This window comes from Microtus oregoni, unplaced genomic scaffold (genome assembly GCF_018167655.1).
Source record: "Microtus oregoni isolate MIOR12 unplaced genomic scaffold, Mior012 000025F_ref0000491, whole genome shotgun sequence".
Taxonomy (NCBI): domain Eukaryota; kingdom Metazoa; phylum Chordata; class Mammalia; order Rodentia; family Cricetidae; genus Microtus; species Microtus oregoni.
In genome coordinates, this window is record NW_024543084.1 from 15,541,464 (window position 1) to 15,602,411 (window position 60,948).

Genomic DNA, 60,948 nt, shown 5'->3' on the forward strand with positions numbered 1-60,948 from the left:
CTGCTTCAGCTTTCCCAGTGGTGGGATTATAAGCATGGCTCATCTTTCTGGAGATTAGTATATCTGCGAGAGAGCATGAATCAAAATCCAGTTCTATAGAAAAAAAATGCCTCCAGCATATTCTGCAATCTGTGTTCATTGTAGTGACATCCACAGCAGCCCAAACTGAAGCCATCCAAGTGCCCACCAGCCAATGAATGGAAACAGATGTTAAATGCCTATAGATGGATTACTATTCAGTCTTAATCAAAAGTAAATAAATAAAGGGGCTGGGGAGATGGTTCTGTAAGTAAAGTCCTTGCTAGGAAAACCTGAGACCTAGGTATCCAGGTAAAGACCCGGCAGGCTTGGCGGCCCACTTGTCTCTGATTCAGAAGGTACACAGGGGGTTCCTGGGCAAACCGGTAACTAGACTAGCAGGAATCGCCCAGTTCAGCTAGTGACTCTGCCTCAGTTAAGAAAATGGAGAAGGGGTGTTGCTGCTGGTGGTACACACCTTTAATGCCACACCGAAGAGGCAGGCAGATCTCTGTGAGTTCGAGACCAGCCTGGTTACAGAGCAAGTTCCAGGACAGCCAGGACTACACAGAGAAACCCTGTCTCAAAAAACCCTCTCTCAAAAACCCTCTCTCAAAGCCATAAAATGACACTTGAAGTCTTCTTAGAACCTCCACATGCACACGCATACATCGGTTCACACACACCTACAAATGTATACACACACAAGCACCACACACATACACATATTTACAAAAGGAAATAAATAAATTTGCTGGTCATATTTGTATGTATCTGTAATTCCAGCACTCAGTGGGGGCATGGAGATAGTGAGTTCAGGACAGTCTGAGCTACATAGTCATACCAGGTCTTGAAAAAACAAGGGCTAGTTTGATGGCAGTCTCCTTTCACCTTAGAAATTCAAAAAAGGGGGCATTATTTTGTATATGGATTGCTTTGTGTGCATCTATGTATGTGTACCATGTGTGTGCTTGATGCCTTCGGAGGTCAGAAGAGGGCGTGAGACCCCTTAGAACTACAGTTTTTCAAGTTGGTGCTTGGAATCTAGCCTGGGTCCTCTGCAAGAGCAACAAATGCTTTAACCACTGAGCCATCTCTACAGTCTCAGGAGACACCTTTAATCCTAGCAATCGGGAGGCAGAAGCAGGCAGTTTTGAGTTTTAGGACAGGCAAGGCTACTCAACGAGACTCTGTCTCAAAAACAAACAAACAAACAAACAAACAAAACAAGGATGAGGGATGTTGCTCAGTGGTTGGTTGAGTGGTTGCCTGGCATGTGCAAGGTCCTGGTTTCAATCCACAACACCACACACACCACACACACACACACACACACACACACACACAGAGAGAGAGAGAGAGAGAGAGAGAGAGAGGCCAGAAAGATGGCTCAGTAGGTAAAGGCGCTTGTCCCCAAGCCTAATGACCTTGGATTCATGTGGTAGAAGGAGAAAACTCCCTCAAGTTTTCCTCGAACCTTAACACTCAAGTACAAACACACACACACACACACACACACACACACACACAATAAATTAAAAAGGAAGAGAATTCCAGCCTATACCACACGCTGCTGTTACATGAGCAAGCCTTGAAAGCAATATGCTACATGAAATAAGCTGGGTACTAGCAATTATGACCTTGACTTTGTCTGATGGCCCAAAGTGGTGAAATTCATAAGGTAAGCAGGAGAGTGGTGGCTCTGGGTGAAGAGTAGGCAGCTAGTTATTGCTAGATACAGTGTCTGTTTTCTGAGATGCAGAATTCTAGAGGTAGGTGGAGGTGGTGGCTGACAACACCTTGAATGTTCTTTTTGGGGGTGGGGAGTTTTAAGACAGGATTTCTTCATGTAGCCCTGGATGTCCTGGAACTAGCTCCTTAGACCAGGCTGGCCTGGAACTCATAGAGATCTTCCTGCCTCTGCCTCCTGAGTGCTGAGATTAAAGGCGTGTGCCACCACCGCCCAGCAACATGAATGTTCTTAATGTCCCTGAACTGTGAGTGAAAAAAATTATTAAAACAACAAATTATATGTTATACATACTATACACAACATAAAACTCAATTTTAAGCATATTTTCATTACGTTAAAAACATTAAATTCTGATAATAGCAAGTATTGGAGCTGGGGACATAGCTCAGTCGGTTAAGTTCATGTCTAGCACACACAATGCCCAGGTTAGATGTCCAGAATTGTAATTACCACCTGTGATCTTAACACTGAGGAGGCAAAGGCAAGAGGGCCAGATGTTCAGGGTTACCCATGGCTACACAGAGAGTTTAAGGCCAGCCTTGGCTACAGGAGACTCTGTCTGTTTTCCATTTAGCAGGCTGGAGATGAAAGTTATTAGTGAACCACGATAGGTAAAGCACAGACTCAGCACAGGACTACCAGACTTGCTATCTGTGGAGGAGACCTCAGCTAGGGATGGATTTGCCCCCACGGCCACCAGGGATGAGCTGCTTCCCAGGCACCATGTTCTCAAGACCATCTGCACTAAACTAGGTGAATCCCCTCTGCTTTGAGATACCACGGTGACCACGGAACTTGAACCTGGCAATACACAGGGCCATAATCACATGTTCCACATTCTGCAGCATGGTCAGATGACCTGACCAATGTGAACCCTGGTCACCGGTCCTGGAGCTTCCCAAAAGCACTCTACATACCTGCCAGGAGCCTTGGTTGGGGACACAGTTAAGATCAGAGACATGAGTATCCATTAGAAACTGTCTCCAAGATGAGAGACTCGTCTCTTAAAGACGGAGCTGGGAAGGGGCTGGAGAGATGACTCATCTATTAGAAGCCCTCACTACTTCTGCAGAGGATCTGGGTTCGGTTCTCAGCAACCACATGGTGGCTCACAATCATCCTCAACTTCAGTTCCAGAGAATCCAATACTTGCCTCTGACCTCTCCAGGCACACACATGGTGCACACACCAACATGCAAGCAAAACATTCATACATACAGAATAAAATAAATATAAAAAACATTAAAAATAAGAAGTTAAAAAAGGGGGCTGGAGAGATGGCTCAGAGGTTAAGAGCATTGCCTGCTCTTCCAAAGGTCCTGAGTTCAATTCCCAGCAACCACATGGTGGCTCACAACCATCTATAATTGGGTCTGGTGCCCTCTTCTGGCCTGCAGGCATACACACAGACAGAATATTGTATATATAATAAATAAATATTTAAAAAAAAAGAAAAGAAGTTAAAAAAGAGTATATTACCAAATGCCACAAAGATAAAGAGTTGCCCTATTTGTTTTTTGTTTGTTTGTTTGTTTTTGTTTTTGCTTTTCAAGACAGGGTTTCTCTGTGGTTTTGGAGCCTGTCCTGGAGCTAGCTCTTGTAGACCAGGCTGGCCTCGAACTCACAGAGATCCGCCTGCCTCTGCCTCATGAGTGCTGGGATTAAAGGCATGCGCCACCACTGCCCGGCTAGAAGCCGTATTTTTAAACTGTGTGTCGTGTGTATATATGAGCAGGGAAATGCACTTGTCACTGTGTGGATGAGGAGCTCTCAGGGCAATTTTTGGGAGTTAGTTCTCTCTTACTACCATGGCTTTCTGGGACTGGCCTCAGATCTTCAAGCTTGCTCAGCATGTGTGTTTACCACCCCAATCCCACCTAAACATCTCTTTGACCTGCAGTGAGAACTCGTGCCCAAAGCTAGTAGGATGCATGTCACACTTGGGAGAAACTATCCAATCTGAAGAGCAATTTGCCTCCGTCAAGCAAAGCCAAGGCATCACACTAATTTAACAAGTTTAGCTATCCACATATTCTGTTTCCCATGAGATCACAGGGGAGCTGTCATGCCTAGCTGGCATTTATGTAGGCATTAGGGTTTTGAACTCTGGTCCTAATGCTTACACAACAGCTCTTTGAGCCATCTCCCCAATGCTCTCTCTCTCCTCTCCTTTTCTCCTCTCCTTTTCTCCTCTCTCTCTCTCTCTCTCTCTCTCTGTGTGTGTGTGTGTGTGTGTGTGTGTGTGTATGCTCACATTTCACATGCACGGGTGTTGGTGCTCACTTTTTCACTTCCACCATGTTGGTTCCAGGAATTAAACCTAGTATATGAGCTTCTGGGCTGGCTTTATTTACATGTTATTATTATTTGTGGGTGAGGGAAACACACACATATCACAGTGCATGGATAGAGGGCAGAGGGCAGCTTCCAGGGGTCAGTTCTTATTCTGCTATGTGGATACTGAAGATCAGATGCAGGTCATCAAACCTGGCAGCAAGAGTCTTTACCTACTGAGCCGTCTTGCAGGATCTCACTCTGTGGCACTGGCTAGCCTAGAACACACTGTGTAGAGCAGGCTGGCCTGAACTTTCATATATCTGCCTGCCTCTGCCTTCAGATTGCAGGGATTAGAGGTGTGCACCATCACACCTAGAAGGATGAAACATTTCAGTGTCATCAGTAAGATAGAGAAAAATAGCTCATTTACTTAAAATATGGATGTGCGTGTTGTTTGTCTGAGTGCATGAAACACATGTGAAACCCAGAGGTTAATGTTGGATGTCTTCATTTGCTGTACACCTAATTTTTATTTTCTCAAGACAGGGTTTCTCTGTGTAACTGCCGTGGCTGTCCTGGAACTTATTCTGTAAACCAGGCTGGCCTTGAATTCGTAGAGATCTGCCTGTCTCTCCTTCCTGAGTGCCAGGATTTTTTTTTTTTTTTTTTTTGGTTTTTCGAGACAGGGTTTCTCTGTGGTTTTGGAGCCTCTCCTGGAACTAGCTCTTGTAGACCAGGTTGGTCTCGAACTCACAGAGATCCGCCTGCCTCTGCCTCCCGAGTGCTGGGATTAAAGGCGTGTGCCACCACCCCTTTAATCTTCCTGAGATAGGACATCTCACTGGAACTGATGCCCCCCACTTTGTCTAGGAAGACCCTCCTGTCTCCAGGTCTTGGTCACTGTTCTGTTGCTGTGAAGAGACTTCATGACCACAGCAACTGTTATAAAAGAAAAAATTAATTGGGGGCTTGCTTATAGTTTCAGAAAGTTAGCCTATTATCACCATGGTGCAGAGCATGGTAGCATGCAGGCAGGCATGATGCTGGAGCAGTAGCTGAGAGCTCACAACCAGATCTGCAGGCAGAACAGGCCAGTAACGAGCTTTTGAAACCTCAGAGCCCACCCCAGTGATGCACTTCTTCCAACAAAACCATACCCCTAATCCTTCCTGAATAGTCCACCAACTGGGAAACAGACATTCAAAGATGTGAGCCTATGGGGGCATTCCTCATTCAGACTCCACATTCTAACCCTCCATCCTCCAAGCGCTCAAATTACAGACATGCACTGTCATGCCCAGCTTTTTACTTTAAAAAATGATTTTTTGTGTGTATGTGTCACATTTGTGTGGTGCTCATGTGGGACAGAAGAGAGTGTCATGTCATTTGCAGCAGGACTTTCAGGAAGTTAAGAGCCACCTAATGTAGGTGCTGGGAACCAAACTTGGGTCCTTAGCAAGAGCTAAAGCTCTTAATGGATGAGCCATCTCTCTAGCTCCATGTCCAGAACCACGTAGTTTCTGGAGGCCTGTTGGGACCGCATATTTGAGCAGCAAGCATTTACTTTCCTGGCTGAGCTGACTCTCCAGCCAAAGGAATAGTTAATGACAGTCTTAGAGGCAAAGTCATCTACAACCACAGTGTGTATGGGTTCTGTTTGTTCTTTTGAGACAGAATCTAGCACAAGCTGGACCTACCTCACTGTATATCGGAGAGTGACCTAAACTCATCCTCCTGCCTCTGCCTCTAAAGAGCTGGGATTCTACCGCAGCAGCCGCTCGGCTTCTGCAGTTAATGTCGAAGACTTTTTCCCTGTCCTCTTTGGACAAAATTCTTTTCATGTGTTTACTGAACAAATAAAAAGTCAAGCAAGTGCAACAGGGGGTTTATAATAAGTGTTAGATAGTGAAGTCCAGGATAGTAGAACATTTCACAGTGGCCTGACCAGGTTAGAGTCATTTTCCCCTTCTGTCCCCCTGGAGATAATCGACCAGACTAGAGAGTTACTCAACCAGAGTGAACCAGAGAGTGAACCAGAACCTGGTCATCCTAGTTCAGTGGTCTGTGACCTTTGCAATGCAATCCTTCTGGCAGTTAGTGTCTTTACCCCACTTCTGCTTACACAGAGAGCCAGCGGGAGTGTGGAGGAGTGGAAATTCTTTCCTCAGAGGTATAAACAGTAAGCAGGCGCCTCACTGATAGGATGTCAAGCAGAACCGTGCCTGCGAGGCTGAAACTCTGTGAAACAGTGAAAACCCTCCACCATCCAGAGTGCTGGCTCCTGCTTCCAGGTGGTGAGTACTCTGCAGTGGCCACATTGCTCATGCATGCTTCTCTCCACGTTTTGAAACGATCTGTCTAAAAGTGATTAATTTCAATTTTGCAACTTGGTTGTTCTTTTATTTTGTCATAATTTAGGAATTATTCAGCTTCAACATTATTCAATTCAAAATGACTTTCCTAAGCACCTCCTATGTGCCAAACTCTAGGAATACAGGTCAACACAAGAGCCTCTAGGGTGGTAGATGGCTCAGTGGGTATAAGGGCTTGCAGCCAAGCCTAACGGCGTGAGTTTGATTCCTGGGCCTACATGGTAGAAGGAGAGATCCAACCCCAGCAAGTTGTTCCCTGACTCCACATGCATGTGGCAACACATTCATACATGCACACACAGAAATGAAGGAAAGAAGGGAAGGAGGGAGGGAAACAGAGTCTCAAGTATCTAGCCCAGGGTGGCCTAAACCTCACTATCTAACTCAAGATGACCTTGAACTCCTGATCCTCCGGTGCTAATCCGCCTCCGAAATGTGTTGGCAATGAGCTGTGATTTTGTTGTTGTTGTTGTTCCATCAGGATTGAAGGCAGAAGAACGGTGTTCCAAAGTAAGACTCCTTGCCTTGAGAAATCATTGTCACTTCTTTTTCCCCAAGCCTGCAGACATTCATGAAGGCCTCTTGTCTTAGCAGGCCCGGAGGCAATGATGGTCCTATGGTATTTCCTGTTCCCCTAGTGAAAGAATGTGAAAGAGGACACCCAGCTGGCTTTCCAGCCAAGGTGGCCTTCTTGAGCGGTGTCCTCAAACCCATTCCTGGCAAACGGATGGCCAGTCCTGGGGCAAAGGCAGAACACGGCCATTCTGGACTACTGAGCTTCCTAGTTCCACATAAAGGTGCTCGATCCTAGTCAATGCAGCACACCATGGCTACTGGGCGTGGGGGGGGGCAGTGCACCTCGATGCTTGGATGAGGTGTTGGGAGAGCCACGTCTCTCTTCCATCAGGTGCAAAATCTGACAGCGGGAACTTGGCAGCCGCACCTGCGTCCCAGCAGCCGTCACACAGCCACCCAAAGCCGGGGACCCAGGACCCCCCTTTGGAGGGCGGGGTCGCGACCCGGCCTTCTTGACGGACAGCCGCCTCGTGCGCTAGGCAGGCCCCCTCGCGCAACGACCACGCCCCCACTTCCGGCCGGACAGCGGTCACGTGCCTTGAGACCCCGCCTCACAGACGCGGCTTTTCCCCAATCTATCTCTCACTGAGCGGGCAGTGCCTTCCCTTTGCTTCCCTTCCGCCGGAAGTGGGGCGACTTTCCCTTTCCGGCTACGGGTCCCGGAGCGGAGCGGGAGGCCGGACCGGGGGAGCGGAGCGACGGCGGCGGCGGTGGGGTCGGCCATGGCGGAGCTGGTGCAGGGGCAGAACGCTCCGGTGGGCATGAAGGCTGAGGGCTTTGTGGATGCCCTGCACCGGGTCCGGCAGGTACGGGCGCGGGAGGCCCGGGCTGGGGGCGGGAGACCGCCTCGCCGACGCCTAGGGTGGGCGCCTGGGACGCGGGAGGCCCGGGCGGTTCCCTCAGGCGCCCCAGACCCGGAGGAAACCTTAGTCGAGAGCTCCTGGCGTTTGCTCCCCCGGTTGCACCCACAGGTCTGCCAGCCGGGGTTCAAATCCCAGCAGCTCCTGGTGGGCACTCGGCTTTAGACCCCGGGCATCCATCTCACGCCCTAGACATAGCTCCTGCAGCCGTGGAAAACTTCATCTTCCCCTTGCTGCTGCATTTCAAGCGGATTGGAGGAAATTCGAGAACATTTTATGCTTAAGAGGGTTATTTTATTTATTTATTTATTTATTGCAGAAAGGAGAGGGGAGGTGTTAAGTGGGTGGTCCCCAAGAGTTCCTTCTGCCGATTAGCCCTCCTCTGTTGGGAAAAGTGTGGGATGGACTCGCTCCGAGCGTGAAACTTTACCATCTGGCAATATCGTGCGTTTTGTCAGTGAAACTGGTCATTTAGAGGACTTGAGCTTCCCAGGAGAATGAGTGTGGGACCTCTCTAGCTCCTGGCATAGTGCCTAGAACAGAATTGTCCTTGTATCTTGCCTGAAACTTAGTGACAAGTTACCCTGACGCTCAAACTTCCCTCTGTTCAGTGATGTTTATCTTCTCTGACTTTGTAAGTTCGCTGGTTCTTTGAAAGCTGGGCTGTAACTCATGACGGGTTGATTCCTAGCAGAATGCCACAGGGCTTGTGTTTAGGAAGTCCTCACCTGTGCATGTAAAAATGGGGCCTTTTTAGCACCTCCTAGTAGTCCTGCGAGGGAACCCTACCAGTCTCCCATAGAGTTTGCATAGTACTCATGGTTCTGTAGACATTATCTTGGAGCCTAACACTTCCCAAACGTTGGGCTCACCCAAAATCTTCTCTAGGCAACCAATACAGTAGCGAGCATCCGTCTGTCTTCTTTAGAGTTACTCACCAGTTACAATGGATGAACATTCCACCCAGCTCTCCTGCCACCACTCTGCTCACTGGCACTTTCTAGTGTTTTCTTCTGCCAGACAGGGTCCTGAACCCTGTTTTGTACTAGTTGGTAATATCTGCTGGATTTCCCTCTATGCCAGAGTGTTGGTTTTCTGTGACCCCTACCAGTTAATCACTGCTTTAGAAAGTTCAGGTCTTTTGCTGTGGCCCTGTAGTTGAACATGAGAATGATTTTTTTTTTTTTTGAGGCGGTTTCTCTGTTTAGCCCCGGCTGTCCTGGAACTAGCTCTGTAGACAGGCTGGCCTCGAACTCAGAGATCTGCCTGTCTCTGCCTCCAAAGTGGTAAAATGAATTTTTAAACATTGCTAAGGCTCCGCATCCCTTAACTTGCTCAAAGGGATGCCTTCTGATAAGTGCTGCCTTAGTGTGGAGCGCTGGTGAGGAAAATGATCAGCGCTGTTCTTACTTCTGAAGTACACCAATATCTGGAGCCCAATGCCATGCATGAGCTGCTTCTGAGTAACAACAGCTGGAAGGCCGTGCAACCTTTGAATATTTGAAAGGGATTTTAAAAAGAGAGAGAGCCTGGCATAGTAGTGCATGCCTTTAATGCCAACACTCAGAGGCAGAGGCAGGTGGATCTCTGAGTTCAAGGCCAACCAACCTGGTTTACAGTGCTAGTTTAAGACTGCCAGAGCTATATGAGATCCTGTCTCCCTCCCCCTCCACACACACACACACACACAAAATAGGGGTTGGTGTTAATTTGGGGGTTATTTTAGTAGATTACATTTGATAAAGCTGGAACATTAGAAATCTGCATTGTAGAACTCTACTCTTGGAGAGGACCTGGATTGTATTCCCAGCACCCACACAGTGGCTAACAAATTGGTAGCTCCAGTTCCAGGGGATCTGATGCCCTCTTCTGGCACTGCACATGGGTTATGCACACACATGTATGCATGCAGGCAAAACACCTATACACATAAAGTAAAATTATCTTTTAAAACATCTGCATTATATGCATATGATAAAGCTTAGCAAGGGAGATTCTGTTTGAGTATCTGGATAGCCAGGGTTCCGTATTTCTATTGCCAAGATGAGATGCCTCCCTCAGCCCAGTAAGTGGAAATAAGATTTTGTTTTGTCCTGTTTGTACTGGGACTTGAACCAGGGATATGATAAGCAAGCCTTTCAAAATACAATGAAAAAATGTTGAGGTCTCATTAAGATGCCCAGGTTGACTTTGCACTCAGGCTTCTGCTTCAGCCACCCACATAGCTGGGATCACAGGTGTGCCTCCTAAACTATATTTCTTCATTTTTTCTTTGTTTTGTTTAGCTTATTTATTTTTATTTTATGTTCATTGGTGTTTTGTCATGGGTGTTGGGTTCCCTGGAACTGGAGTTACAGACAGTTGTGAGCTGCCATGTGAATGCTGGGATTTGAACCCAGGTCCTCTGGGTGAGCACTCAGTGCTCTTAACCGCTGAGCCATCTCTCCATGTTTCATATTTTAATAAGCATAGAGCTTTCTCCCTTCTTGATTGATCTCATAAGTATCAATAACATTAAGGCCTTTAGTTTTTCGGAGTAATGAGTTGTCTTGTGTTCAATTAACGTAACAAACTCTAGTAATAGGAAGTGACCCTGCTGGAATTCAGTCTGTTAAACCTTTTGCTTAGCTCTGTCATTTAAGCTGCTGAGCTTCTTTCCTGGTGTCTTGAAGTATCTACATGGGTGTCTCCATGCTCATAACACCCGTAGATGTTGCTGTTAGTGTGCTTCAATTCAAAGGGACTCTCTAAAGATACATATACAATTTACAAATATTTTCAGAGTGGGGGTCCAGTGGATTATTGTGTGTTCTGAAGGGCAGTGGGAAAGGATTTGATTTGAACTACTGGTAAAGTCTAAGACAACTAGATATTCGTAGAGCATCGTGACTAGTTCTTCAAGTCATTGACTGCTTAGCAAATTCAAACGTTTCTTCAGCTAGTTTAGAGATGCTAGGGGTGTGGACTCAGAGCCAAAAGCCGTCTTCCAGAGTCACATCCTGCCCTGTGCCCTGGCATTGGTTACAAGAGGGACCAGTGGATACTTGTCTGTTTTGCTTTTAAAAGTTTTTCTGGGGATGATTAAAAATGTTCCCTGACTGGAGATATCGCTTAGTTGGTAGAATGGTTGCCTGGTGGGCGTGTTGTATATACTGGTTTCAGTCCCCAGTGCCATATAAACTAAGCACGGTTGGACACATCATTATCCCAGCACTTGACAGATGGAGGCAGGATGATTAGGAAGCTCAAGGTTGAAGACGGTAACCTGTTGACAGGGTCATATGCCGTCACGGTGTGCAAACTACCAATAGCCTCCCACTAGCTTTCCTGAAGATAGGTTCATTTGCCGAAGTCAGTGTTCTTTAGGGCTTTTAAGTTCCTGTTTGTTATGGAGGTGATTTTGTTGAGGCAGGATTTTACTGTGGCGTTCAAAATAGCCTCATGCTTAGTTTCCTAAAAAGCTGGGATTATGGAATTAGACACCATCAAGGGCCTATGATATGCATTACCCAGCTTCATAGTTAGTGTATGTACTCAAAGTGCAGTATAGATAGGTCTTCAAGAAGATGGGCGCCATGCCTTGCACCCAAATAAAAGTGACCAAACCATTATAAAATCGAGAAGGTTAGCAAAATAGCTTAATGGATTAAAGGATTTGCCACCAAACCCGAGGACTTGAGTCTATTTCAGGACCCACGTGGCACAAAGAGAGAAGTAACTTCCATAAAACCTATGACCTTCACATGGGCCCCATGGCACATGTGCAACCACACAAATAAATGTAATTTTAAGTCAATAGACGATAATCTTTTAGGAAGTTTGTAGGCCTGGAAATCTAATCATTTCTGGCATCTTTGTGGGGGAAATATTGATTAGTGTGTGTCCTCAGAAGTTCAGCCGCCTTGTGGTGCTGCCATTTCCTACCTTTGAGACTGAGAGTAGACTGCTTTGGCTAAGTGTCCTTTTCCCTGGGCTAATATGAAGCTTCAGTACAACAATGTTGGCAGAAGCAGCAGATTTCCTTTAAGAGAACAGAGTGTGTCTGCTAATAGCAAAAGCTCCATTCCCTGGCTATTGGATGCACCTTGACAGCTCATGCCTTTGCTCGTTTAGTATGTGGGTCTGGTTCCTGGCTCACTTGAGCTGCTGAGTGCTGAACAGAATGAATTTGTGTTTTGCTGAAATCAGTGCCTTGTGTCTGTATACTCCTTTCATCTTTCCCAGATGCTTGGGGGAATCCCTGACCTGCTCCTGACTGCTCTGGTGGGGCAGTGCTGAACCCTTGTTGAGCCAATAAGAGTTTCGCTTGGTGGCTGCCCTGTGGTAGTGCAGCAGTTCTAACCTGTGAGTCTTGACTCCTTTGAGGGTTGCATATCAGGTAGTATCTACATTACGGTTCATAATAGTAGCAAGGCTACACTTAGGACGTAGCAACAAAAAAATTTTGTGATTGAGCATTGTATGGCAAACTCATTAGGAAGGTTGAGAACCACTGTACTCGTAGAAGTTGGAAACTTACTTGGTATTGAAAAGTAGATAGTAAGCTAACTGCATTCCGTAGTACACAATACATTTTTCTCACTTCCAGTGGAATTTACACAAATAACAAGGAGTGTTTGAAATTATCTTTAGGTTTCATAGCCCACTTATGTTACCAAATTTTGCTGTTTTCTGAAGTCCCAGCTATGTAGTAAATACCATGACCACAGCTCTCCAGCTAGTGCCTCGTGGGCTAGAGAAGACCCCTAGAAACCCACAGCTGTGTCTTGTCTCACCCATGCTGCAATACTTAGAAGCTAGTGCGGTTTCACATACAGATCTAGGCATCTAGCTTGTCCAGCAAAGCTGACTGCTTTCAATGTCTAGCACAGAAGTCTTGCCGCCTTGCTGCTGTGTTACACTGCCTGTAGAGGTTCCTGACTGACAGTTTTTCTCCCATCCTTTTCCAAACTGAGAGCCCATCAAGAAACCCAGGTATCTTATAAGTAGCTGCTGGCCCTTGGCTGTCATGTTTGAGCTCCACACTGTTACCTTAATGGAAAAGAACTTGTGGGGCAGGTACATTGATTACATGCCACCTCCGTGCTGCAGGACTTCCTCTGCATCTCTGCAGTAATTCCTACCAACCAGAGTAGAGAGGGTTGGTACTTTATGGAAACAAGTCAATTATGTGGATCAGACTCTAGAAAATGTTGCTCTAGGTAAATCTCAGCAGCCCCTTCACATCCATGAACATGCAGAGCTCCATCCAGCTGCCGCTAGAAAAAATGGCCATGTTTAGTGTGGTCTCTTTGCTTTCTACCATATTATAATAGGTGTTTGTTCACACTCTTCTGCCTTGCTTTTCTTTATTTTTTGAGACAGGGTCTCTGTATGTAGCTCTGACTGTCTTGAAATCTGTGTAGACTGGGCTCGCCTTGTAATCAGAGCTCTGCCTGCCTCTACCTACCAAGTGCTAGGATTAAAGGTGTATACCATACCCCACTGCCTTCTTATTCTGTTTCACCTGTGGATCATCCCAGTTGAAAAGAACAATTTTGTTCTTTTTAAGTAGAGTCTCATGTGGCCCAGGCCAGTTCACAGTCACTAAATGTAGCCTTCAAACTCTTCCTCCTTTTTGGAGGAAGGCTACTTTTTTTGAGACAGGGTTTCTCTGTAGCTTTGAACCTGTCCTAGAACTAGCTCTTTTTTTTTTAATTTATTTATTTATTAAAGATTTCTGTCTCTTCCCAGCCACCGCCTCCCATTTCCCTCCCCCTCCCCTAATTAAGTCCCCCCCCCCCCCTCAGCCCGAAAAGCAATCAGGGTTCCCTGTCCTGTGGGAAGTCCAAGGAACCCCCCACCTCCATCCAGGTCTAGTAAGTTGAGCATCCAAACTGCCTAGGCTCCCACAAAGCCAGTACGTGCAGTAGGATCAGAAACCCAGTGCCATTGTTCTTGAGTTCTCAGTAGTCCTCATTGTCCGTTATGTTCAGAGAGTCCGGTTTTATCCCAGGCTTTTCCAGACCCAGGCCAGCTGGTCTTGGTGAGTTCCCAGTAGAACATCCCCATTGTCTCAGTGTGTGGGTGCACCCCTCATGGTCCTGAGTTCCTTGCTCGTGCTCTCTCTCCTTCTGCTCCTGATTTGGACCTTGAGAATTCAGTCCTGTGCTCCAATGTGGGTCTCTGTCTCCTTTCATCGCTTGCTGAAGGTTAATATTCAGGAGGATGCCTATATGTTTTTCTTTGGGTTCTTAGAACTAGCTCTTGTAGACCAGACTGGCCTCGAACTCACAGAGATCCACCTGCCTCTGCCTCCCAAGTGCTGGGATTAAAGGCGTGTGCCACCACCGCCCTCAAACTCTTGATTCTTGGTCCAGCTCACAGGTGATGGAGCTAAGATGTGCATTACCACAGTCAGCTGCATTTGGAGTCTTAGAAGATCCTGGGAAGAACAGCCAGTCTGTTCTGCAGGCACAAGCTGCAGTAGTACTGTGAGAATAGGTAGTAGCAAGTCACTTGCCATAATATGAAGAGCTGAGGAGTTGCCATGTCCAAGGCCCCTTTGCGGGGATGGGCCAGTGGGAAGATAAATCACACACACTTGTGGCTACTTTCGTTTTCCTGTGGTGTAAGATACAGGGCAGGCGCTAGGATTCTCATCTCATGTTTGAAAATAAACCAAAGGAGATAGAACAGCTTTTTCTCAAAAAAAGTATCGGGGTCTTGGAAGATAGCCCAGATGGTAAAATACCTCCCCACACACTCATGAGTACCTGAGTTCAGATCCCTAGGTGCAGTGGTTTGTAACTAATCCCTAATCTACCTGGGGCAGTAGAGGCAGGAGAAACTCACTGGTCTTGTACACACCTTAGCTCCATCACTTGTGAGGTAGACGAAGAGTCAAGAGTGAGGGCTACATTTCGTGACTGTTAACTGGCCTGGGCTGCATGAGACTCTGCTCTAAAAGAGCCCGCCTAGCTGAATTGATGAATTCCAGGTTCAGTGAGAGACCCTATCTTAAAAAAAATGGGGCGGATGACTGAGGAAGACATCCAGTGCCAGCTTCTGGCCTCACACAGGCACATGCACACAAGTAACGAATACTTTATATGGTGTGGCTCTTGGGGCTGGCTCTTAATTTTAAGCAGGATTTGATTCTTCTGTCTAGTTCCTTGGATCATTTTTCCCCTCAGTGAGGTGACTGCAGCTCTCTGACCTGGAGCAGATGCAGAGGAAGAACGCCAAGGGGCATGCCTTCCTCAGACCCACTTGTCAGCCCAGTGTCTCAACATGATCCTCTCAAGTGGACTTCTCCATGCCTGCTTTGCCTTCCGCAGGTGTTTATTAAACACGTGCCCAGCATCAGGCAAGGTCTACTTTAACTCTGGCAGAATATGGACCCTTTTGAGACTCCTGACAGCAGAACTCCGCAGAAATATTTTATAGAGCACCCAGTTAGCCGATGCTCCAGGGGACCACAATGGCTGGGCAGGCCTGTTCCTGCAGAGCACCCCTAGGAGGCAGTTTAACCACCTCACTGAGCTTGTGCTGCTGTGAGTTCCTGAAGTGCTGCAGATGTAGGAGAGTTTCAGCTTGCCCCTGTGGATGCAGTGAATGGTTAGGAAGAGCTGGGAGCTGACATCTCATGTCAGAATTCTTTTGCTTAATGTGTAGGGGCCAGACCAGAGTTCTTATATGGCAGCTCATTTGATGGTCTTAAGGTCCCCCAGTGGGTGGTAGTGATCTGACTCTGATCTTGCTGTGGAAGTGGACCGTCCCACTAAGCAACAAGGAGACTTTGACAAGGTCTTTTTGTTTCCTCTTGGGTGATATCTCACTGGTCAGCCAGTGTCTCAGCTTTCACAGTACCTGGGTTACAAGCATATGCTACCATGCCTGGCTTATTTAACTCTTATTTAAGCGTCAGGTTTTCATCTGTGAAGTGGAAATTCTTTTTTTTTTATTTATTTTTTATTTATTTATTTATTATATTATGTGTATAGCATTCCTTCCACGTGTACCTGCAAGCCAGAAGGGGGCGCCAGGTCTCATTATAGATGGCTGTAAGCCACCATGTGGTTGCTGGGAATTGAACTCAGGACCTCTGGAAGAGCAGTCAGTGCTCTTAACCTCTGAGCCATCTCTCCAGCCCCCTGAAGTGGAAATTCTTAATGTCATTAATTTTCTTAAAAGTAGTTGATACTGGGCTGGAGAAATGGCTCAGAGGTTAAGAGCACTGCTGTTCTTCCAGAGGACAAGTTCAATTCCCAGCAACCACATGGTGGCTCGCAACCATCCATAATGAGATCTGGTGCCCTCTTCTACCCTGCAGGTATATATGCAGACAGAACACTGTGTACATAATAAATAAATAAATCCTTAAAAAAATAGTTGATACTGAAGAGATGGGAAATGTTCCTGAATAGGGGTTCCTAGGCATAAAAACATTGTTTCTTTTAGGTCTGGCTTGAACTCCATCTAGGCTTGGTAAATGCTGTGTGCAGGTTCTGCTTCCAAGCCACACCCTAGCCCAGTGTTGATTTAGGATCTCTGTGCTATAGGCTCTGACTTTTCTTTGTTGCTGTTAACACTTCCACAAAAGGTTCAAGCTGCCATTTCTGGTTCCTAGTACTGTGTCCCAGGCTGTTCTGAGTACTTTGTATTTGTCACATTGTTATCCCCAGGTAACCCCCTCACAGTAAGTTCTTCAGAAGGTCCCTGAAGATCTTACAATGGAATGAAATGCTGCAGACATCCTCAGTGTGTAGGGAATCTGATTATGATGTGTCACGTTTCTCTGTGATGTAGTTGGGCATGGAATGCAGGACCAGGACTTGGCCCTGAGGTTTGTGGCTCTAGATCCTGGCATTGGTTCTATGGTCCTGGCCACAGTCTCCTGCTGGTAGAGGGAGCAGAATATGCCAGTCCAGGCTCGTATTCCCCCAGGCATGGTCACCAAGGCTGTTGAAGACCACACAGGTCATGGGAAACACATATTGTGTGGGCCACTGCCTAGCCTTTAGCTGTTCTGCCTGTCTATAAGGGTGAATTGGTGGACTCTAGTTTCCTGTTTGGGTTTGCAAGATGAGCCTTCATGGTATTGAGCCTGTCATCTCAATCTTGAGTGTACCGTGAATAGCAAGTGCCAGTGTCCTAGTAACAGTAATATACTGTGACTCCTTCATGACTTCTGCAGTGTTTGTGAAGTCTCAGTACATTGTTTACTATTTTTATTTTGTTTTATTTTGGGGTTTAGGGTATCACTGTGTGTTGCTGGAATTCTTTCCAGGGGAGCAATGTCTGCCCCTTCTCCTAAGGTCCCAACAACAAACTGCATAATTACACCATGGAACCAATGAATTTATCAGACTTCACAGAGCATAAGTGAGGATTCTTCCCCTAAGCAGGTCATACCTGAAAAGCAACTATCCAGCAGTAGTGAGCCCCCCCCCCCCCTAGATGCGGTCCCTGGCCCATTGTATAGTCTGACCTTTCCCCAAGACTTCCTGCAGTTCCGGCAGTGTTATATACAGAGGGAGGTGTTGGGAAGTGGATGGATACTGAGAGTCTCATGGCTCTCCAGCCCTCCATAATGAGGTAGGTGTAAACAGTCAAGGAGCCTAGTTCCTTTTGCATTGAACTCTCCAATGACAGAACACTAACCCAAGCTGGCCTCTAATCTGAAGTCCTCCTGCCTCTGTATCCCAGGTGCTGAGATTATAGGTTCATGACAACCACATTCGATTTAAAATATTTTTGTTTGTTTTGAGACAGTGTCTCATGCTGCATTCCAGGCTGACCTGGAACTTGTGGCAGTCCTGCTTCAGCTGCCTGAGTGCCAGCACTATAGTCATGAGCTACCTTGTGTGATTCCAGTTTAAAATATTTTCTTTTCCTTTTTTTGGTCATGTGTGTTGTATACATACATATTCTGGTTTTGTTTCTTGTTTTGTTTTGTTTTGTTTTTTCGAGACAGGGTTTCTCTGTGGTTTTGGAGCCTGTCCTGGAACTAGCTCTTTTAGACCAGGCTGGTCTCGAACTCACAGAGATCCGCCTGCCTCTGCCTCCCGAGTGCTGGGATTAAAGGCGTGCGCCACCACTGCCCGGCATCTGGTTTCGTTTTTTAAGACAGGGTTTCTCTGTATAGTTCTAACTGTCCTGGAACTCACTCTCTAGACCAGGCTGGCCTTGAACTCAGAGATCCACCTGACTTTACTTCCCACGTGCGCCACTACCACCCAGCAGCATTCATATTCTTTTTTTTTTTTTTTTTTTTTTTTGGTTTTTCGAGACAGGGTTTCTCTGTGGCTTTGGAGCCTGTCCTGGAAAGCATTCATATTCTTGTTGCATGTGTGGATACACTCTTCAAGTATGCTTTGAGGCCAGAGGTTGACATCTGTGTCTTCCTCTTCCTCGGTTGCTTTCCATTTAATTAACTGAGAAAGTCTCTCACTGAAACCAAGCTCACAGAGCTAGTGTAGGCAGCTTGTCCCAGCGACTCTCTTGCCTCTGCCACCTAAGTGGACGAGATTGCAGATGGGCCACCATGCTTGTCTGGCTTTTTTATGTGGATATGTGGGGATCCAAACTCAACTCCCCAGGCTTCCGTGTCAAGCACTGTACCCATTGAGCCCATTGAGGCCTTGAAATAATAAAAGGGAAGACTTTGCTATGCATATGAGAGAACTAAGAACAGTGTGTGTGTTTTCTTGAAAGCATGGGTCCTGCACCTCCCAGAACAGCCCAAGAAAACGAATCTTGCCACCTTACTCACGGTCATGCATACTGGATGGACTCTGTGAGACTGTATTCGAATGTGTGTTCTTGCAGAAGCTAGATGGGAGAGGGCTGCTGGGTGTTCTGCTCTGTCACTGCAAATCCTGCCTCTCAATGAACCTTCAGCTAGTAAACTCCAGCAATCTTTTTGTCTCATCTTCCTTCAACATTAGAGTTGCAGGCATTCGTGGCTATACCCAACTTTTTACATAACGGCTGGGGATTTAAAGCCTGGTCCTCATGCCTACAAAGCTGAGCACTCCTACCTGTTGAACCATCTTCAGGCGCAAAGCCAGGATTCCTGACTTGATTCCTGGTACTATGCTGCTTTTTTACTTGTCCATCACTGTTTAAAATATAGCCTTTGTCCCTCCAAAGAGAAAAATTACTTAATAGAATTTCACCAGCAGAGTCCCCTTTAGGTCAGGGCTGGAGGTAAGGACTAGAGGACTGCATTTTGTGGACTATCCCGTTTCCTGTGACTTCAGCCTGCACAGTCTGAATAGAGGGCTGCCTGTACCTCACTTTCCTAGAGCAGATATCTGAGCAGCTGCCGCATAGACAGTCAGCTAGGATGTCATGCATACCTTGAATGCTGTACTGGAGGTTGCCTAGTAGCTAGGAACCTTGCTGAAGAGTCAGGGAAGTTTAAATGCTGTTTTCTGCTACTTCTGAGGTGGGTGGCATTAGTAAGTGTATAAAAATAATGCCAACCCCTAGAGCAGTGGTTCTCAACCTGTGGGTTGCAACCCCCTTGGGGAGGAACAACCCTTTCCCGTGGGTCACCTATGGCCATCCGAAAGCACAGATTCTTACATTCTGATTCACAATAATAGCACAATTACAGTTACGAAGTAACAATGAAAATAATTTTATGGATGAGGTTACCATAATATGAGGAACTGTGTTAAAGGGAAACATTAGGAAAGTTGAGAACCACTGCCCTAGAGAATGGTTGGAAGGAATAAATAAAAAATGTTCAGACTGTTTCTTGTTGTTTTATTATATACCGAAACCATTTCTTGAAACAGGGTTGCATTGTTTTTTGGTTTTGTTTTCTTTCTGGTTTTTCAAGACAGGGTTTCTCTGTGTAGCTAGCTGTTCTGGAACTTGCTCTGTAGACCAGCCTGGCCTCAGATTTGTAGAAAATCTGCCTTGCCTGCCTCTGCCTCCCAAGTACTGAGATTAAAGTTTTGTGTCACCCAGGTCACATTTGTATGATAAAGAAAAACATTGTTTCTTTATGCTGTAATAAAAAAGTGGCAGAGATTTCTGTCCTGTCCACCTGATTATACCCAGCAGTGGCTTCCCAAACTACTACTCAGAGGCTTATATTAATTATAAATGCTTGGCCAATGGCTCAAACTTATTACTGGCTAGCTCTTACATTTAAATTAACCCATTTCTATTATTTTATGCTTCTACATGTGACCCATGGCTTGCTGGTTCTTTCACATCTCGCACTTTGGGTGGCTTACAGCGTCTGTGCTGACTGCCCTTTATCTCCATCTTCAGTTTGATTATTTATACAGCCATTGGCCAAACAGCTTTTTTATCAACCAGTGACAGCAACACATATTCAAAGCATACAGAAGGACATCCTACAACATTTCCCCCTTTCTGTCTAATCAAAAAGGAATGTTTTAACTTTAACATAGTAAAATTACATATGACAAACACTTTACAAGTAAGAATTATAGTTACAATATCTAGTCTACTTGTATTTGACAAAATCAGAAAATACTTGATTATCTATCTTATCTTGGTGAATCTAAAGTTTCATATCTGATTTATCTTTTATCATAACTAAGGAAAACCATAACCATCTAGTCTTCAGTTACCTTAAAGATCCCAGAAGGATATAATACCTTGCAAGAACCTTCCAAAATTCTAGAAATGGCAGAGACATCTGGCTACCTAGATAGTCACCGAGAGTTCTTCTGTAAAGTTGGGACATTCATCTTTAGCCTACAGGCCTAGACTATCTGGTAGACTTTTTTTTTTTTTAGATTTATTTATTTATTGTGTATACAACGTTTCTACTGCCTGTGTATTTCCATGCCAGAGAGGGCACCAGATCTCATTACAGATGGTTGAGAGCCACCATGTGGTTGCTGGGAATTGAACTCAGGACCTCAGGAAGAGCAGTCAGTGCTCTTAACCTCTGAGCCATCTCTCCAGCCCTCTGGTAGACTTTTTAGCGAAGTAGGAAGTTTGAAGAACTGTGCCACATATATTGGCAAAGTTCATCAGTAGCTTTCCTCTGTTTGGAAGAATGTCTGGCAGTTTCTTCTGTGAAGCAGAAACCTGAAGGAGCACCCCATCTTTGGCAAAGTTTAGTGGTCACTTTCTTGTGGGTCCTGCATGTCCAGTTTATACAGCATACTGTCAAGCAGTCCAGGCAAGAGCAGTTTCTTGCCCAAATGGCTAGCCTTGCCACATTGAAAGCAAACTCCATAAGGAGCTTCTTTTATCCCCATCATCCTCTTTGAAGTAACTGGTGCTGCTATAAGCAGACATGGCTAACTGTTGAGAAAAATCTAAGTTCTTAAAACATCTTAAATGTCATATTCTGTAGGTCTTTGAAGTGGTTGGCGATTACCTATCTAATTGAAATATATCTTTGTATACCTAGAAAACCTAACTAATACATCTGTAAGTTTGCCTATTATAGATGACCATTAATCTGTGTTTTTAATTATACATTACTTTTTAAAATTTTATTTTTTTAATGTGTGTTGGTGTTTTGCCTTGGGTGTTGGGTCCCCTGGCACTGGAATTACGGACAGTTGTAGTTGTCGTGTGTGCTGGGAATTGAACCCAGGTCCTCTGGAAAAACGGTTAATTCTCTTAACCACTGGGCCATCTCTTCAGCCCTATACATTACATTTTTAAATGAGCTGCATAAGCATAATACCTTAAACAGGAATAGAAATATACATACAGTATAACAAAATAGACTTTTAATTTGGATCAGTAAACTAAAATCTATACCAATGTAAAATATTTTGAGGTTAACAGTTGTTTTTTTTTAATTAAAGTAGATTCAATAATCTATCCTTTTTCAGTCAAAATAATAAATTGTAATAATATGTATATCAGCTGGACGATTGTGGCGCACGCCTTTAATCCCAGCACTCGGGAGGCAGAGGCAGGCGGATCTCTGTGAGTTCGAGACCAGCCTGGTCTACAGAGCTAGTTCCAGGACAGGCTCCAAAGCCACAGAGAAACCCTGTCTCGAAAAACCAAAAATAATAATAATAATAATAATATGTATAGCATATCCCCTTCTTTAGAAAAAGATTGACTAACCGTTAACAGTTTATAGCCAACCCCCTTAAATGAGAGCAAACATTCATAAACAATATTTTGGGAATTTGGGTGTAGTTTTCTAAACTACTTCCTGCTGATTGGGGTGGTATTGGCAATCTAAAGGGGACACTGTGAAATTTTAGAATTATAGTCAAATCCCGACTGAGGTATTTTGTTCAGCTGGTCCATCTCAGCCAGCAGCCTTGAAGCTGTTTTGGATGTAGAACTCAGAGGGAACTGCAACAGGCATTCTGAGACATTGGATAATCTAGTCCATCTGTCTTTATTGGTGTCTCATCCCCTTGTTCTGAAAATATATGAACTTAAAGGTAAAATATATAGCTGTATAAATATAAACTGCATTGTATATAATCTAGTCAAAGATAATTTATTGTTTTATGTCTGAGCAGGTAAAATATACATTATGTGTCTTGTTACTTTAGGTTTATTTTCCCATGTCAATAGTTAGGATTTCAAGGGATTTTCCTCAATCAAACCTTATTTTCCTTAACCCAGAATGAAATCATAGCCTCTTATTTCCTGCGGAAACGAAAACACAACCTCTTTTCCAAAGTGACATACCTTTTTACTTAAGTTTTGAAATCAAGACATTTTTAAAATATATAGATCGATTTAATTCAGTACCTTATATAATCAAATGTCTCTCAGCAATTAGCTCATTAGCAGCCAAAAAAAAATCTAAAGAAAATACAACAACATACATAGCCCAGACTCAGTATTTTCCATCCTTATATAACTCATTTCCTTTATATTACTCTACTCCCCTCTCTAAGGACTTTATTGTTTTAAATCTATATTTTTAATCTTAGGTTATATATATATTTCTCTTCTCTTTCTCAAGCCTATGCACACTGTACCCATTTAGAGGTTTTCTCCTTCTGAATCTGTCTTTACCATGCATCTGTAATCCTCTTCTGACCATGTGAGTCTTTAAATTGCCAAGGGGGCATGGCTAGGACCAAAGCCTGCTTTGGTGACTGGCCCTGCCCCATTAGACTTCCTAAGAGACTGTTTCATGGCAGAGATACCAGCGAGAGTCATGCTTACTGCCTCAACTCTGGGAAGCTATTGGGGCCATGCCACCAGTGCAAACCAGGAAGCCTCGTCTTAAAGGAGCCGTGTCTCTGATTACCACTAGCAAAAAGAACCTGCCCAAGAAAATGTTGCTGCCAAGAAGCTGTGCTTGCCTCTGTTCTTTTGTGTGTTTAGAATCCTTTTTTGTTGTTGTTTTGTTTTTTGTTTGGGTTTTTTGTTCTTTTGGGGTTTTTTGTTTTTTAAAGCTTTTTCGGGGCTTATATGAGGAAATTTTCACTGAGTCTTTTGGTGCCATATGTAACCAGTAGTAGAACTTTCCGTCCCATTCGCCCAATTATACCTGGCAGTTGCTTCCCAAATTACCACTCGGAGGCTTATATTAATTATAAATGCTGGCTGATGGTTTAGGCTTATTACTAGCTAGCTCTTACATTTAAATTAACCCATTTCTATTATTTTATGCTTCACCATGTGACCCATGGCTTATCAGGTCTTTCACGTTTGCTTCTTGGGCAGATCACAGCATCTGTCCAGACTCTTTGCTTCTTCCTTTCTTCATCTTCAGTTTGATTGTATAGCCTACCTTATTCTGTCTCGCCATTGGCCAGATAGCTTTATTATCAACCAGTGACAGCAGCACATATTCGCAGCATACAGAAGGACATCCTATAGCAACAGTGGGTCTTGTTTTGTAAATTTGTTTGGGGGTGTTTTTGAGGCAAGTTCTTGTTAGAGCCGTGGGTGTAGTGCTGTGGTAGAGCACTTGCCTTGTATTTGCAAAGCTCCGGGCTCGACTGAGTTAATGTCTACCTTATATAGTCCAGGTTGGCCTTAAATTTGCAATATTCCTACTTTGACCTATGGTGGGTTTTTTGTTGTTGTTCATTTGCTTTCTTGCATTTTTGTTGTGAAACAATTTATTTTTATTATGTATGTGCATTTGTATCTGTGTGTGGGTTTGTGTACGTGTATATAGGTGTCCTTGGAGGCCAGAGGTGTCAGATCCCCAGGTAATTGTAAGCCACCTACCATAGGTGCTGGGAACCAAACTCAGGTCCTCTATAAGAACTCTTAACTGATGTGCCATCTTTTCAACCTGCTTTTGTTTACCTGCTTGCTTGTTTGTTTTGAGACAATGTCTTACAATGTAACTCAGGCTAGCCTGGAACTCCTGGCAGTTCTACTTCAGCCTTCCTAGTGCTGGGATTACAGACACGACTGCCACACTTGGCTCTAGTCTATTTAACTGTTATCCCATACTATTATATGCTATATACATAATATTGTCTTAGTCATTTGTTATTTGTTGCTGTGAAGAGGCACCCTGACCAAGGCAACTCATAAAGGAAAGCTTTTTTTTTTTTTTTTTTTTTTTTTTTTGAGACAGGGTTTCTCTGTAGCTTTGGAGCCTGTCCTGGAACTAGCTCTTGTAGATCAGGCTGGGCTTGAACTCACCGATCCGCCTGCCTCTGCCTCCCAAGTGCTGGGAGTCATTTTTAAATTAATGTTTTAAAAGATTTGTTTTTATTATATAACTGTGTGTCCACCAAAGCCAGAAGAGGGTCAGATTTCCTGGAGTTAGAGTTACAGATCATTGTAAGCCACCTGCCTTGAATGCTGGCAACCAGACTTTCTTCCTTCCTTCCTTCCTTCCTTCTTTCCTTCTTTCTTTCTTTCTTATTCATTTTTATTGAGCTCTACATTTTTCTCTGCTCCCCTCCCCTTCAGCCCTCTCCCATGGTCCCCATGCTCCCAATTTACTCAGGAGATCTTGTCTTTTTCTACTTCCCATGTAGATTAGATCTATGCATGTCTCTCTTAAGGTCCTCATTGTTGTCTTGGTTCTCTGGGATTGTGATTTGTAGGCTGGTTTTCTTTGCTTTACGTTTAAAAACCACTTATGAGTGAGTACATGTGAAATTGTCTTTCTGGGTCTGGGTTCCCTCATTCAAAATGATGTTTTCTAGCTCCATCCATTTGCCTGCAAATTTCAAGATGTCATTCTTTTCAGCTGTGTAGTACTCCATTGTGTAAATGTACCACATTTTCTTTATTCATTCTTTGGTCGAGGGGCACTTAGCTTGTTTCCAGGTTCTAGCTATGATAAACAATGCTGCTATGAACATAGTTGAGCAAATGTTCTTGTGGCACAGTTGAGCATTCTTTGGATATATACCCAAAAGTGGGCAACCAGACTTTGTGCAAGCACAGGAAACTCTTGATTGAGTTTCTCTCCAATCCCTGGGGTCGTTTTAAAAAGTTAGTATGCAGAGAGATGGGCTTGACTGTTAAGAGCATTGGCTGCTCTTCCAGCTGATCCAGGTTCATTCCCAGTACCCACATTGCTCCTCACAATCATCTGCAACTTCAGTTCCAGGGGATCTAACACCCTCTTATGGCATCTGAGGGCATAGATATAAGTGTAGGCAAAAACACCCATAAACATAAAAACAATTTTGTGTATGTGTGTGGTATGTGTGTACATGTGGAAGTCAGAGGACAGCTTATGAAATGTTTTCCCTTTCCATGGTCATGTGGCTTCTGGGGTCAAATTTACATTGTCAGGCTTGGGTGGCAAGCTCTTTACCTTCTGAGCTATCTTGCTAATCCTCTTTGGATTTTTACTATGTGCTATGAATGTTGGAGGCTGCTTTTAAAATTAAGATGGCCCAGTGCCAGGTGTGACATTCATGCTTACAGTAGCAGCGGTCAGGTGGCTGAGGCAGAGGACTGCCCTTAGTTTGAGAGGATGGAGTAGGATCTTGTCTAAAACAAAAGAACTCTGAAAGAGGGCTGGAGAGATGGCTCAGCGGTTAAGGGCACTGCCTGCTCTTCCAAAGGTCCTGAGTTCAATTCCCAGCAACCACATGGTGGCTCACAACCATCTGTAATGAGGTCTGGTGCCCTCTTCTGGCCTGTAATACACACAGACAGAACATTGTATAATAAATAGATAGATAGATAGATAGATAAATAAATATTTTTAAAAAAGAACTCTGAAAGATGTGGCATACATTTATTAAGGTGGCTGAAAGTTGTGGTTTCCTTAGGGGTGGTGAGATGGCTTAGCAGATAAAGGCAATGTGAGTCTGAACTGTGGACCTCAAGTGGTAGAAAACCAACTGCCATAGGTTGTCCTCCACATACACCTCCTCTCCCCTGAATTAAATTTTTAAAAGACAACGTACAGGGAATTAATTTCTAAAGTGACAAAACCAAAGAAAATTCAACAGGTAAAACATTTGGCCTCCCAGAGAGAATGGCCCAGATGGGAGAAATGGGGTCACATCGCCTGAAAGAAGATACCGTCTTCCCTCCCAGAATACGACTAGGACTTGCTACCAAGTATTTAAATTTGATTTCTCTCTGTAGATTGCTGCTAAAATTGATTCAATTCCTCACTTGAATAATTCCACACCCCTGGTGGACCCCTCGGTGTACGGATATGGAGTACAGAAGCGGCCCCTGGATGATGGAGGTAAGTCGCTGTAAACGGCTCACCTTTGATGGCAGTGAACCTGCCAGTGATTTTGAGTCTGTGTCAGCCGTTTCTGAGCAGTTCTCCAGCGTCACATTCCTAGAGGAACGGTGAAGAGCAAGTAGTTAGGGTGATTTTTCTTAGCAATTGGCTGGCATTTGAGTTCCTATTTGCCTTGATAATACAGGAATCTTTTCAGCTGGGCTCCACAGTAAAGACTTGGCCTCAGCATCCACTTGGAAGTAATTTCACCCATTTGAGAATTGTGTTTGATTTAGTTCTCAGTTCCTCTGGCACTTGCATAGGAATTGAAGTTACTACTTTTGTGAAATACTAAGATTTGGTGCAAGTCCTGGGGAAGCTGTAGTTGAGTTGACCTCTAAGAAAGGGCATATTAGTGACCTTTCCAGTCTCTGCCAGCTTTTTACCATTCCCATTTGTTTCTGGTATGTGGTTGTTGTTGATTTTTTTTTTTAATCAGCATGTGCTTACTAGGTTCCATGGTGATATTTTTAGGTATGCATTTTTACATACTTTAACCATATTCCTGTCCATCTTCCTCACCCTTCTCCGAGCCATCATCTTCCCCATAGTCCCCAGATATCGTCATGTATGACAGACTCTTTCTAGAAGCATCCATCTGTTGGTTTATATTTCCAACTCAGAGTGTCTGTCACCAGTGCTCCACCCTTCTGTTGGTCACAGAGTTCACACTTGCTTTGTCCTTTCTTCTGTGGAGCATACTGTGAGGGTGGTGAAGTGCACAGAATGACTCATGGGTTTGCATATAGCTGGTGGGACTGTCTGTTCTGCTTGCTTTTCTGTTGATCTGCGTACATAGCCAATTGTGTATGGATGCTTCTGTGGTGTGTTGTTAAGGGGGAAAAGTCCACCAGATATTTAGAATATTGTGTTGTGTAATCTCCTTTTCAAAAGTGTGTGTTTTTTGTTTGTTTTGAGACAGGCTCTTTGTACATCACTCTGGCTGGCCTGGAACTCACTATGGAGACCAAGCTGGCCTTAAATTCAGAGATGTACTTGCCTCTGCATATTGAGTGTTGGTATTAAATGCATGAGCCGCTATGCCTGACTTGAGTGTTCATTTGTTTGTTTGTTTGTTTGTTTTAAGACAGGGTTTCACCAAGCAGTGGTGGTGCACACCTTTAATCTCAGCACTTGGGAGGCAGAGGCAGGTGGATCTCTGTGAGTTTGATGCCAGCCTGTCTTTTGAGGCTAACTCTTCTGACTCCATACTCTTTTGAGAGTGAAATCTCTTGTCAATTTAAAAACAAAACAAACAAACAAAACAATTCATGGGCTATGGAGATAGATATAGCTCAGCACCTGATGACCTGAATTCAATCCATGGAAAGAGAGAATTGATTGCCATAATTTGTCCTCTGAACTCCACAATGCATATGTGCGTGCATGCATACAAAATACATTAAAAGAAACAAAAACAAAAGATGGGCAGTGATGGCACACACCTTTAATCCTAGTACTTGGGGTGGCAGAGGAAGGAGGATCTCTGGGAGTTCGAGGTCAACCTGGTCTACAGACTGAGATCCAGGACAGCCAGGGCTACACAGAGAAACCCTGTCTCATAAAACAAAACAAACAAAAAAGACAAGCTGTTTGTGATCTCACACAGAAATTTACCTCAGGGTTGTCAGAATGCAGGTAACCTTTTAAATCGCTGCTGTTAAGTGTGCCCTATGTTCTCTCTGTTTTTGTAGAGTGATTTCTTAGACCTGGTGTGGCTGAGTGTGTTAAGGGCAGTTTTGCCCAAGTGAGGAGAGTGGCTCGGAGAAACCTTCTTTTTCCAGGGCTTTGTGCTTTGTTTGCTCCTGTGGGACGGCAATACAGAAATAAAATGGAGTTGTCTGACTCTGAGCACAGATCTTCTTAATGGAACACTCTAGCCCAGTATTCCCAGAAATTGTGATCAATCACTTTACAGTTTGCCCAGTCCTGTCTAGCAATTCAGTCTGTGGAATCGAAGTGCGAAAAGTTGAGCCATGTGGTCATAGGGAATTCCTAAATATTTGCTAGTAAAACCCTCTGGCACTTTTAGGATATTTTTCTCCTGTTTGAAAGAAATCAGTAAACATTCTGAATTTATCAATTAAAAAGTACAGCATAACAAGCAGATATGGGTGCTGGAGACAGAATCTCAAGGGAAGACCAGACTCTCACATAAAATTCCAAGTCCTTACTATAATGCATGTGTTTTCACTTCTTTTATTTGTTTGGTTTGGTTTTTGAGATAGTCTCACTTTGTCTCCCTGGCTATCCTGGAACTCACTTTTAAGACCACCTGTCTTTGCCTCCTGGGTGCTGAGATCAAAAGGCAAGTGCTACCATGCCCATTTGGCATTTGTTAGAGGATAGCATAGGCTGGCCTTCAAATTGCCGTGTGTAAGGTTAATAAGGACTTCATCTTGGGTTATATAGCAATTTGGAGGTGGATGAAGTTCTTCCTAACCCCACTGTCTCTACTTCCCAGGGACTACAGACATGCACTACCATGTCTGCCTTCTTAACCTCCTTCTGAAAAAGTAGACACTTTCTGTGTCTACTGTTGGTGAGTAGGTCCTTAAGGACAGACAGCTCACCAGTATAGCTAGCTACCTTGCCCTTCCCCTTCATGGTTGCTTTCTTAGTACAGAAGTATCAGGGAGAGTGCAACTGCATCCTGCTAGGTCTCCCATACCTCTGCACACTTGCCTCCTCACAACTGACTATACTTGAGGAACAAGACATTACCCTCAGGTGGTCTGCACTATGCATTACAGTTTGATCAAATAATCCTCTTTGTTAAATGGCTTAGGAACATTGTTTATTTTTCTTCATTGCTCTCCAAGTTTGGAATTTGGGTTTTCTGATGAGCTGAGCAAGAACCCTGAAAATTGGGCCTAGTCTTGGCCTCAGCCTCATCTTCTCACTTCCCAGTGACTAGAAATAAGGTCATTAGGTCAGATCTGGGGAGCTGCATCCTGTGTAGGAGAGAGAGTTAAGCATATACAGGGCCATACAGTCAGAAGTGTTCTGTATGGAAAGGAACAGGTCAGTACATTATAGGGAATGGCAGTTGTGAGCACTCCCTCAGATGACTTCTTTGTTTTTTAATGACTTTTAAAATTTTATATACATTGGTGTTTTACTTGCATATTTGTGAGTGTGTGGTGGTGTTAGATCCCCTAGAACTGAGTTACAGACAGTTGTGAGTGGGTGCTGGGATTGAACCCAGGTCTTTTAAAGAGCAGCCAGTGCTCTTAATCTCTGAGCCATCTCCATCCCTTGAGATGGCCTCTTAAGCCCACTTAGTCCTGCAGGATAGCAGCTCAACTCACCAGGCCTACCTCAGTGTTCTTCCCTGGCCTCTTAGTCTTTTTGAGGCAGGAGCAGGAATTGGGTTCATCCTGTAGCTCAGTCGGTCAGTCACACACTCATCACTTTCTTTTTTTAAGATTTATTTATTTAATGTATATGAGTGCTCTATCTGCATGTGCACCTTTGTGTCAAAAGAAGGCATCAGATCCCACTACAGGTAGCTATGAGCCACCTTGTGGTTGCTGGGAATAGAACTCAGTCCTCTGGAAGAGCAGCGGTCGATGTACTTAACCTCTGAGCCATCTCGCCAGCACCACTCGTCACTTTTACTCTATGTGTTGTGTACTTGCGGTGTGCACAGAGATCAGAGGACTCTACATTTACATGTGGGCTCATGGATCAAATCCAAGTCATCAGACTTTGATAGGCAAGTCATCTTGATGAACCGTGGTCCCAAACTCTCAAATCCTTCACTCTGAAGACTGTTACCCACATGTTCTCCGTCTTTGAGATACACCTTTGACAGTCCATCACTTTGGAAATCCCTGCTCTCGGTTGCAGTGCTTTCCTGTCAGACGTTTGCATGTGCTGAGGTAGGGAGCTCCCAGAGCGGTCCAGCCTGTTAGGGTTCTCTCCTGAGCCCCAGATCGCCCTCTCCTGGCTGTCAGCCTCTGCTTCTGCAGCAGCCTGCTCAACTGTTGCTTCTCTGCTCCGCCTTCATCTAGTCCCCCAGCCTCTGTTGGTGCTTTCCTACTTGGTGTTAGATTGTAAGGTTGATGTGACTTTCTTCTAGAAACAGTCTTCATCTAGGCTTAGTCCTAGTGTAGAGGGGCTGGATGGGTTGCAGTCAATGACAGCTCTGTCATGAGACTATCCATAAGGACTGTAACAAGACGTTTTTAAGGGTTGAGACTGTAGCTCAGTGGTAGAGCTAGGCTGAGGCCCTAAGTACAATCTCCAGCACTGCCACAAAAAAGAAAGGAAATGCTTTTACTTTAAAAAGCAGTGGCAGCGCACGCTTTTAATCCCAGGACTCGGGAGGCAGATCTCTATGAGTTCAGGGCCAGCGTGATCTACAAGAGCAAGTTCCATTACAGGCTCCAAAGCTATAGAGAGACCCTGTCTTGAAAAACAAAAACAAACAAAAAAAACTATCACTCGTGAGTGAGTTAAATCCTGTTTCCATCAGAACTAGTCATACACATTAACATGCATACATAACTGAATAAAGGATGAAATGTAAACCCTCACTGTGTGATAAATTGGTTTTTAAGAAAGCTGGGTGCCCGTATTAATCATGGGAGGAAAGCTCAGTGCTATGTCGACAGCCTCAGACCACTATCGCTCACTCACTGTTACTCTTAGTGCTGTGTCGACAGCCTCAGACTGATGGAGGAAGGTCATTGGTTAATTAATAAAGAAACTGCTTGGCCCTGATAGGTTAGAACATAGGTGGGTGGAATAAACAGAACAGAATGCTGGGAGGAAGAGAAAGTGAGGTAAGATGCCTCAGACAGAGGCCATGCTTCTGCTCTCCGTGGCAGACGCAATGGAGCCAGCCGCCAGGTCAGACATGCTGAATCTTCCCAGGTAAGACTGGTGCAACACAGATTATTAGAGATGGGTTGATCGGGATATGAGAATTAGCCAGTAAGAAGCTAGAGCTAATGGGCCAAGCAGTGTTTAAAAGAATACAGTTTGTGTGTTGTTATTTTGGGGCATAAGCTAGCCAGGCGGCCGGGAGCCAGGTGGCAGGAACGCAGCCTGTAGCTCCCTTCAACATCAGACCACTGTCGTTCACTCACTGTTACTCTGTTGCCTCGTGGGTCAGGCCTTGGCTTTAAGGGTTTACTGGCGGAGGGGTACAGGTTCTTATTCATCTTTGACCCTCCCATTGAGTTAGTGTACATTGGACTCTTAAGCACCTGAATGTGTTTAGTAGTTGCAGGTGAGGAATAACAAATAATATTACAGGATGAGGAGCAACTCAGTGGTTATATACTAGCCTAGTATGCAGGAGAGTCTGGGTTCCATCCTCAGCACCTTCTAAATAATGAGATGAAAGTGCCAGGATAAACAGTAGAACCATATGCAGAGCCCATGTAGATCCAGGCAGCTGGAGTGAGTGTGCAGGTGTCCTGTGCTCTGCCTTGGAAGGCTGCTAATGACAGCATCTCCCTGGTAGTGGGGAAAGCAGGTGCAGCAGGGACAGTGCCTCATAAAGCTGGTGCTGGCGGTCTTTTCTACTCGTGAACAAACAAGAGTGGTGCTGAAACAAACTTGAACTTGCAGTTTTTGATGATAGCTTCAACTCCTGGTTCTTTCTTCACCTCTAAAGTGATGGACTAGCAGGCATGTGCCTACCTCATTCTTACTTTGTATTTTTTTTTGAAGATTGCAGGCCAGTTTATTCCAGTCTGAGAGAAACTGCAGAATATACAGGCTATAACTCTCAAAGCTGCTAGTAGGAAATAAATGTGGAAGAAGAAGAAAGAACCATGCCTTTTTAGTTAGGGTCCAGAAAAGAAAAATGACATGTTCATATGGAAGTTGACAGGCAGTTGCACGGGGTGAGGGGTTGAGGGTGTCTTCAGAAAATGAGAAAGCTGAGGGTCAGGGCCGGCATGCTTAGGATTTGGTCAGTATCCAAAGAAGGGATTGGTGGCTGGGCAGAACCTGCATGAGTTGAGTTAGGACTCAGGAAAGAAGGCAGGTTTAATAGGAACTGTTAAATAGCTGCCTGTTCTTTCTTTGTTGAGGGTGTCACCAAATACACCAGCCTAGCCTAGACCCTCAGTTCTCAAAAGCAAGTAATTGGAGGCTAGGCATGGTGGTTCATAACTTTCGTCTCAGCACTCAGGAGGCAGAGGCAGGTGGATCTCTGTGAATTCAAGAGCTGCCTGGTCTACAGAGTGAGTTCTAAGACAGCCAGGGCTGTGTGGATAAACCCTGTCTCAGAAAAACAAGACAAACAAGCAAACAAAAAAATAGTTGGCAAAATCAGTAATAGATTATTTGCCCAAGGCCTTTCAGCTGGGCTCAGCAAAGAAGTGCTCTGTGGTTTGGGACAGGAGTTGCTATATAGGACACAGGAAGCCTTTGTGTCCCCCTCAGCCACCTGGGTATCACTATCCTTAACTGAGATGAGGAAAAGGCCAGTTATGGTTAGAAGAAACAACAGGGGGAGGGAGGGCAGAACATGGAAAGGAATGTTGACAAACCAAGAGGAAGGCTGGGGAGGTGGCTCAGTGGGTACAGCACTTGTGTGAGATCATGGCAGCATAACAATATATAAAGTGTGCAGTCCCAGCACTTTCGGGAGCTTGGAGGCCTGTTAACCTGGAGTGTGCACCAGTGACCTGAACCTCCATGAAGCCTACACTACATGGGAAGGTGCTCTTGGACACAAATACAGCAGACTAAAAACAAAAATCTGAAGAGGAAATTGGTTTTGTTTTTGCTGAGCATAAAATCCTGCCATTTTTCTCTCTGGAGCTGCACGCTGGTATCTACCCAAGTACCTGTTGTCTGGGGGCAGGAACAGATGATTATTCAAGTTGCTGCTTGTTATAAAGTTGGTTAGTTGGCCTGGAATACTTTCTTAGCATTTCTTTGCAAGGGACAAAAACAAGGTACCTTTTAAGGTGATTGCTGAAATTGGCAGTGTTACTCTTCAGAAATAATTTCTTATTGTCAGCTGCCTCATAGCTGAGAAGTTCATTCTCCCTCCACATCCCGGGCAGTTTCCATTGTTGGGTGTGGGGTCAGTGAGGACCACCCTGTGTGTGCAGGTATGCTGGAATTGAGGGGACTCGGGGAGTGAGATGCCTCCTTAGTGTGACCCTCTCCTCAGTCACATGTTAACTGCATGTACAGTACCCAGTGTCCTTTCTTACTGTTGGGTCCATTTTTAGGCACCCAATAAGATAGATGGCATGGAACCACACATGTGTAGCCACATGTTGTCCTTTCATGGAGAGGGAAGAGAATTTGGGCTTCTCTGCCTGCCTGAGGCCAAATACTGACTTGATGGAGTCTGGTCTTGTCCTTTGCTTTGGCCCTTGAAGCCTGTGTATTTGGGAGTGGTGATGAGTGCAGGTTTGGTTCCAGTGTTTGGGAGCTCCTCCCAGTGTCAAGGAAACAGAATGATGCCAATTGCATGGCTAGTGACATGTTCCTTTGCCAACAAAAAGGAATTTCTGTTGCCGTGAGCACAGACTGTTGAATGGTGTTTGAACAGAAGCTCTGGAGTGTTCCAATGAGTCTCACAGGGTTCTTTTGTGGCCAGCTTGCCCTTTGCTGTGTTCCTGTGGCTTCTCTGAGCCAGGGACCTGCAGTCTTCATGCAGCTTTCACTGAGGACTGCATTCACTTGCGGGTGTTTAGTTCTTCCTGTATTCAGTGGACTCTTCATCCTCTAGTAGAGGAATTCTCATGGAAATCGAGGAGGCTGAACTATATAGCCCAGGCTGTCCTTGAAATCTGTGTGTGTGTGTTAGTTAAGGCTGGCTCAGCCTCCTGAGTGCTGGAGTTACAGGGCTAGAGCAGCTGTGCAGCCCCATGAGCCTCTACCCTCGCTCTTTGGTATTTTGGTGGTGGACAGATTTTGGGCAAAGCCGATGATGGGGATTCCTCTCCTAAGCTGGAGAGTGTCCAGTTTTCATGTGAATGAAAATCGAGCACTGGGTAAGGATAAAGAAAGTTTTAGGAGTCAGTTAAAAACAACTCTCTTCCCCTGAGATAAGCGACTAACAGTGTGCAGTGTCTGTGCTTTGGTTGCAGACTGTCATCTTGCTATTGATCCAGATGGAATATGGTATTTTTTTTCTGGATCAATAGCTTCAATGAACTCAATAGTTTACTTTTGCTATATTGTTTCTCTGCTTTCTCTCCTTTTAGGATGTCATGATCTGGTTTGCTTTTGTTTGTCTCTTTATGGGCCTCTAACTGTCCAGAGGATAGCAGGGGAAACTGGACAGGAGACAGCAGTTGGCCTTCTTAAGCCTTCTCACTTTTCCAGACGTTGATGTGATTGATGCTTTCCCGCTTTCCCCAGAGACATATTTTTGAATGCTCTTTTAGCATCTCGAAAGGTCCATTCAGTTCTTGGGTTTATAGTCTCCCTTTGTCTGCTGGCTGTGTTTCTTAAACTGCATTTTCCAGAAGAGAAATAGCACAGAACCATTTCTGCTGATGGCTGGTGAAGGAGGGGCGCATCAATAGCTGAGAGACAGAAACTAGACCAGGGAGCTTGGCAGAGCCACTCTGGGAATGTGGTTTGCAGAGTCAGTTCTAACAGTGAGAGCCTGTTGGCACTCAGCTCTGTGAAATGGACTAGAGAAGCTGCAGCAGGAGGGAGGAACCTGGTCCTTTCTGGTGCTGTTCTAGGTGGGGAGGGAGGTGACAGAACAGGGACATATGTGCGTGTTCTTAGTGACTACAGCTGCCATGGAGCAGTCCTTAGCAGTGCTTCCAAGGAGATAAATCTTCTCATTTGCTTTTAAAAGAGCAGGAAGACCTGGCGTATCTATGTTGGGTTTGGATGCCAAGCGGTAGGGAGCGAGCAGGATTTAGACAGACAGGCTTCCTTCCTAGGCCTCTCAGCATGTGGACACACAGATCAATTTCTTATCCTTCGTTCAGCTGGACACTGGGTTAGAGACTGTTGAACAAGACGTCCCCTCCTGTTTCATATCACATAACGCATTCATTTCAGCCACTGAGCCTAAATTACTGTTTGCTTTCTTTCTGCCTCCCTCCCACCCCCTGAACAGTAAGAATGCAGGTAAGGATGAAGTTAGTTTATCCGTACTAATGCTTTGATTTTTCTTTTCTCTTTCTCTTTGCCACAGTAGGTAACCAGTTAGGGGCCTTGGTACATCAAAGGTAAGCAGTGGGTTATGTTTTATTATTTATTGATCATTTCTAATTGTTTATTGATCCACCATCTGCACTGGAGTGTTAGCAAGTCAGAGGTTGGGAGTGTGGGAAGCCAGGGGCTAGATTTCCTTAAGACCCATGGTTTTTGCCAGCCCTCTCCAAAACAGAGGAGCAGACTGACTGAGGCACTAAGCCAACCCCTGTTGGGCCTCAAGAGACTTTCACAATGGTGGAGTTGCTCTCTTCCACTGTAGATTAAATTTGAAAGGAGGGAGTGCATTATCCTGCTGGTTCTGTGAATCTGCCAGTGCCTCGGGATCTCAGCCTCTTCACAGAAGAAGAATGCAGTTCTTGGTGAAGAGAGTGTGGGGCTTCAGAAGCGGGATGTGCCTGGGATTGGGGTTGTTGGAAAATCTTGGCTTTTGTGCCTAGTTTTTTCTCTCCCTCTCTTCCCCCATAGCCTTCCAGTAAGTTGAGGATTTAGATTAAAAGACCTTAGCTATAAAAGGACCCATCTGTGTGATAAGAGTATCTGGTTGTAGCATCACCTACAGGAAGGGGGAACGTGCCCAGGAAACTGTGCTGCTTCTCCTCTACAGACTGTAACTGTCAGTTATGTCCTTAATCTGCACTGCCAGAGACACAGTTCTGCCCTCCGTGTTCTACATGAATGCTGGGGATTCTAAACATTACCAAGAGTCAGTTAAATGGAAGGTTTAGACTCATTTTTTTGTTTGCATTGTTTTGTTTATTAATGAGTTAAAATTATTTATGTGAGGTTGTTAGTATGAAATGCTGATAAGCATTTCCTGTTAAACTGTAATTAGCATGTTAATTTTCCAGAGTGCCTATTCTTAGTGCCTTAGACCAGTTTTAGCCTTGCCTTCAGAAGAGAACTTGGGCTGGGTGTGGTGTCATATGACTATGCCTGCACTCGTGAGGCATAGAGGGATGTCTTTGATTCCAAGACTAGTCTGGTCTACATAGGAAGTTCCAGGCCAGCCAGAGGTACATAGAGGGCGATTAGAGGGGAGTTAGAGATTGAGACTGATGACCAGAGTTATTTGCGAGGACTGAGGAATTGCCCAGCTCTGTGGTATTCTCCACTGTATATGTTGTTTAAGGGATCTTGTTGGGATTGGTTTTGTTCTCAGGGCTGGGGATGTGTGTAAGGCTGCCAGCATGCATGCTAGGCAAGCATCCCATACAGGGCTGACCCAGTCCTGACATCACCCAGTGTGCTTGTGTAGATGGCAGTCTATTGGTTCCTGTGGACAGCTTGTGCTCCATAAACAGGCAGATGCCCTGGCCCTGACAGCTGCACTGATGCACATCCTGACAGGCCTAGCCTCTTTGGGGGGTTGTTAGTTCTTGAGGGCTTTTGGATGCAATGAATTGGACCCATTAGGATAGGGTGAAGCATGCCTGTATTGCCCAAGACAGAGAGAGATGTGGAAAGATCCCCTTGTACATAGGCTGAGGGTGGTTCCTTTCTCTGTCCCAGTGATGTGGTAGCAGTGCCGTTTATGCTGTTGGATTTCTAAGTGCTGCACTCCCCTGAAAACATGCACTGTATCTGATCCTTTCTCTGATAACTAAAAATCTAGCTGTATGGAAGATACTTAAAAATGTGTGCTTTTTTTAAACTACTTGTATTTAGCATCCCCTAAGGTAAATGTTTAGATTTAATTGCTTTCCAGGGTGCTGGGCAATTGGATATTGTCCTCAATACACTGCATGCTACATTTCAAAGTTTATTTGAAAGAGCCAGTGGAGTCTTTTTTGTTTTTTTGAAGGCACCTGATGGACAGGATCATATTTAACAAGAGTCTCTCACAGCATGAGGGAAGCGATTATACTGGCCTGGCCAGCACTGATTAGGCTCTGTGGGATGCTGGTTTTCTTGGGGACATACTACCTTAGAAGACAGGTATATTGGAGGGAGGCCAGGAAACAAAAAGATGGAGAGATCCAAAAAGTTGGCTCTGTTTTTATCTGGAGAACACACCCTAATAGGTGTCTGAACCTCTTTCTAAATCCCAGCAGATCTGTCCTGGGGTTGACAGCCCATCTGGTAGGCCCCGCCATGAGATCACACCTGTAAGTAGAACAGGCAGCTAGGGAAAGAGTTGGTTTAAGAATCTGGATGTTTTAAGAAAAAAAGAAAAAAAAAAAAAAAAGAAAGAATCTGGATGTTTCTCCTCTGACCAGAGGGGGAGACTTGGGTGTTCTCGAGGCGTGCTTGACCAAAGGGACTTGGAAATGATACTCTTCGTGTTCCTGAAAGGGCAAAATCAGCATGATTTGTTGTAAGCTTTTAATCTTGGGGATCTAAGGTGGTTGCAAATTTGAATTCTAACTTATTCTTTAAAAATATTGTTTGTTTTTAGGGCAGTAATAACAGAAGAATTCAAAGTACCTGATAAAATGGTTGGATTTAGTAAGTATCTGCTTTGTCTTTTCCCTTAGTCTTGGTCTGTTACAACCTCTTAGGAGCATGTCACCTGTGGAAGAATGCTATTGGGAGTGTGGCAGGCATTGGGGTCAATAGAGTCAGAGCATTTGTGCCTGGCCACCCCTAGCTATGCTCACCTCAGCTAAAGTACCGTTGTCTGCTGGTGTCACGTGCAGCTTCTGTTGCTTTGATGCCCGGGAGTTGAGATGGGTTCCACAGGTCAGCTCATAGTGAACTATGAGCAGAGCATAAATGTTTGCTGGGTTAATTAAATTTATCCATGCATGATTAAGTGTGGAAAGGGGGTTACATTCTGACCCTGCTCATTTTGTTGCAGTTATTGGCAGGGGAGGTGAGCAGATTTCACGAATTCAAGCAGAATCTGGTTGCAAAATTCAAATTGCCTCAGGTAAGGACTGCTTTTTCTCGTAGATTTGTATAGTAGAAATCAGTGTTACGGATTTTCCAGATTCTTTACTTTTTTGATAGAAGCTAGGGTAAGTATGTGTGGTTGCTGTCTGTTTTGCACTTATGCACTGGAGCACCAGAACAGAAGCCAGCCTGGAGATAGGAGGTTCATGCCTGCCTTCTAGGACAACAATCAACTCTGGCCATCATGGCCTCTTCTGACACCTGCCGGCTGGGCTAGCAACTATTCTTTCTGCACCAGAATGTGATGTCAGGCATAATGAGTGGGGCCTGCACCCAGCTTCCCTGTACAACCACACTTCCACTTTGTGGAGAGAGGACAGTAGGGGTCCTAGCTGACTGAGTGTGTCAGACACCTTTCAGGACCTCTCCCAACACGGTCATTGTTGATCATGTGATGTTGAAAGACACAGATTGAAGAACAAGTTTTTATTTGTAGTTTTATTATGTCATCTGATGTGTCTTCTTTCCATTTGAGAGGAAGGGTGTGGAGACATTCCAGTAGAAGATGTTTGTTGTTTATATATAAGATACTCACTGCCATGTCTGAAGGCTGTAATTGCTGTTAGCTATTTGTCTTGAGAATTTTGTTTGCTCGTTTTTGCAGTGCTGGGGAGTGAAAACAGAGCGTCACATAGACTAGGAAACACTGCATCCCCAGTTCTCTCTTTCAGCTTTTTGAGGAAGGATTTTTATAAGGAGTTTTTAGGGTTAGTCTAAAACTTCATGTGGGTGTTGGAAGCAAAGGTTTTCCTCTCGTGTCAAATGGTCCAGGACCCGTGCTTTATTTCTACTGCCAATCTCTTGGGATATGGATACAATAACTGATATATCTGATGTGCTTATGAAGTCCTTACTAGTATTCAGCGCAATCTCCAGACCTGTGGCCATGAGACTGCTCTGCAGACAGAGCGAGGAAAGCATGATGAAGTGACTGAGGTGCTGCAGAGCCTCTGGGCAGGTCAGAGTGAGTGGAGCTTGGCATTTAGGACCAACTCTCGGAGCTCTGCTATGTCCTTCTGGCTCCCCCATGGGACTCAGTCTCTATGTTGAGAACTACAGTTCTCTCCCCCAGCAAAGTAAAACTGGTCTTTTTGGGAGACTGTGCTTCTGTGGGGATGGTGTAGGAACCAGCCCCAGAGAGACAGTCTACACACAGAGGCAAAGGCACATGGTTGCCTGATGCCCACCAACACATCTCATCTTCTTGATTCTTCTTATAGAGAGTTCTGGGATTCCAGAGAGGCCCTGTGTACTTACCGGAACCCCAGAAAGTATTGAGTAAGTTTGTTTTATTTACTTTTTCCTTTTACTCTTCTTCCTCCTTCCCCAAGTGAGGAGAAATGGAAGGGCAAACTGTTGGTGCAGACTGTCGGTCTGTGCTGAATCCGCCCCACAGCACATCCCCAGAGGGGAAAGGCATGGGAGGTTGCCACACCAGGAGAGCTCTTCTCTTACCTCAGACACACAAACTTAGACCTTCCCAGCTGTCGTGAACCAGGGACTCGGGAGTGGACACTCACCCTGGCCAACTATCTCCTTGTTAACACCTCCCATACTGGAACAGACCTGGGTGAAGGGACTGGATCACTGTGAGCAACAGAGAACTGGGCACCAGGCCTTTTTCCTGGACTAACTGATTTGCTTACCTTTCTGATATTTGTGAACCAAGTGAATCCACTCTTTGTGGCCTTTGCTCCACTCACAGAGCCTTGTGAACCAACCAGCAGGTGCCTTGGCTTTGAAGGCCCCTCAGCAAGAGCCCTGATAATTTGCCTTGATTTCCTGTCCTGGTACATGCTTGCTCAGGGCCCTGTATCAAACACAGGCTCATAAACCCAACACCTCCTGGGGAGGACTGTGCGGGCTGGAGTAGTTCTCATTCCTCTTTCAGTCTCTACAGTAGTGTTTCACTAGGGGATGGGGGAGCTGAGATTATGTCTGGCTCAATAGGTAGGGTTGTTTTATTGTTTCCATTTTTCAGGGAGCCTAGATGGGTTTAAATTCTCTTGTTCTGCTCTAACATTGCAAGCAGTGAACCAGAATAAATATCACTGGCAGGTGTGCATTATAGGGCAAGCTGGATGGTGTTGCTGGAGTCGCAGCGTTTTTTTTTCCCCAGCACAGGTTAATCTAGTACACTAGCAAAATACTAAAAAGCTGCTGCAGCTGAGGGCCCACAAGACGATTCTTCACACAAAGGCTCAAGACTGCAAAAGACTGCATGTCCATCCTACTCTTCTAAGTGGTCCTACTTATGTCTGCCAGAGGAGTTGAGGCTTCAGGAGGAATCTCTTTCTCCAACACAGCCAGCCTGTCTGGTTGCTGAATCTTTGTCAGAGGAACCAAAAAATAGATGGTGCTGATTTAGAGAATAAATTCTGCAAATAACAGCCAGGGAAGATTCTGGTGCAGAAAAGGAAATTGGCCCAGCATACGACATGGATAGACTGGGTTGTACTGTTGGCCACATCGCAGAAATGAAGACAGATAGTGAGTGGGGTGAAGCACAAAGTTTCTACTGGGATGGACCAGTCAGGTGTTCCCTGGAATACAGCTGCAGCAGGACACTGCCCCTTGTGCCCTGAAACCACTGGCGATGTTGTGGGCGTAACTGGAAGTCCTAAAGCAGTGTTGCTGACCACAGGGAGACATTGGAATTGAGGAGCACAAGAGTGGTTACTAACCCTTGCTTTCTTCCGTCTTTCTCATCGCTCCTTCTCTCTCCCACCCTTGTTAACAAGCGTGCTGAGTGGTTTTCTGTGAGGATTATGCTGGATTAGGGAACAGAGAGATGGGCAGAGAAATAAAGAGGAAGTTTCTGCCACCAAAGCTGCTAATATTCAAAGTAGGAGGCATGGCATTGTGACGACGCAAGCAGGAGCAGAGGGCAGACATGTAGGGGTTGGGGTCTGTCAGTGGCCTGTTCTTTAGACTCCACCTGGAAACTGTAGTGATGTGGTGTGGTGTGTGCTACTTTTGAATTACAGTTCTGTAGCATGGCGAATGGTTCAGACCTCCCAGGTTGTGAGGCAGGAGCTGGAGCTGGATGGAGGGCTGCCTTGACTCCTTCGCATTTTCCCCGGCACCATTTCCCTTCCCAGAAGACCTTAAACATCCATTTAATGCTGGGTCTCTTGTGATTTTTCTCCTTCCCAAAGACAAGCCAAACGACTCCTGGGGCAGATTGTGGACCGCTGTCGGAATGGACCCGGCTTTCACAATGACATAGATAGCAACAGCACAATCCAAGAGCTTCTCATCCCTGCATCTAAAGTGGGTCTGGTCATCGGCAAAGGAGGGGAAACTATCAAGCAATTGCAGGTGCGTGAGCACCATGTGGTGCTGAGCTGAACTGACCTGGTACATAGTAGAGCCATGGCTCCCTTCCAAACCTCTCCTCACATAGGGCAGGAAAGACACCGTGGGAGAGCCTAGAGTCGGGGCTTCTAAAATCTGCTCCTTGTTAACATTGATTCTGTGTGCTTAAATATGCTCATTTAGATGGACTAGGGGCACATACCTGGAATTTTAGCACTGAGGGGCCTAGGACAGGAAGATCAGGAGTTTGAGACCAGCCTAGGTTACATAATGAGTCTGGGGGCTTCTTTGGCTCCATGAGACCCTGGCTTGGGGGAGGGGTCCGTTTATAACTAGGTGTGGTGGCACAGGCCTGGAGGCTAGAGTGGGAAGAATATATGTCAGAAGCTGTCTTGGGCTATGTATAGTAAGAGCCTATTTCAGAACATTGAGCAAACAACTAGGGAAGTCCAGCCGTGGCACATGCCTTTCCCCAGCATCCCTGCAGCACTTCAGGACATCAGAGCTGGCAGATCTCTGTGAGTTCAACCTCTCTGGGCTACATGGAGGGACCTAAAAACAACAACAATAAAAGCCCAAAGTGCTTGTTTACTTTCAAGTGCTCAGGGTCCTTGTCTATAGAAAGGAGAGTGACCATGTTACTGTAGTCAGAGCTGGGGGGTACTATTCCTTGACTTCCGTGAGTCGCCATGAAGAGACAGCTCTCAGCAGTCAAGAATGTTTGAAATTGAACATCTCCAGCTAAGGCAGCCACACTGAGCCAAGAGTGGTTTGATGCTCACTTGAATGCATGTTATACTGAGTTTTAAGCAGACTTCAGAACTCTGGGATGTGACAGCTGCCAGTGATGGCTTGTTTGTCATACCCCAAGCCTCAGATTTATAGAAGATCTCCTACAACATAGGATAAATTGTAAAAGCTTAGGATTTGTTATCACAGAACCCACATTTCAGCCATTAGCCTTGAGTGGTTTGAGAGCCCATCTCACCTGTGCCCAGAAGGCAGCAGCACTTGATTGCATGGTGAGCGCAGGTTGTCATCAGCCAATGATAAGCAGAACACATAGCTTAGTGTGTAGCACTCAATGGGAACAGCTCCCTAGAGTTGAGGTACTCCAGACATGAGTAAAGAGGATGGCCACATGGGCATTATTTGTCAACATTCCCAGGTGAGAAGACTCTACCTTTGGGAGATGAGACATAGACTTAGAATCAACTGACCCAATTCTGCTTTCTGAGGCATTGTGCATTTTCTCTCATGACGTTGACGGCTGTGTGGTTGCATGTCCCCCAACAGGAGCGGACAGGTGTGAAAATGGTCATGATCCAGGATGGCCCACTGCCCACAGGAGCCGACAAGCCTCTCCGCATCACTGGAGATCCATTTAAAGTACAGGTAGGAAGGAACTTGTGGGTTAGATTTGTCTGGCCCAGTGCTTCTCAACCTTCCTAATGCTGTGATCCTTTAACACAGTTCCTCATGTTGTGGTGACCCCCAACCATAAAATTATTCTCATTTTTACTTTATAACTAATTTTGCTGCTGTTATGAATTATAATGTAAATAACTGTTTTCTGATGGTCTTAGGTGACCCCTTGTGAAAGGGTCATTCATCACCACCACCACCCGGGTAGTTGTTGACTGCTGGTGGTACCTCCTTGGGGAAATGTGATGGGGATGTAATCTCCAGCTATGCCCAATGCCAAGGCCACTGGCCAGATGTGTGGCCACATGACAGGCCCCTGCCTGGGACAGTGCACACACTAGTTTTTTGTATTGAGGATGATTAAGTATATAGTTAGTATCGCTGTGCTGTGGGCAGCTTAAATCCAGACCAGCTGGAGGTGCAGATGAAAACGAGTGCCAGGCATGTTTACCTCAACACAGCTTCCTGTGCTGAGGAAGCAGAGTTCAGCCTGTGGCTGCACACTCCATCTTGCTGGTACAGAAATGTTAAGTGTCTATGGGTGTGTATTGTCAGTGAAATTCTAGTGTTCTGTCATCCGCAGCCTGTCTTCTTACTGCATCTAACCTGCTATGCTTATTTAAGAGCATTGGGACTGGGTGGTGCATGCCATTAAACCACTCAAAAGGCAGAGGCAAGCAGATCTCTGAACCTCCAGAGCAGCCAGGGCTACCCAAAGAAACCCTGTCTGGGGTGGGGGAGCAGGGGGGGTGTGGACTCTGACCCAGTGAGGTTGGCCAGTCTCTCAGTTTCACTCCCCTCTTCCCTTTCCCTTTAGCTGTTCTCACTGTACAAGGGTAGTCCTGGTGAGAGCTAGGTGGAGGGATGTCAGTACTATAGCTCCTCCCTCCCTTCAGGCCAGCTGCTTCTTGCCCTTTCTTCCCCCAGGCTTCCAACTTTCTTTAAAATAAGATTACTGGGTAATCTCAGTTTAGGGAAGTAAAGAGCGTAGATCCTGGGAACTCTCTGGTCAGCCAGCCTAGGCTCCTTGGAGACCTTGGAGCCAGTGAAAACCCCTCTCTTAAAAATCAAGGTGTACAACTCCAGAGAAGCAATACCTGAGATGGTCCTCTGGCCACCTCCTGCCAACACAAACATAGGTACACAATCGGATTGCTTCTTGTCTTTTACCAGTCAAGTTTCCAGGTGTGAGCTGCTGTATCCAGCCACTGTGTCACAGTTACTCAGTGCTGGGGTTGAGCCTGGATCTTCTTGTGTGGTAGAACCACTCACAAACGCCGTACATCCCAGCTTCTTGAAAAGTGTCTTCAGGAAATGCCCCTATTTTATTGACCTTTATTCATAAGTTTGCAGGGAAATAATTGTGATTTTAAGGTCTTCACTTCTTTTCCTTTTGTTTGGCTACAGTCCAAGGTATTGAACCTGAAGTCCTAGGCAGGGTAAGCAAGCACTAAGTTCACTTCTTATGAAAAACAGGACAGTGAGATCTGCCTCGTGCTTTCAAGTCTGTGAGGCCATCTTAATCAGAGTTTGGTAACTGCTGCAGTTTAGCTGGCCTGGGGTGTGACACTCTCATATACCACATACCTAGGATTGTGCATGGTCCTAGGTTCCACCCCTAGCACTAATATATCTAAGAGTTCTGAGGGCCAGGAGCTGTCTCTGTGGTCTGTGCTGCCTGTTCCTGCCTGTTCTCTGGCTCAAGGGAGCCTCTGCTAAAAAACATTTGGGACCACTGGAAAGTTTTCTACCCACCTGCAAGTAAGTGGGCGACTCTTAGAGTTTGAACCTTAGAGTAGATGAACAGTGTGCCCTAAGTCTCTCATCCTTGTCAGCAGCTGAACACCTTCACAGTCTTGGATCTCATTGACCCTGACCAGCTTTCTGCCTGGTGCTGTCCTTTTCCAGGATTTTCCCCCATTGGTGCTTTTTGTTTTTGTTTGTGCAGCAAGCAAGAGAAATGGTCCTAGAGATCATCCGAGAGAAAGACCAGGCTGACTTCCGGGGTGTGCGTGGCGATTTCACCTCCCGAGCAGGAGGAAGTAGTATAGAGGTGAGCTTGACCCACGGGTCAATGGGCAAACAAGGTTGAGTTTAAAGCCAGCCTGCTTTACATAACAAGCCTGGGCCAGCCAGGGCTACATAATGATATGATCCTGTCTCAAAAAGAGTGCCGCTAAAAATCTCTGGTCACACTTCTCAGCTCCTTAGCCTCAAACTGGTTATGTTGGTTTTTTCATCCTGAAAACTTAAGAGTCTACACACTGCTCACGGATATGAAGGGGAAACAAACATGAAAAGCCAACTGCCTTACAGAGCAGGTCCCTCCTCTTGCTTTTTACAATTTTGCTTTAAAGGTTAACTTGTTGTCCAGATAGGGGCCAAGTTTTCACAGTGATAGATCATGATTATATCAGACTTGGAATCTTGTGGTGGCGATGGTGGCACACGCCTTTAATTCCAGCACTTGGGAGGCTGTGAATTCAAGGCCAGCCTGGTCTATAAAAACTAGGTCCAGGACAGCTAGGGCTGCAACACAGAGAAACCCTGTCTCAAGAAACCAAAACAAATAAACAAAAAATTGGAATCTTGTTTTATTGGTGAGATGAAATAGTGTCGAAATCTGATCTACAATTTGCATTTATGCTTCTACGTGCAAACATCATGCTTAGTGCGGTGAGCCAGATTCACAGTGGCTACGCTGGGCAAGGTGGAGTCAGGCAGAAAGCACAATAGAAGCAAATGGCGTTGTTCAGTGGTACAGAGTTTCTGTGGTGACCGATAGGCACTGGGTCTAGGTGGTGCTGCTGCTCGCTCCACAACATCATGACTGTATCTGAGGCCATTGGACGCCACACTTGTATGACTGCGTGGCAGATGCTGCAGCCTGTGACTTTACTACAGTTTTACAGATGAACAAAAGACTGTAAAAGACCACAGGTATAGCCAATGTGATATATTTGTATGTAGTTCTGTGGAATTTGGGAGATAAAATGTTATTTAAGTCTTTTCTCTGTAGGAGCTTTATATTTTAATTTTTTGCTTTAAAAAGAAAGGCCAGGTGCTACAGAGGTAGTTCAGCAGTTAAAAGCTATGGCTGGCCGGGCGGTGGTGGCGCACGCCTTTAATCCCAGCACTCGGGAGGCAGAGGTAGGCGGATCTCTGTGAGTTCGAGGCCAGCCTGGTCTACAGAGCTAATTCCAGGACAGGCTCCAAAGCCACAGAGAAACCCTGTCTCGAAAAACCAAAAAAAAAAAAAAAAAAAAAAAAAGCTATGGCTGTTCTTTGCAGAGGACATGAATTCAGATCCCAGCACTCATAGCAGTTCAGAGCTACCTGTCACTCTAGCTCTGCACTGCCTCTGTAGGCACATGTACTCATGTGCATACAAGACACACACGCACAATTAAAAATTTTTTAATTGGCCAGAAGAGATAGGCTAACTGCTCTTCTAGAGGACCCAGTAAAATTTTCAGCACCTACGTGACAGCTAATAGCTGTCTCTGACTCCAAGATCTGACACTTTCACACAAATAAACATTCAGGCAAAGCATGAAAGCACGCCAGGCGGTGGTGGCACACGCCTTTAATCCCAGCACTTGAGAGGCAGAGGCAGGCGGATCTCTGTGAGTTCGAGGCCAGCCTGGTCTACAAGAGCTAGTTCCAGGACAGCTAAGGCTATTACAAACTGAAACCCTGTCTCAAAACACCCCCCCACAAAAAAAAATTTAAAGGTTTACTGAGCCGGGTGGTGGTGGCATACTCCTTTAATCCCAGCACTTGGGAGGCAGAGGCAGGCGGATCTCTGTGAGTTTGAGGCCAGCCTGGTCTACAAGAGCTAGTTCCAGGACAGGCTCCAAACAACAGAAACCCTGTCTTGAAAACAAGCAAACAAAAAACATCAATGTGCATAGATAAGAATAAATAAACTTTTAAAAATTAAATCTTTACAAAGTCACATGTGAAGAAGCTTTGGTGGGTTTGTCTGTCTGTCTAGGTGTCTGTGCCTAGGTTTGCTGTTGGGATTGTCATAGGAAGAAATGGAGAAATGATCAAAAAGATCCAGAATGATGCTGGCGTGAGGATCCAGTTCAAACCAGGTTGGTATGGTGTTAGATCTACCAGTAGACTGTGTTAGCCATGTGTATTTTTTTTTTTCTTTCTCTTTGACAATCTCCGTTTTCTCCCTAGTCATTGTGTCTTTTTAGTTGTGTGCTGGTTTGATCTTCTTTTCTGGCCTGTGGTTTCTAGCTACCCCACCTCCACACACATCAAATACATGAAGACTTCAGCATGGCTTTTCCAGTTCATAATTTTGCTAAGTGAAGATTTCTTTACAAAATACACTGTTTTGATCTTATACAATCAGACATAATTTAATACCACAATGAAGGATAAACACCTTTCATGGAAGGGACGAAGATCTTACTGTGTTGCTTAGGCTGGCCTTGAGCTCGTTATTGTCCTGCCTTAGCCTCCCAAGTGCTGGGTCGTCTGTACTTGCACAGTGATTAATTCTGACACATATAAAAAGGCACACTTGTACACAGTCCTCATCACACTGCTCTGAGGGTTTAGACTGTGAGACAAGACTTTATTTGTTGTTTGATCTCAGGCTTTTCCTTACCCTCTCTGATCTGATTCCACAGACGACGGGATTAGTCCAGAAAGAGCAGCACAGGTCATGGGCCCTCCAGATCGGTGTCAGCATGCAGCGCACATCATCAATGAACTCATTCTAACAGCGCAGGTGGGTTTAGCATTCTGGGTCTCAGAGCCGACCCAGAAACATAGTGCATCATGGTACTCTGACTGCTCAGGCCCCTAATTGGAGCTCAGAGACATTTTTCACATCTGCCTCTTTCTGCCTGTGTGCTTTTCCTTACTTGTTTATTACCCCCTGCCTCGATTGCCCAGAATCTAGGTTTTTCACTACACATTTATTAATACAAGTGTGTGTGTGTGTGTGTGTGTGAGAGAGAGAGAGAGAGAGAGAGAGAGAGAGAGATACATGGTATAACATGCATGTGACAGTCGATCTTCTGGAGACTCCATCATGTATGTCCTAAGTATCAAGTTTAGTTGTTAGATTTGGTTGTTAGAGCAAAACATTTCACATCCTCTAGGTTTTCTTTATGCAGGCAGCTATGTCCCATCTGTGGCCCATAGGTCATATGCACCCAAGCTATAATTATACAAAATTGCAAACTTATGTAAAGCTTTTGAGATTTTTTTTTTTATTTAACTTTTTGTTTTGTTTGGGTAATCATTTAATTCATGTGTATGAGTGCTTGCTTGCATGTGTGTGTACCACATGTGTATAGTACCCATGGAGGCTGGAAGAGGCTATCGGATCTTCTGGAACTGGAATTACAGGTAAGCCATCTGACATGGGTGCTGAGAACCGAACCTGGGTCCTCTGCAAGTGCTCTTTACCACTGAGCATTTCTCCATCCCTAGCTATGTGGTTCTGAAGTGTGAGCTTTGTAGACAGATGATGGCGTCACAGCAGAGTACCTGTTTCCAACAGTCAGGTATATTTGTTATAAAATCAACATGGAATGAATCCAGGAAGCACAGCAGAACCTATTCTGTCCCTTATGGCCCATGTCTTCATACACCTGGGGTTTGCTGTTGATGTCTTGGTAGGCATTTTGATGCAGGCCCTGACCCTGTAGCGCAGAAGGGCTTCAATTTTTTTTCCTTCATTTATTTATTTAATTATTTGTTTTTACTTAAAATTTTCCACCTCCTCCCATTTTCCTCCCCCTCCTCCTCCCTCTCCAATCCAAAGAGCAGTCAGGATTCCCTGCGACGGGCCTCAATTTTATGATGATCCTTCTGTCTCAGCCTCTCAAGTATTGGGATTGGAGGTGTGTTCCCCTAGTCCTGCTCTTATACTTGGTTCCAAGCTTGCGTTTAGGTGAGTTTGTGTGTGTGTTAGCGACTATTAATCTGAGGGCTTGTGACATTTACACATTTCAATAGTGTTAGCACACCCTCCAGGCCTGCAAGAGTGAAGGCTACCAGTAACTAGAGTCAGGGGTCTAAGCAGCCTGTTGGGAATCATCTTATCTATTTCTTCGTTAGCTCGTGACCTCTGACAAGTTCTGAGGTGCCTGCAGGGATTCTGCCTATGTTGGCAGCACCAGACCAGGGTTTTCACCAGGAGATGTGTCCGGTGTGGCTCTTGCCAGCAGTCTTAGAGTAAAGGGCTGCTTTCCAATTGTAAATGTTTACCTCCTGTTCAGTCCCTAATTCTCCTTTGTGTGGCTTGGGTTTTAATCAGAGCCCAGGTGGTTGGTTGGGGTTGAACTTAGTTGACACCTTTTCTGTATAAGTTTGAAAGCTACAGAGCCACCTTGTTCTCACACCCACCTTGGAAAAGCTGCCTGCCCATGCCAGAGTCTCAAGGGAAACCCTCAGAGAACTGTGTACTTGTTAGGCTCCCAGCTTCTAGGTGAGTGTGCAGTTAGTTCTCCATAGTCAGCAGGCACTTCTTCACTATGCCAGCCTGCTTACCAAGACTGTAGGTTCACTCCACACCCCAGAGTGAGGCCTGCTGCCTTAGAGTGCAGTCACTCTAATGATTCCTGTGACACACCCCACCTTGGGCCAGCTTTTCTAGGTCCCTCTGTCCCTCAATCTCTTTGGTTTTTCAAGACAGGGTTTCTCTGTTGCTTTGGAGCCTGTCCTGGGACTTGCTCTGTAGACCAAGCTGGCCTCGAACTCTGCCTGCCTCTTCCTCCCAAGTGCTGGGATTAAAGGTTTACACCACCACTACCCAGCTTTCTATCCCTCAGTTGTAAAGACAGGCTAGCTTTCCAACTCATACTTCTCCTGCCTCAGCCCTCTCCCCCTAATTCTCTGGGGGTTTGGACATCTGCCACCATCCTTCCTAAGAAATCACTCTCTTGAGGGTCTTCCTACACATTCTTGGTAGCAAGACCACCTTTTTTAAAAATTATATTTATGTTTACTCATTGTATGTACATGTTCACATGCCATAACCTATGTGTGGAAGTTGAAAGACAACTGGCAGGATTTGGGTCTCCCCTTCCACCAGGTGAGTCTCAGGATCAAGCTCAGGACCATCTCACCATACCGAGAACTTTTTCCTTAAGTCCTTTTGTCCACTCTACTGGCCCTTGTGGAGAAGTAGAGTCACACACTGCCCCTCCTGCCACTCTCAAATGTTACTTGTGGTAGCTCTTCCGCATCCACCATCTGCTGACAGACCCAGCGTGAATTAGCCTCAATTCAAGTAAAGCCTAATCTTGAGGGCCTTGTAATGTAGATGATCCCAGGCTTCTGCACAGAGTTTCTGGCTTCTGGTTTTAAGCAGGTGTTTGGATGTTGTGTGAATCCACAGGTATCTTTTTATAACAAAATGCTGATTAATTCTGTTCTGAATTGGAGCTTCCAAGTCTAAAACATTGAGGGTCCAGTGTGTGGTACTGGTGTGTTCTGTCATTTAACCGTCTCACAGAGAGGGTGAGATGCGCTGATGCAGTGGCAGATATCCTTACTGTTACCTTTCTTCCTTACCAGGAAAGAGATGGCCTTGGAGGCCTGGCGGTAGCTAGAGGAAGAGGTCGTGGCCGTGGGGACTGGAGTGTGGGCACTCCTGGTAGTGTCCAGGAAATTACATACACAGTGCCAGCTGATAAGTGTGGCCTTGTAATAGGCAAAGGTAAGAGGCAACTGTTGGGGTTTCTGTCCCCGTAGCTGCTCAAGGGAGGGGAAGCCAACTCTCAGGCCTATATTTATGGCATCCTCTGGGGTCCCTGACTTGGCTTGTTATGATAGAGGCAACACACCTGTTTGGGTGTGGGCAGGCAGGAAATTAAACCTACCACCTGAATCTGTTCGGCTGTTAGAGATTGGGAGGTGTGGGTCTCAGGCTCTTGTCTGTAGACTGGAATGAACTTAGCCATGTGAGGTCATCACTCATGCCTTCTGCAGAGTGCTCTCTGACATGAACGTTAAACTTTCCCTCACTGGATTTGCCCACTTGGTCTTCGTGGACAGCATAGGAGCCTTTGAGTAATGCCAACACCCTGTGAGGAGAGTAGAGATTGACTTGCTAGTTGCTCCTAGACATTTGGGGGTAATTTGCAACATTGGGTGGAACACCTCATTCCTTCCTGCCAACTAGGAGGGAGCAGGCAACATAGGCCATGGGCCACCGAGACTTGGCTGGCATCCCCGAGATCGCTGAGCTGAACTTTGCTACCAGCAGGGCTTCTGTTGACATTGGCTTTTGTTTTCCTTCACTATTCATTTGACAACATGGGGAGAAAATGACTTCTCCACAGAGTCCCTAAGATTTCTTGTTATAGGGAATGTGACTTAGGCTGTCCCCACCCGCAGATCTTAGCCCCATCCATGTGACCTTGGGAGCTGAAGTGGGAATTACCACGAGAGAGCCCCAGGATCTGTAGTTACCGCTCCTCGGGGAAGTGTTGGTGCTCATTCAAGGTATTACTCTCCTGTAGCCACATCTTTCAGATTTTGGGTGGTAGGAATAGTGAAGAAGGGTTTTGGTTTGAGACCAGACTGCCTCTACATTGTGACCCTCCTGTCTGTCCCAGCCTCTAGGTCAGTGCTTCTCAGTCTTCCTAGCACTGTGGCCCTTTAATTTCCTCTTGTTATGGTGACCCCAACCATAAAATGATTTCATTGCTATGCCATAGCTCCTGTTATGAGTCGTAATGTGAATATCTGGTATGGAGAATATTTGCTGTCACCCCTGTAGGGGTCCTGACCAACAAGTTGAGGACCTCTGCTCTAGATGCTGCAATTGTAGCATGGTGACTAATGGAGCAGTTTGTTTTTGTTTTCTGGTACATGCTGCCAAGTGTGTCATTGATCCTGCTGGCTACTTAGAATGGTAGACATTCCCGCAGCCCATCGAACCCGTTGCCAATACTACTCTTCAATTCACCTGATACCTATAGATAAGGGATCAGTTCTGTGTGTCTGGGCCTTTTGAAACCATCTTGTGAGTGATAACTCTCATTTGAGTGTCTGAGCAAACCCTGGCAGAAGCACCCCATCTGTGTGCATGTATGTGGTATCGTTGTCCGTCCTCCACAGAGCCACCCAAGTAGTTCCTAGAGAACAGTGACAACAGGGAAGTGGTGGTGGACACCCTGCTCCTGTGTTCCCCCACACTGTGGGACCCATAACCTAGGGTGACCGTGGCAAGGATGTCTCATGTGAGCAGTTTCCTTTTCTTGGGAAAAGCATGTGGCTAAAGCAGAGAGAGCTCTCCCAGCTTCTGCCCTTGGACAGCCTCCCGGGCCCCTGCTGGATTTCCATGATAAACACAGCAACATTGACAGATAGTCTGGCCAGCCCTGCTCTTGTCAGCCAGGCCTTTTAGCAGCTTTGATTAATTGCTTTACGATTTCACATCCAGCCGGGCTGCTGGTGGGTCACTTCTGCCCCCCATCAGGTGGAAGAATGGAGCAGGCTGCTGAATGAGTCCAAGACAGCCACCATGTGCCAAACCAGTGACCTCATTTTGAAGGAAGATGAACTTAAATTAACTCCTTCTGGCCCCATGCAGTTTTGCAGTGCCTCCCTACCCAATTAGCATGCTCCGGAGGTCCTGGCTAAGGTGGGCTGCTGGGTGCTCCGCTGCCTGCGGCCTGCCAGTCCTCAGTCTCGGGCACACTTGTTCTTGCCTTCTGGCTGGGGGCCATCTGAGACTGGACTGATGCAGGTGCCTGTGGTCACAGTCTCTGTTTCTTCTTTGTTCCTCGTTGAATCTACAAAACTGATTGGGAGCAAGCTGCTCACTCTTCACGGGGCTGAGATGGTGAAGGCCATGGCCTCTGAGCAAAGGGTCCCGGAGCTGCACTGTAGCAAACACTCACCTATCATCCTCCAGTCTGTGCTCAGTGAGCCTGACTGCCCTGCTTCAGGAAGGCTCGCTATCTTTGTTTCATGTCCCTTCCAGATGGAATAAGACAAACTTGTTCCCGCTGTTCTCCATCTGCCTCACTTTGGTGGTGTGTGTTCATGCCTGCCGGGCGATGGTGGCGCACGCCTTTAATCCCAGCACTTGGGAGGCAGAGGCAGGCGGATCTCTTGGAGTTCAAGGCCAGCCTGGTCTAGTTCCGGGACAGGCACCAAAGCTACAGAGAAACCCTGTCTCAAAAAAACAAAAAAAACAAAAAAACTTGTGCTCCAGGTTTTCCGTGTATTCTGTCTATACTCTACTCCCACAGAGTTGGTGGAGTACATCTGTAAGTTCTATGAAACTTCAGAAGAATTGGGTCATTGTTCACTGGCTGGTGGAGTTTTTGTTACACACATTGCATTAAAAGACAGAGTCTTGCTGGTTTTCAGAGAGAACAACATTTCCATCACCCTGCTCCATCCAGGCTGTGCCCCGCCTCCTCCCTCTCTGTACTGCTTCTGTCTAGACCCATCCCCCCACCAAGGCAGAGTGACCTGAGAGGGAACAGGGTGTGATATTAAAGGCCAGAATGGGCTCCAGGCATTGTTGGGGCCTGTAGCCGCCCATTTGACCTGTCGAGGGAGGGCAGCCCCTACCCAGGCTGAAGGCTCCATTGTGTATGGTAGGGCCATCAGGTCTCTGATCTCACAGTGAGAAGGATCAGCCTTCTCTGGGTGGACTTCAAGGCAGGAATGAGTTCAGTGACCAGCAGATCCAAGGGTCTTGGGCCCAGACCTTCCTATGACCTCAGGCCTCAGTCCGGTTCCAAATGGTGATCTTCACTCCAGGTAGCTAGTGTTGCAAACAAGAAGCCCTAGATTTTGTCAGGGCCCTTGTGTGCAGTAAGCAGAAGAAAGTGGCTAGCTGTGGACAAGAGTTAACATGTACCTTCCAGCCTCCCCTAAACATAGGCAACACAGACTCAGGGCCACCTCTGGTCCAATCAACTGTATCTCCTGCCTGCAGGGGGCGAGAACATCAAAAGCATCAACCAGCAGTCGGGTGCGCACGTGGAGCTTCAGCGGAACCCCCCTCCTAACACCGACCCCAACCTGCGGATATTTACCATCAGGGGTGCTCCTCAGCAGATCGAGGTGGCCAGGCATCTCATAGATGAGAAAGTTGGCGTACGTACACGGGCCTTTCCCCACCTGGCTTATACTAGCTGGATTTGCTTTTGGATGTCCAAGGTACCTGTTTTCCCCTAGAACCTTGTGCTTCCTGCGCCTTTCCTCATATCACGTGGGGGCAGCCTCTCCTCCTCTGCCTAAGGGAAAGTCCAAGGCTCAGGGAATGCCAGGCCCAGATGCAGTGAAAGGAGCCTGTGGCATGACTGGCCATGACTCCAGCAGTCAGACCTCCAAGCGTGTCCCTGCAGGCATAGATGAGCAGCCGGACAGCAGCCTTCCCCCAGCACTGCCCCCAGGCTCCCTCAGGCGTCACCCTGGCCACCAGCCCTGCAGGCAGATTTTATTGACTCTGGCTTTAGTTTCAGGCACCTCAAAGCAGATAAAGAAAGGGAGTGTTGATGGAGGACAGATGGGCCACTGCTCACCTCAATGGGGACGTAGAATGGCAGAAAGAGCCCTGGGCCAGCCTAAATTGACGGGAGAGTCAAGCAGGTTGGTCCTCCCCCAGGGTGACATGCCAGGGCAATCGTGGTGGCAACTGGCTGTGTGGTGGTCTTGGTCACTTGAGGGGCAGAGCCACCACTGCAGACACTGTCTGCTGGGGGAAGGAAGCTAGTATGAGCGCAGAACTGTCTCCTTCACTTGACTTGCCTCCCATAGTGGGCTTCCCTGGGCGGGCTTGGGCGGAGGGCACGGTAACACAGTGACAGGGGTGAGAACTCCTCTGTGCCCACACAGGGTGCCAGCCTCGGAGCCCCTGCAGCCTTTGGACAGAGCCCCTTCAGCCAGCCACCAGCTGCGCCACATCAAAAGTGAGTCCTCTGCCTCCATCTTGGTGGTTTATTACCTGCCCAACCTCCTCTGTCCTGCTTCTCAGAAGTGCTTGTCTAAGTCCTGGGCAGGGATGGCAGCACTGTGTTTTCCTCTCCTTTCTGTGGATAACTGAGCAGTCAGGGTAGAGCCTCAGAGCTTAGGGTGTGTGGACGGAGGGGAGGGTTTGAAAGGGCAGCTTCCTGCACATCAACCGTTCTCCTCCTTCCCTACAGCGCCTTTCCTCCCAGGGGCTTCCCCAACATGGCTGCTAAAGTTAACGGGAACCCCCACAGCACCCCTGTGAGGTAGGTGATTACCTGTCCTTCTGCCAGTAGGAAGGGGAGGGCATCAAACAGAGAAGGATGATTGGAAAGCAGGGGGAGGGCATGTGACCCGTGCTGTCACGAAGGACTCTTCTGTCATCCACAGCGGCCCTCCAGCTTTTCTGACCCAGGGCTGGGGCAGCACTTACCAGGCTTGGCAGCAGCCCACACAAGTCCCAAGTAAGTGATTCAAGAGGGTGAGGGTGTGCGCCAGGTGGCCTGCCTGAGGCTCACAGATCCAGGGAACTGAGGGGCAGGAGGTGTTCTGCTACATCTTGGTTTAGTTCCTCCCCAGAGATGGGGCCCAGGAGCCCCAGCATGTGGGAATGCCCAGGAAGCTGAGACTACTTTCCCTGGCTCATGGGACCCCCTCAGAGCGTGGGGTGGGGCTAGAAGTGACTGGGTGTGGTTAGGTGTGATGAGAGTCTCCTTTCCTTCTGAGGGCTGAGCTGCAGCTGGAGCTTCCCTGGGCTCTGCTCTCCACAGCCCCCTCCCCTGCTGAGCACCCCTCTCAAGCAATCTTTGTGTCACGGTGATCTCGTTTCTCATCAGTGACTTAGAGGGGCTTTTTCTGTCCCTTGGACTTCTGGGGAGACTAACAGAATTGTCTCTGCTAAGGGTTACCTGGCCAGGACACTACTGAAAAGAGAGGGGCTGTACAGTCTTCAGCCCCCTCCATCTCCACACCCAGCTCTGCTCTGACTTTCCCAAACATGATGGCACAAGTGTCAAACTATGACAGGTGCTTCCCTGTCAGCAAGGCCCCTGATGGCATCTACCCTCTGTCACACTGACCATGCTTCCTCTGCTGAGCTGGTAGCACTGGGTTCCTAGTTGTCACCTTCTCCAGCACTCTGCTCTGTGCATTCCCTCAAGCCGAGAGGATGACAGAATTGTGGTCTCATTTGCCCCGTTGTTCCCAGTAGAAGCCCTGAGAGGAAAGCTGCTTTTCCCTGTGCCCCCAAAAGGAGCACTAGGGTGGGGGTTCAGCAGAACATGAAGCCCAGTTGATTGGCCTTGGTGTGGGTGGCAAGCAGGAGGAAGAAAGAAAGGCTGGCAGCTTCCACCTGTCTGGCTGGACTCTGCCTGTGTGCAGTTCAGGGCCTGTGGAAACAGGTTGGAAGCAGTCCTGTGCACACCCCTATGTTTCAGGAAAGAAGACAGAAGCTGTTCTCCTGCAGTTCAGCAACTGTCCTTTTTCCCTGCCACTGCTCTTCAGCTAATTGGCTTGGCAAAAAATAACAGATAACTGCTGAGCTGTGTGAGCGGCACATTCCTCACGTCCCTTAGACTGCCCTTCATCACCACAAGTGCAGTTCCTGGCCTCACTGCCTGAAGGCCTAATGCTACCTTGCCTTGACACTGGGCGTGTCCTCATTCCTGCCTCCCCTGCCAATAGTGGAGAAGGAGGTGCCTAGGGCTCTGTGCTGTTTTCTTGCAGAAAGGCTAGACAAGATCCCATCTGGGTGCTGTTATTTCTGCCACTAGCACATGCACAGTGTGTTTCTGACTTCAAACCCCAGTCCTGGGCCTTCATGTCACAGGGGATTCCCACCCCCCTCACATTTCTTGTCCAGAGGGATAGTGGTGGGGCATGAGGGGCCTGATGAGGTTTCAGCACCGTTTGAACACTGTCCATTAGGAACTAGATCCAGAAAATCTAAGAAGACTGACTTCCAGCTCTGCCTCCTAATGACCTTGGTTGCAGCCTTGCTCAGTGAATACTGTGCCTTCACAGCTGGGGCCCAAGTGAGCCAGGATGGGAGTCCATGAGCAAGGCCTGACTGTTCTCTTCTCTGCACAGGCCAGCAGAGCCAGCCACAGAGCAGCCAGCCCGACTACAGCAAGGCCTGGGAGGACTATTACAAAAAGAGTGAGTCAGCCACCGCACTGCCTGTCACCTCCTCTGCACCCTGTCAGGGGAAACGAGATATGGCCAGGGGCTGCTGATTGCATTGTCCTCACAGGGGTGGGGGGTGGGGGGTGGCATTTTAGGGCAAGCAAGAAGACACAGTGCAGGGAGGGAGCTGCCACTTGACTGGATGCTGGTGGCTTGTCTTTCCTGTGAAAGTCCATTCTCTTTATAATACTAGGAACCAAGTCAAGCTTGAGGGATGCCAACACCAAAATGTCCCCTGAGTAATTGTCAGTAGCAAAGGGCCTGGGCTTATTCTAGTCTAAACCAGTTCTGGGTCTGCCAAAGGGCTCCCATGGCAGCATCTTGCACCTAGAACAGTCTCTCACCAGTGGAAAGGTCCAGGTAAGGCTGTCAGAAGCCTTGAGGGCAGTCCTCTCTGGGCCACTAGCTCCTCTGGTGACTTGACAGACGTTGTTGGGTGGTCTCCTCACTGGGGACCTGGAGGAGTTCGGGTGCCTCCACAATTTACTAACCTGCATTTCCGATTACCCAGGGCCTGTTTAACACCAACCCCACCCACCCCGTCTGAGAACCACCCTGCAGTCTCTCCCCTCTGTGGCACCCAGAGTTGCTGGGCAGGCAGTTGGTGTGTGGGAGTCCTGTGGATGTGTAGCTTCTAGGGGAACTGTGGCAGAGGCCCACACAGCACTTCATATGGCAGCAGTGGTCTGGGGAGACAGATGCCTCACAGCCTGAACAGAAGGGCCTCCCATTTCCTCCCTTTCTGTAATTCTGTCTCTTTGTCATCCAGGTCATACCACCAGTGCTGCCCCTCAGGCCAGCTCCCCACCAGACTACTCGATGGCCTGGGCGGAGTACTACAGGCAGCAGGCCGCCATCTACGGGCAGACTTTAGGGCAGGCTCAGGCCCACAGCCAGGTCTGTAGCCAGTCCCCAGCACCATGATGCCACCCAGCCTTTGTGCTTGCCTAGTAGTCCCAGGGTGAGCACACAGGCTTGTGGGGATCTCCTCTGTCTCCCTCTGTCCCAGGGTGAGCACGCAGGCCTGTGGGATCTCCTCTGTCTTCCTCTGTCCTATAGTAGTCCCAGGGTGAGCACACAGGCCTGTGGGAATCTCCTCTGTCTCCTCTGTCCCAGCCTTGTGTTTGCTCAAGTGCTGCCCCTTCTCCAGCCCAACTAAATAAGTGTCGGGTTTTCCCTGGGTCTGCAGTGAACTCCAGGGCCTTTGTTTGCACAGCAGTGGGGCCAGGTGGGTATAGGACCAACTTGATTTCTTTATGTGCACAAGCTTGGAGGACTCTCCAGTCCTCCGCCACCTAGTGCTCACTCGGGACTCCTTTCTGGGGACCTGATGCCAGTCAGGCCTTGTAGGAAGTTGGTGATGGGGCTGGTAACCCAGGAGAAGCCCTCCCCCATGTCCTGATCCTAGACCCTGGGGTGCTCAGACTCCAGCATCAGGTGACTGGGTGCTGGGCGCGGGGCTGACCCTCTCCCTCTCCCCACAGGAGCAGTAGATGGGCGTCTGCAGCGGCTCTTCCCCGAAATCAGTGTGAGAGAAACCTGTTTGTTACAGAGATTTTTAGATTTGCAGACCTTTCAATGAAGAACCTTTGTTTGTTCTGTGAAACACTATATTTAGATTAACAGAGATTTTCTAAAAATCGGGAAAATTAGTTACTAAACATTGCTGGTAATTTCTGTGTCATGATTTCTTTGTTACTCCAATGTGTAAACTCTGGGGTTCTGGAGCCAAACCTACAAGCTCAGGTGCCCGGACCTCCTCAGAGTCCTGACGTTTCATCAGATAATGGGTTTGTTTTTATTGTTGTGTCTTTTTATTTACAGGTTTTTTTTGTTTGTTTGTTTCTGTTTTCTGTTGCAACAGAAAAATGGCTTGGAAGTCTTAGGTGGTAATGTAACAAATTCTTTAAAAAATTTTTAAGCAGTATTTAAATATTCGTAAATGTAAATTCATTAAGTGTTTCACCTCCAATTTCTTGTATCTTGGCTGTCCAGTTTTATTGCGTTTTTTTTTTAAACTGAACTATTATGTATTGTAATTAATGATGTGAATTGTGAACTGAGACGGGTCCTTGTTGCGGGAGGGCGTTTGTGGGTTGTGTCGTTTCTAGCGTTCTAAGGGCAATGCAAAGACAGACACAGTCCACCTTCGTGTAAGCTGCCCATCTCTGTTACCCGGTGCAGTTGTGTGTCTAAGACCTCCAAGCGGTTTTAAAAACAAAAAGCCTTTCTCTATTCTCAGAAATATAAATACTGTTATTTTTAATATTAAAAAGAAATTCAATATAACTTTTAACAAACACTGTGGACATTAAACCATATAAAAATGTAGTAACTATTTTTTAATTCCAAGGTGTTTTTTTGCTTTTTTCTTTTAAATATTTTCTTAATATTTGTCAAATTAACTAGATAAATAAATAAATCTAGTATTAACCACAGTATGAGTTAAATAATTTTGATTTAATAAAAGGGATAATATGATTTCCAATGTTTACTGTAGTGTATCTTGTACAGATAACATGTATTTTTAAAGAAAAAAAAAACTGAATTGAAGCTATTTTTTTCTTGCATTTTGAATTGACCCCGAGGAACATTCCGTCTGAAATGTGCTCTGGTTACAGTCTCCAGTTCTCTCATTTCCTTGCCATGCTTGAAATGTCTAACTATTAAACAAGGCAGTTGGAAATGCTATGCATGTTTGTTTGTTTTTTAAGGTGTTCATTTTATTTGACTGACAATTCATTTTACACTCTATATAATAAAATTTCCACAAGATATCTTGTGGGCAAAGTGTTCTCAGTCTGTTTTGTTTGCTGGCCCCTGGCTCTTGCACTTTCTAGCTGAGGTCACCTTGCCCTGCATCAGCCTGACCTGTTAGTGCACAGCCCCTGGTCACTTCTAAAACAAAACTGTTTTTTTTAGGTGTAACTTTACACGAGGCCTTCTGACCTAAGGACCACAGTGAGAACAAGTCTTCCCTGTCAGAGCAGACCAGTCCTGCCTGGGCCTGGGAAGGTGTGGTGTCAAGAAACGCCAGTGGGTCTGTGCCCCATCCTAAGCCTCTGGCCCTGGTCATGCACTCGTGTGCACGCCTGTACCTGTGACCCACTCAGCTGTGCTGTGCTAGGAGGTGTTTATTCTCTCAGGCTCAGGTGGGACTCTAGTTTGTTAGGACCTGAGATAGCAACAGATATAGGCATTTGTTCAAGAAAATCTGAGGGGACTATACCGCCCCCCCCAGTCCCCTGCAGGCCTGACCACAGGACCTGATGGGGCAAAGGCCACTTTGCTGGCTGTTTTCTGTCACCTTTTAGAGGCAACTGGCTTGAAATTGAGTTTCTTGCCAGAGAATCTGCTTGGTTCAACCTTCACCTTGTACCCCTGTGCTGTGGGATAGTATAGACAACAGGCCCATTAATCCTTGCCCAGAACCCTCTTGGTGTGTATGTGGGGGGTGCGTGCGCACACGCGTGCACACCACACAGGAGTGAAAGCCACATCTGTGGGTCC

At 46.2% G+C, this 60,948-nt stretch overlaps 1 protein-coding gene across 6 annotated transcripts; it reads left to right on the top strand.

Annotated features, from left to right (window-relative positions):
* Positions 1–7,647: 7,647 nt before the first annotated feature.
* Fubp3 (far upstream element binding protein 3) lies at positions 7,648–60,215 on the top strand. Of its 6 annotated transcripts, none has more exons than XM_041674734.1 (19): positions 7,648–7,802; positions 26,355–26,460; positions 35,645–35,678; positions 38,063–38,112; positions 38,465–38,536; positions 39,780–39,837; positions 41,718–41,880; positions 43,174–43,272; positions 45,251–45,355; positions 47,300–47,402; positions 47,952–48,052; positions 50,854–50,995; positions 54,239–54,399; positions 55,141–55,214; positions 55,449–55,520; positions 55,645–55,718; positions 57,343–57,411; positions 58,208–58,399; positions 58,923–60,215. In XM_041674734.1, the coding sequence occupies exons 1-18, from the start codon at positions 7,719–7,721 to the stop codon at positions 58,360–58,362; spliced, it is 1,722 nt and encodes a 573-aa protein (XP_041530668.1). In that variant the 5' UTR covers positions 7,648–7,718; the 3' UTR covers positions 58,363–58,399; positions 58,923–60,215. The 6 variants fall into 6 exon arrangements, 5 of the variants coding, with proteins under 5 accessions (XP_041530668.1, XP_041530671.1, XP_041530669.1 ...); XM_041674737.1 differs by having other exon boundaries at positions 58,208–58,335; XM_041674735.1 differs by having other exon boundaries at positions 35,648–35,678.
* The last annotated feature ends 733 nt before the right edge of the window (positions 60,216–60,948 follow it).

Coding starts and splice junctions, on each gene's coding strand:
- Fubp3 (XM_041674734.1), top strand. CDS start 7,719: ATGGCGGAGCTGGTGCAGGGGCAGAACGCTCCGGTGGGCATGAAGGCT. Junction 39,838..41,717: donor GGAACCCCAGAAAGTATTGA/GTAAGTTTGTTT, acceptor TCCTTCCCAAAG/ACAAGCCAAACGACTCCTGG. Junction 54,400..55,140: donor TCATAGATGAGAAAGTTGGC/GTACGTACACGG, acceptor GTGCCCACACAG/GGTGCCAGCCTCGGAGCCCC.